Raw genomic sequence first — 50,825 nt, forward strand, 5'->3', positions numbered from 1 at the left:
CATCAAAGAAAGGAGAGAGAGAGGTGGGGGCACAAGGAAGGCACCAGAACCGGGTTCAGTGAAGTCTACCAGTAAGGTGTATGAAAAATGAGGGAGAAGTTAGGGACAAACTGGAAAACATTGAAAGGCAGGCAGGCTAGGAAATTGGTGTGTGTGTGTTTTCATATTGTACATGGTGAGACACCAACCGAAGTGGCTCAGCAAGAGAATGATTCCGTTCCTGTGTTAGGATTCGAATATACATTGAGTTGATAGTTGCAGCCGTCCTGATGATAAAGGACGCAGGCCTGAGCCAGGACCACAGCAGTGGGGATGAAGGAAGGAGGAAGATGGGCAGACTGGGAGGAGTTGAGTTGGTAGGGCATATGACTGATTAAATGGAGCAGGGGCAGAGAGGATTCCAGAATGTCACAAGCCTGAACAGAGAAAATATCCTTGTCTTACCATCCAAAGCACCTTTTAGACCAAAAAGGCAGCACCTGTCAGATTTCAAAATGTACAAAGTCCTTGCAATTCTGCATCCAGGAATTTAACCTGTAGATATCCCCCTCAATAGACAAACATGTATGTTCAAAGGTATTCTTCTCAGCTTTGCTTTGATATTAAGAGGTTGGGAACAACCTAAATGTCCCTCAGTTGGGGACCAGCGAGGTTAATTGTGGTATATTCGCAAATGCAACACTAGGTAGCTTCCTAAAAGAGGGAGGCAACTCTATATATCCTGACACAGTTCAGTCGTCTGATAGGGAAGTTGCAGTGTTAGAGTATATTGTGACTCATTTGCAATTTCAAAATACTAAAGCATTTAAGAATGAAATGATTTAATGTCTTGGATTTGCATTAAAATAATGGAATGGGTATTTTGGCTAGAACCACCATCTTCCAATAATTTCACAAAATGACCAATACAAAGGAAAGAGGTGAGGCGCCAGCTATACACTATAGTTCTCTAGGCCTTTTAGAAAACGTGGAGTTGTTTCTTTGGCCACATACATCTGAATCTACAAGAAAAGTGATATTGTAGACATCAAGGGATGTCTACAAATGTTCCCTTGGCAAAACTGGACGAGTCTACAATGTTACCCAGCATGCAGTTGGCATTGTTGTAAACAAACAAGGGCAAGATTCTTGCCAAGAGACTTAATGTGTGTGTTGAGCATATTAAGCACTCTAACAGTCGATAGTTTCCTGAAACGTGTGAAGGGAAATGATCAGAAAAAGAAGGAGGCCAAAGAGAAAGGTACTTGGGTTCAACTGAAGGGCCAGCCTGCTCTACCCAGAGAAGCTCACGATGGGAGAACCAGAGGAAAGGAGCCTGAGCTGTTGGAACCCACTCCCTGTGAGTCCATGGCACGAACATATATATATATATATATATATATATATATATATATATATATACTGAGTGGCCAGATTATTATGATCTCTGAACACATAATAATCTGGCCACTCAGAGTGTGTGTGTGTGTGTGTGTGTGTGTGTGTGTGTGTGTGTATATATATATATATATATTAGAGGCCCGTGCATGAATTCGGGCGTGGGTGGGGTTCGGCCAGCCTGGCCAGTGGGAGGGGACATGAGCGGTTGGGCAGCCTGCTTGCTGGTCGAACTCCTGGTTGAGGGGACAACTTGCATATTAGCCTTTTATTATATAGGATATACACTGAGTGGCCAAATTATTATGCGTTCAGAGATCATAATAATCTGGCCACTCAGTGTATGTGTGTGTATATATATATATATATATATATATCCTCTGTACTGTTAAAAAAAATGTTTCTCTTAATTGACAAGTGTTGTGTCCCATCCCCAAAAGAAATATTTAAAGAAAACTTTGTGTCCTGAAAAAACAATGGGATGGGAGTTTAGTGGGTAGGGATAGAAATAAACAAGACTGCCCACTGAATTGATAATTGTTGAAGCTGGATGATCAGCACGTGGAGATGGATTTTATACCATTTTCTCTATATCTGTATGTTTGTGAAATTTTCCATTTTAAAAAATGGGACAAATGGTCTCAGCCCTCCATTCTCATTTGTCCCTTTAAACCCTCCATTCCAGCTGAACATGCACCATGTTAGTTCATGCCTCTGACAATACCGTTCCTTCAATCTGGCAGTCTTCTCTGCCTGGAAAATCCCTACTCTCATCAACACCCCGGGCAATTGTCACTTCCACTGAGAAGCCTCCTCCCACCCCTACAGTCAGAAAAGTTTGTCCCTTCTCGATGCTTGGGGCTCCTTCTCTTTGAAGGGTCTCTGTTTCTATTATTGCAAATACTATGCTCCAGTGTCATTATTCATCTCCCCTGTAGACAGTAAACATTTCCACAAATGAGACAATATCTCATCAATCTTTTGTCTGTTCTGGCCCTTAGCCCTCTGCTTGGCTTAGAATTGTCACTTAATAAATATTTGTTCAATTAAAAGGTAGGGTCTAGCAAGGAAATGACTAGTTGTTTGATTTGGTATATGTTAATTTTGAGAAGTCTGAGGAATATAGGAGAGAAAGTGAATGAGAGACTATTGTTATTGAGCCTCTGTCAGAAGTGTGTTGGGGCAAGGAACAGAGTAGGGAACAGAAGGCAAGGCTCCTACTCTTAAGGACTTTTCTTTCCCTTGGTTGGGGGAGAGCATGGAGAAAGATGTAATTATAGAACACTAGAGGTCCAGTGCACAAAATCAGTCCCTAGCGGCCCAGTGCACAAAATCAGTCCCAGGGTGCTCCCTTACCCTGGCCGCCTGCAGCTGCCAGCCCGCCCCTGGTCGAACTCCTGGTCAAACTCCCGGTTGAGGGGACAATTTGCATATTAGGCTTTTATTATATAGGATGGTAAGTGCCATGGAGGAAATAGAAATGGCAAAGCTATTCCACTCCAGAGAAGTATCATTAGCCCACTTACGGTAAGTAGATGAGAAGGTGTTCCAATGAAGTAACTTTGCAAAGTCCACAGCTGTGAGTGCTGAACAGGACTCCCGCCCTGGGCTGCCCCCTCCAAAGCCCATGCACTTTCCTCTGCCCTGTGCTGCCCCTCAACAAGCAGGTGAAAATTCGGAGCTCAGACTGAACATTCAGATTTGGATGTCATCTGTCTCTAGAGGAGAGTTTAAATGGGGGGGCGGGGGGGGGGGTAACGGCAGCTGACATTCATTGAGTACTTAATATACTCACAACCTCACAGTAAGCATTTTACACACAAGAATGTATTTATTCCATATAACAACTCTCATGAAGCAGGGACTCTTAACAGCCCCCACTTTACAGTCCAGGAAATGGAAGCTTAGGAATAGTTAAGTTGACAAAGATCACACACCAGCAAACAGAGTCTAGTCTCTTACCCTCCAGTATTTTTGTGAGAGAGAGGACTGAGATCAGAAGCCAGGTTAGGAAATAGTGGAACCAGTGAAAGAACCAGACGGTGCATCCAAGGATGTTGGGTGAGAAATGGAGGTGGGGAGGAGAGGTGTCCCGAGAGCCCAAAAGACTGTGAGAAAAGGGACTCAGGCTCAGTGGCAGAGCCCATGGGAAAATCCAGCAAGGAGACCTGAAGGTTGTGGGATTCAGCCAACATGAGGTGGTAAAGAACCTTTGACAGAGCTATTTTGGGAAATGCAAACCTAACTCCCTACAGGCTCGCTATCCAAGCCTCTGCTTGCCTTCCCTGAGGTACCCCCCCCCCCCACCTCCCCCAAAGACTCCTGTCCGTATTCTGCCTACTCAACGTCTCTGTTTGGGGAAGCCCTGGACTGTGCTCCCCATTCCCAACCCACCTCCACTCTGATCCCAGTCTCCCCATTTCTCCTGGCCCCCAACCCAACACCTCACACCTACAGAGCCCACTCTAACCAGTGCACCACGTGCAGGATGTACCAGCCTCCATCAAGGCCATTCACTGATAGTGCCTGCCCAGGCCCCTGACAAAGGACAGCTGTATTCCCCGCCAGGGCCAGGTGCTGGACTGGGAAGCAGGTGGGTGTCAATGGCTCAGGGAAGTGGGAGGGGAGAAAAGGCAAGAGGTTCCAGTGAGAGTGAATTCGCCAGTCACTTACCATGGCTCTTTGTCAATACCACTCAACCTTTTTCTGGCTTCATCAGCCCTGCACGGAGCAATTGAAAGGAGCAGCTCTGACGACCACATGATTTTGCTTCCCCACCCACTCCAACCATAACCGATTGGAGCAGGATGGTCACCTTCGCCAAGAGAATCCTGAACTTTGGCATCAGGCCACCTGCGTGGCTGAGGACCCAGTGGTCCAAGGACCCCAGGGGTCTAACTGCCCCGTGGAGACAGCCGAGCTGAGCCAGTGAGACTCATGGCCAGCACTAGGGTTAATAAAGGCCCGTGAACAGGCTGCCCCCATCCCTGCCCTGGCTGTGGTCTGATGGTTCAGCTCTTCCTGGGTTTCTACAAGCTATCTCTTTAATAAAACTTGTGTTGTTCCAGTGGGTTTCTGTTGCTGGCATCCCTAATCTCCTTGGCCAGGATAGATTTTTGTAGGACTGAGAGCACAGGGCAGGAGTCCGAAGGTGGGAGGTTCTGAGTTTAGGGTTTCAGAAATCACAGTTAAGTGTGTTGATGTCTAAATCAGAGTGGAGGTGACCTCCTTCAAGTCCTAGGGTTGAGTCCACTCCATTCTGTTCAACACACATTTAATGAGCACCTGCCTTGTGCCTGACGTGGTGCTAGGGGCTAGGGCAGCCAAGACAAACAAGCAGCATCACAAGCAGCATCTGCTCTTGTGGGGAGTGGGTACAGACACGGAAACATACTACAATATGGCATAATGAAAGCAGCAATGGAAGCACACACAAAGTCGGTGGAAAGTGGGGTGGTGGAACGGCATCATGGAAAACAAGCAAGGCGGTCTTTGAACCAGTTTGGAGTCATCCAGGAAGTCTGAAGAGTCCTGGAGGGTTTTAGCCAAGGCACTATATGGGGAGAGCAAAATCTCCCAGGCTTCAGGATAGGTGGGCATGCTGAAGAATGGTGTTGGGGGCACTTGGAAGGTTCAAAGAGGAGTGGGGGGGGGGCGGGGGGAGCCAACCTCTCTTTTTCCCAGGGAGCCTGGGAAGTGAGCTATGGGCCTCCAGAGATAATGGAGACAATAATAACAAATGTGTGTTGGAGCGGGGGTGGGGGAGGGGTGGGGGAGGGGGGGAGAAGGGGGGCGGAGGGTAGTCAATGGAAAAGAAGGGTGGGTGCCTCCGGGGAAATGGGCTCTGGCTGGGGGAGGGGAGGCCTTTACTTATAACTAAACATGGTTCCATACGGCTCACAAGATAGTGGAGAGTGTTCATTTAATAAATATTGTATTTCCTGAGTGCAGGCACCACGCTATGTACACAGCTCCTGCCCTGCAGAGCAGTCTAGTGGAGAAAATAGTTATTAAACAAAAAAATCATACAAATAATGTACAAAAATACAACTTTAAAATGTGCTATGAAGTTCAGTGAGCTGTATGGGAAATGAGGTCCGAGAAGACTCCCCCTGAAGAAGTGACAGTTTAGCTCAGGCCGACACACTAAGTGGAAGATCATTGGTGAAGATGGTCAGGAAGAGGAGAGACTATCTTGGATGTGGGATTCAGACAGATACACTGACAAAGAGAAGGGAGGGGAGGCCAGGATAGCAAGAGACCTTGGGGGCCTTGGGAGAAAGGTTCTGAGAAGAGAGGGGTCCCACCTGTCACTGCCTTCATTTCTCCTGATCACTGTTAAATGAAATTCACTGAAATTCATCTCCACGCCAGTGAACAAACTTCCTTCCTTTACTCATTGACCAGTTCATTCATCCATCCAACCGGTCCACAGTGAGCAAGGTCCTGAGCTAGGAGGCACCAAGAGAAGAAGCTGAGGGACACCCACTGGCCTGAGGAGTTTATAAATGACAGAAATGCTATTCTGGCACTTTCTTTCTATTGTTTTGACCCCCTGCCTACCAGGCAACGGAAGGAAGATGAAGAAGTGACTGTGCTAATAAAATCAGGGCCTATAGCACACTGATCTCTCATCCCCAATGGCTAACGGAATGTGGGAAGGAGGGGGATGAGTGGTCAAATTTCCAGGTGGGCAGGACCGTCGCTGAGACTTTTCTTTCAGAGTCCAGTCCAGGGGTCCTCAAACTTTTTAAACAGCGGGCCAGTTCACTGCCCCTCAGACCATTGGAGGGCCGGACTATAGTTTTTAAAAAAACTATGAACAAATTCTTATGCACACTGCACATATCTTATTTTGAAGTAAAAAAACAAAACGGCAAAAACGCCCGCATGTGGCCCGCGGGCCGTAGTTTGAGGACGCCTGGTCCAGTCGTTCACTGCGGGCTTCCCTCACTTAAATGAAAAACTGTATTGCAGATATAAAAATGTGACACATGGGAACATACTTACAGAATCCTATCATTTATGAAATAAAGAGTCCATTTCTTTCAAATAAGAGCTGTTCTCACAGAAAGCAGTAGGAGAATCACTTGAGTGAGGAAGTCACCGGGCCTGTGACACTCAGGAATCACAGGAACTTCCCACAGTGGCCGCAGCTGTGGGAAGGGTGGTGCTCACCCCTTTGGCTCCGTCCCCACACGGGGCATCTGGCCCCACGGATGGTCCTCCATTGGTCCTGGCCTCTCTGGCCTTGGCCCTCTTGGCCTTGGCTTGGCTGCTGTGGTCATTACAGATTCATGGGTCACACGTAGCTCTGGGGAAGCCTAAGAATCCCTCAAGCTGGGGGTGCCAGGGCTCCAGGAGCAAACCGGTTTACGCCTGGAATGCCTATGTTAGCCACACAAGTTACTTAGCATTATTCCAAAGGTTAACATTAATTCCCTCTAACAGGTGGGATTGTGTACAGCATATATTCGTTTTGCACCTATGCGTTTTCTAAATCTCCTTCAATCATCATGGATGACAGTAGTAAGAAGGAAAAACAAACATTTTCCCCAATGAAGAGGAGGTGGGAAGCCAGGGTATGGCTTTCTTACCTTCCCAGAGCGAACAGCCCAAGAGAGAAGCTGGTGTTGATAAGGAATAGCTCTCTTGTTGCTTGTTAGATAAGCCTTATAAAATTAAATAAAAGCATATTCACATTTGTCAAACCACTCACGGGTGTGGCACCCATGGGATTTCGAAGAACCCTTCACAGACTTGCCTCCCAGACCCACTCAACAGCCCTGTGAGGTAGGTCTGTCTGGTTCCCTTCTGTATGCGGGGACCTGGAGGAATTTGGCACAGGGAGTGTGGAGTCGAGTCCAAAGTGAGGTCTCCAGCCAGTCCTTCCCTTTAAGATGCTTGTCCCGCTGAACTGCCTGAGTGACAAGCAGCAGAATCACAGGGCGGAACAAACGAGGCCCCCAGACGCAGCCACACGAGGCGCTGGCTGCCTGGGGCCTGGCTATTTCAGACTTGCCCTACTTAGGGCCTCCCTTCTCAGGACTGTTCTATAATCCAAAGTCGTCTGTCATTTTGCAATGTGACATCCATGGGACACGACTGGAAAAACCCTGGTTATTCCGTACGTTTTGTGCCTGGAGGAGAAGGTAAGGAAGGTGAAGCTCTCAGAGAGCCTGCCATAGCTTTCTTGATGTTCCTTGGTGGTCATGTGTCCTCACAACAGTTACAACTGCAACTTTGGGCAAAGAATAGGTTGGAAGACTGTTTCAATGTTTTCCATCAGAACAAGGTCATACCGACACAACTGGGGCCTGCAAAAATAAGATGAAATAGTCTTGTCAATGAAATAATAAATATACCCTATTCTAGTCAAATAACTTGTATTATATCCTTAGGATATGAAATGATTTAGCAATTATTTCTAATGTTATAGTGAAATGCTTATGGCAAATAAGCAAAGTAACAGCAACAACAATAAAACAGGATGTAAACATTTATTTGACACATAACATCAACTAGGTTTAAGAACAGTAATAGAGCCCAACCAGTGTAGCTCAGCGGTTGAGGGTCGACCCAGGAACCAAGAGGTCACTGGTTTGATTCCTGATCAGGGCACATGCCCGGGTTCTGAGCTCAATCCCCAGTAGGGTTCATGCAGGAGGCAGTCAATCAATGTTTCTCTCTCATCGATATTTCTATCTATCTATCCCTCTCCCTTCCTCTCTCTCTCTCAAAATCAATGAAAACAGACTTTTTAAAAATAACGTAAAAGAAAGCAGATTAGAAAGAAATAACCAAAAATGTTAATAGTGGTTGCCTCTGAATAATGACTTATGGATGACGTTTCTCAACTTTCTAACACTTTCTGCACTTTCCAAAATTTTTAAATAAACATGTATCCCTTGTATTAAAATAAATTTATCTTATTAAATGTTTTAGTGTACCCTAAACCTTAGAAGAAACTTGTATTATTAAATGTTTTAGGGTATCCTAAACCTTCAGGAAAAGGAAATTTATAAAGTACTAACTGCTCACATCGCTTTCCGTCTCCCTTGTGCCTGACATTGGATGCTAGAACTATATATGGCATTAGTCACTAAACATACATACCATCTCAGCCTTTTCTTCTCTCCTTTGTCTCTATCTCTACACAAACACACACACACACATGCGCATGCACACACAAACACACTCGTTGTTTACTTTTTTTTTAAACCAATTGAGAATAAGTCATTTACCACTTAATTCTTCAGTGTGTATTTCCTAAGAACAAGAACATTCTCAGTGCAGTTATCAAATTTAACTTTCATACTGTACCAATGGAATAAAATATTCTAATTGATGTATACCTTTTTTTTTTTTATACCAGGACCTGTTCTATCAGTTTGCTGAATTATATGAGACTTTCTTTTCTACAACAAATTAGCAACTTGCAAAGCAATGTGGGTAGAGTGGTTAGGGAGGAACTGTGTAACTCTATACATATAAGGACAATTATTTCTTTGGACTATTGATTGGGTCATTTATTTTTAAGTGCATACCAGTGAAATTTCCTTGGATTGCTGGGCTACTTGTTTTTATCAAGTCTATTTTTGGAAAACTCTTCACTTCCTCCATTGTGATTGATGAAGGCCAATTATAGCATTAGACCAAGCAGACTGGACAAGAACCAACAACATCTTTGGAAAACAGGGGTTTGTCAAACCCTGCCTATGTATGGCTCACCTCTCTGGATGGGCAAGTGACCTTAACTTCATCCGGAGAATCCTGAGCTTGTACCTCGGGCCTACTACAGATCCTGTAGAGAACACCAGGGAAATGGCTGCCACTTTATCCAGGTCTTGACTAAACCTTGCAAGCAGACTCACTTGGTGGTATTTCTGGAATGTTGCAGGTTCACTAGAAGGAAGAAATACTATTTTTATTTTACTTATTTTTATTTTTTAATAATTCTTTATTGTTGAAAGTATTACATATGTGCCCTTCCCCGCCCCTCCCATTGACTCCCTCTAACCTGCCCCTGCCCCCTACCCCAGACCTTCAGAAATACTATTTTTAAATGTATATTGATTGCTAGTGAAAGAGTTTTGAAACTTATAAATCAGTAAGCAGGCAGCCATTTGACTCCATAGCCTGCAATAGCCAACTTTCGTGGGCAAAGTCCACTGGCTTCCCAAGCACTGCTGACCCCAGGACTCAGGAAATGCTATGACTTTAGAGAGGCATGTGCTGCCTACAATAGCCAGGCAGCATCCTCAACTCTTGACACATGTCTCCAACCCCCTGGAAATTACTGCAAGGTGAGTATGATTATCTTCATTTCACAGACAAGGAAACAGATGCTTTTAAAGGATGACTATTGCCCTAACCGGTTTGGCTCGGTGGATAGAGCGTCGGCCTGCAGACTCAAGGGTCCCAGGTTCAATTCCGGTCAAGGGCATGTACCTTGGTTGCGGGCACATCCCCAGTAGGGGGTGTGCAGGAGGCAGCTGATTGATGTTTCTCTCTTATCAATGTTTCTAACTCTCTCTCTCCCTCTCCCTTCCTCTCTGTAAAAAATCAATAAAATATATTTTTAAAAAATAAAGGATGACTGTTATAGGATGTGAATTATATTTAAATTTCTTAAAAGGTTAAAAACAAGAAATACTGTAAAGAGTGGATATAAAAAGAGTCATCAGGCAGATAATCACCTTGAATGTGACTCCATTTGCACCCATAGTCTGGTAAGATTGGATAAACTCAAAGTACATACTGTAATATCATTTCCTTTACCTTAAATTGTAAAAATAATACTAAAATGTCAAAGTTTACCTTGCAAAAAAAGTAGCCATTATTTCCCACATAATAAAACAAGTATTTCCTTTTATTCCCATATATTCTCTCATTGGTGATGACTTTTTCACAAACATGACTAAAATGAGAATGATTAAACATGACTAATATGAAGATGTTAAGGTCTCTATCGTAATCAAGATTTTAAAAACCTCCAAATTTAGGAGTCCCTACTTGGAAGAAATTTACTATGTAAAATTAAAACTCCTAAGACAGGTAAGTATGTAAGCAATTATTGACATGAATACTCACGTTTTGCTAAGTGAACACTCTCCATTATGTAACTGCATGATCTCCCCTGCTATTTCCTAGAATCTCCAGATGAGGTCTCTGCCTCGCTTCCTCACTGAAGGTCACTGCTCAGAAACTCCCTGAGGCTGATTCTTCAAGATGTGCTACACCTAGGGTGCCCTCCCTGGAAATGCTGCCCCACTGTGGGTATGAGGACACTGACACTATAGTGCGGTCATTGAAATAGATCAATGAAGATCCCCCCAAAACCCCACTACTCACAAATCCTAACAATGGTGGGGTGGAGGGAGCAATACAGCTTAGGAATACTGTATAATGTATATGTTGTGATTAAAGCTATGGGCTTTAGGGTTGAACAGATCTGTCTCTGCTTTCACCTCATTCGCCCTGATCAGCCAGCTGTGTGATACTGGCCAAATCACTTTCCTCATTTATACAATAGAGATGGTAATACTACCTCACAGGGTTTTAGTGAGAATTGCATTAACTAATGTGTGTAATGCACTTACTTCAATAAACAAAGGCTATTATTATTATTATCCAAGGATACATTTTTAAAAAATCACCTCACCTGGCCGGTGGTGCTCAGTGGCTGAGCATGGACCTATGAACCAGGAAGTCACAGTTCAATTCCCAGTCATGGCACATGCCCGGGTTGCGGGCTCAATCCCCAGTAGGGGGCTTGCAAGAGGCAGACGATCAATGATTCTCAGCATTGATGTTTCTACATTTCTCTCCCTCTCCCTTCCTCTCTGAAATCAATAAAAATATATTTGAAAAGTCACCTCTAAACCACCCATCTACACTGTCTCTATCTACACAGTGAATCCATAAGGCAATTGCCAGTTTCAGATGACATTCTACTTGGTCCTCTATGGGTAAGGCCAAGAGACAACCCAAATACCTACTAGACAACAGGAACCAGGAAACATTTTCTGAGAAAATGAATAAAATAAGCCTCAAGTTTTTTTTGCTTAAAGAGTTTTGGTTTCTTTGTTCTTTTTCTCAATTGTAAAAGTAATAGATGAAACAACTATTAATTAACTATTTTAAACAATATATAAATATACATATATAATACACATATACAATATATAGAAAATTGAAAAAATAAAGAGAAACTGAAAGAAAGCACTCTTATTTCCACAACTCAAGGGGCAATCTAATATTTTGGCATGTTTCTATTTCATTTTTATTAAGTTAAGCTAAAATTTTATACATAGATAATACATGCTGCATTTTATACTTGACATAATTTGATATCCTGAAGTTTTTCACTTAGTGTACTATAAACATTTCATTTAATATGTTTCATAAATAATCCCAAAGCATGAATGGTATTCTGTTATATGGGAACATTTAAATTAACCATTTCCTCACTGTGGGGGTTTTAGGGTGTTTCCAATATTCAATTGCAAGTTACATTTTCTGAGTTTCAAAAACATATACATATGTTTATATATATGTGTGTGTGTGTATGTAAGTATGTTTATGTATAGTATGAGCTCATAAAAGAATAGAAACATATGTGTATGGGGGTGGATGCCTGTGGGGTGGGATTGTTGGGATGGACCAAGAATTTGCACTTTTATTTTACATACTCCTTTACTGTTTAAATCCTTTACAGCAAGCAAAGATGAGTTTAGTAATTAAACAAAGGAATGAAGGAGAAGAGGGAGAAAAGAAAGGGAGGGTGAAGGGTGGAAGTAGGAAAGGGAAAGAAGGGAGGGAAGGAGGAGAGAGGAGGCCGGGGTAATAAATCCTTGCACCAATTCCATTTGTAAAGATCCTGGGAGATCAAGAGCCACAGGAAGCAACTAAACAATATGTCCCCTTATATCTTTTGTAAAACAAAGAAAAGTACAGACATGTAAATAAGAAAATAGGTATATTTTTAATTTCTCTGAGCAAAAAAAGGAAAATAGCAAACTGTAAAAGATCCCAACCCAACTTACTGATCGATTTTGGATTCTGTGGTATTTCCAGCTTTGTCTTTCAATTTGATTGTAATGGACCCTCTTCTTATGTTCTTGTTCCAAGTTATAATATCCACAAAGTAATGATATACTGCAAAACCAGGAAAAAACATCATAAGAGAGAGATACTCCCAACTGCTCTCTTAAAGGGCCAGTTCCTAAAAACCCAACCTCCCTAATAACTGAGTCTCTTTTTAAATTCCTCTCTAGTTTCTCTGCCAACATCAGGGCAGAATTTTCTAAAACTCCTTTCTATTCCCTTTGGTAAAGATGGCTCGAGTGACAGCAGAACCCAGTGGTATCCAGTCGCCATGTTTAGGCATCACCGTTGAAACAGTGCTCCCACCTACTGAACAAAGTCTCGTGGCCTACTGCTGAGTGACAGGTTCACTTCAATCCCTGCCCATTTTAGAATAAACCAACCAGGTGGCCATGTAGAGACCCTCCACAGCTGTCAAGGTCTTCCCCAGCCTGGGCCACATCCACCAGCGATTCAGCCTCCCTCTTCACTTCTTCGGTCATGCCACACCACCTGCACTGCCAAGCTCCCTCTTGCTCCTGAGCCTTCCCCTCACTTGGATACTCCTTTGCCACCTTTGACAACTCATCCATCAGGTTTCAGCTTAATGTCACTTCGTCCAGGAGGCCTTCATTGACCCTCAGATTAAGTCAGGTCTACCTCTTGGAGTTCTTATCATACTCTGGGATTCTCCCAGTATTAGTCAGCACACTTTACTGTATTTTAAAAATGCAAGAAAAAAATGATAATCAAAATGTGGTAAATGAATGGGTACATTCTACATAAATATTGCCTGAAGAGTGTCTTATGGGGTTACAAAAAAAAACAATAAAACTAAAATATACTACAACAATAAGTGGGAAGGAATAAAGGGAAGATTATTCCTCTTTATAATCTCAGCAATAATACCTTATAGACACCCATTAAATTCCTACTCAATAAATGAGAGTGCGTGATGTGTTCGGAGAACTCTTCTTCCTCCTCACTCTTTTCGCACCGCAGTCAAGTATGCTTTGGGAAGATGGGATCCCACTATGACATTCAAATTTGCTATCTCTTGGTCAGACTTGTAGAGAAGGGGAAAGAGGCTTAGGGAGATGGCTGTCCCACAAAGGAGTAAGGTAAGCCCTGGAGTTGCCCTTTTATGACCCATTATTTCTCAAGGGCCTGCTCCATTTGGACCTGGCAGACACAAAACCCTTGGCTGCCATATGTGGCTCTAAAGAAGGAGGGAAACCCAGTGAGCTGCAGCCTCTTTTACAAGTGTTGCTCCCAAGAAAAATGAAAAGGGAGACAAGATTACAAGACATATATCTGCCGGGGAAAATTCCTTGCTTCTCAGGCCAGCTTATCTATTATCCCATTTAGCTCCCATCTGGAATACCCAATCTCTCAATGTCTTTTGAAGGTCATCATAGTTGCTTTAAAGGTGGAGCTGATCCACCCATAGATGTGGCTGACGCCCGATTTTTCCTAGAGCCAATCTTATGTCTCTGAGAGATCAAGCAATTTTCTGGAAGATGTTAGTGATTACAATGGCCATCCAATGAAGCTAACAACTTTGTTGATATTTCAATCCTTATTACCCAGAAGATAGACATTCCTATCCCCATTCGACCTAGCAGGACATTGAGACTCAGCGAGGTCAAATGTCTTGACTAAGGTCGCACAGCTATGATGTAGAGTCAGGATTCAACCTAGGTCAGTGATGGGCAACCTTTTGAGCCTGGTGTGTCAAACTTCGCCAAAAAACTGAGCATAACTCGGGTAGTGTGTCACTTTGAGGAAAAAAACTAACTCCAAGACTCTAGTCGCAAATGTTTCATCCTTGGCATGCGGCCGCGTGTCATCAGAAATGGCTACGCGTGTCAGTGCTGACACGCGTATCATAGGTTCGCCATCACTGACCTAGGTCTTTCCAGCTCCAAAGTCCATGCTGCACCATGGCCTGCATTTACTAAGAAGTAGCTGGGAAGCTGAGACTCAGCCATCCCAAAAATAAAGGGGGTGGGCAAAAGCAACAACCACATTCACCACTCACTGCAGAACGGTTTCTCCTCAGCTGTGTCAAAGTATGCTTTAGTCATGGGAGGGTCTTTCTCCGTTAAATAGTCTTTCCAATTATCAGCATAATAGCCTACAAAACAAGTTGGAAAAGTGTAACGGTAACATGTATTCCATAAACGTAAAAGCAGCTGGGGAGGCAGCAAGAACAGCGAGTGTGGCTTCCATCACCACTGAGAGCATTTCCCTCACGCCTCATGGTGAGGACCCAAAGGGCAGTGCCTGCCCAGCACCCACCACACTCTACTCACTACCCGATCCCTAAGAGCTGGGGCATGCAAAAGGGCCCTACCGTGGTTTTCCCTCCTTTCCACTGACATTACATCACCCAGCCTGGTTCTCAGTAGCATAGGTGGAGAAGTGGAGCAGACTAAAAATAGTGCTGACATTTTTCCATAATACATTCATTTTATAGCTTAAACAGATCCAGGGACCTAGAACAGCATCACTCCTGCAAAGCAATGTGCTTTCTTGAACTGCAATCGAGCCCCTCAACTGCATAGAACCTGGGTTTGCCAAGTGACTATGTCATCAAGCAGGTAAATGTCCTCCTTTACGCGTGTGACTTCAGGAAGGAGATTGAGTGCCCGCAGTACATCAGTGTGGCCTCGCTCTCTCTCCTCTGTCCCCACTCCTATAGAACTGCCTCTGCCTTCTGATTTGAACTGGGGTGGGACCCAGGCATCAGTATTTTTTTAAAGCTCTCTAGGTGATTCCAATGCATAATCAGGGTTGAGAATGCCTTGTCTACAGAACGCCCTGATGTTAACTTGGGATTTTCCTTTGGGAACAATTAGAAAATTCTCATAACTCTCTGGTTCCAAGGTCCGCACCACCTGAAATGTTTCTATTAACCCTTAGCAAATATCCCAGCTGCCTCCACAGTATCCATCACCCCACCCCACCCCCGTACAATGCACACGAGAGTCAGTATGCTATGAAGGCACTTACAGACACAACTTGTTGGAAGGAATAATTCTGCAAGGCTCATGTGACCGAAGGGATCAAAGAGGTTGTGTGCAAGGAGAGGGCATTCCTGTCCCCAAGGGAGCAGGCCACATAAGGTGATTGTGCTCTGGGTGGGCTTAGAAACTTTTCTGGAACCTTCTTTTTCACGCTAGAATAGAGTGTCCAGAGAGGTTGCATTGCCTTCTGGATGAAATCCTATACAGGTTGCTTTTCTAACATTGATTAGAAGACCCCAGAGCACTTTACAGAACAAATTGGCTAGAAAAAGCTGACTATATAAATTTTCCAAGAGCACACAATTTCCAGGCTTATTTTTAGATAGTGAAATGGTACTGGGAATCCTACCAAAAATTTGCTCTTCGTTAACCAGAAGAAAAACTGCTTGTTGGACTTACCCAGGAGTGGACAGGACTCCTTTTGTGGTACGCCACAGCTGACGCACTTGCCATTCCTATAATCCCTGTAGGAGTCGCAGGGATACGCAGTGACGGTGCAGTTCTCTCTCAGGGAAGCGAGGTACAGGTACACGGACTTCTGGTGGTCACACTTAAAGTACTGCATTCCTGGGTTGTGAAAGGAAGGATTAAAGAGTAGAGCAGTTGTAGCATTTAAAAATAGTATATCACAGACGGTATGTACAAACACACACACACATGCAAACACAATTTGTCATGTCTCCTATATACCAGGCACTGTACTAACAGCTTCAGTATATTCTAGTCCATTCAGTCCTTATGAAAACCCATAGATCAGAATTCATGCTAACAAATGACAGGAGAAAAGATGACAGGCATGATTGTCCCCATTTTATGTAGCAGGACTTTGAGACTCAGAGAGGTTAAATGACTGGACCAAGGTCACACAGTTATTATGTGGTAGAATCAGGACTCGACCATTTCATTTGTCGGTGAAATGGAGAAGAAAAATTCAATGGTTCAGAGATTTTCCAGAGGTTTTTAGCAAAAGACAAGTACACAAGTACATTTAAACTATTTAAGATATCAAAAAAAAGAAGCCACGAGGGGAGAAGGAGGGAAATGGTAGAGGAATATCCCCAAGATGGGAAGGACGAAGAGATAGCTTTGGGAAAGGATGATGGATTACTCCACCCTGGGTCCAGATGAAGTCACTCAGAAAAGGTCCCAAAGATGGGTAATCAATGGAGGTAAGAGGTAAGGATCTGAATGGGAAACCGAATCCCATGAAAAGAGGAGCTATGTCTATGAGCTAGTGGTTTGTAGAGGCACTGAATGCTGGAGTCAGAACATTTCCTCTTTCTCCAAAGTCCTCTTATGCCCACTTAGGAAGCCAATATTTATTTATTATTCCTAGATCTCCCACTTGCAAAAACAATGAAGCTAATAACAATACAGAGGATGTCCTTTATAAGCAGAGCATGTTATCTTTGTCTGCTCATGGATGTATATCACACAGGACAGGACTGCTTACCATTTATGGTACCATATGGTTGGCCCTATTATGCCATTACATTGGGATCATTTTCAAAAACTACATCATTCCCATGGGGCCATATATAGCTACCATTTTGTAACAAGATCGTCTTTTTCTAGAATTATTTCCAAGATTGTTTAACTTTCTATAGCAATGGTGAAATAAATATTTAGAATTCTGAGGGATAGGCTTTTCATTTGGTCCCACACCCCACTTTTATGTTGTCCTCCAACTACCCATTTTTGTTTTGTGAGGTTTTTCCCATTATAAAAGTAATAGATGCTCATTTAGAAAATAGAAAATAATGATGTGAAAATCTCATAGAAGTCTAATGTCTAGAGATCATCCTAATAATTGTTTGGAGCATTTAAATTTAGTCTTCTTTTCTATACTTACACCTGTACAAATACACATCCTACATAATAAAAGCCTAATATGCAAATCGACCGAACGGCAGAATGACCAACAGAACGATAGGTCACTATGATGCACACTGACAACCAGGGAACAGATGCTCAACGCAGGAGCTGCCCCCAGCCCACAGGCCCCAGGCCAGCCAAGGCAGGTGCCAGCAGGGGCCCCCCAATCACCCCACTGGTCTCCCCACAGATCAGCCCTGATCACTGGCCAGGCCTAGGGACCCTACCTGTGCAAGAACTTCATACACCGGGCCTCTAGTTCTATGTAATAAAATCCTAATATGCTAAGTCGGCCATTCAACCAATCAAAGTGTAATATGCTAATGATATGCTAAGGCCACTCAACTGCTCGCTATGATGTACACTGACCACCAGGGGGCAGACAGTTGACCAGTTGCTATGACATACACTGACCACCAGGGGAACAGATGCTCCAACTGGTAGGTTAGCTTGCTGCTGGGTCCAGCCGATTGGAACTGAGCGAGATGGGCTGGACATGCCCTGGAGCCCTCCCATGTCCCTCCCCGGCATCCCTCTCTGGCCCCGATTGTGCACTGGTGGGGTCCCTCGGCCTGGCCTGTGCCTTCTCACAATCCGGGACCCCTTGGGGGATGTCAGAGAACCGATTTCGGCCCGATCCTGCAGGCCAGGCTGAGGCACCCCACTGGTGCACGAATTCATGCACGAGGCCTCAAATTTAAAAATAAGTTGGGACCAAACTATAGAGTTTTTATCTTTTTCTTTTTAACATCATATTGCGAGCATTTTCATTAATCTCTAAAATATGACTTTTAACAATTATATTCCTTTGTGTGGGTGTACCATATTCATTTAATAATTTTCCTATGTTGGACATTTAGATTAATTTCTAAAAAATTAACTATTATAAATAACACTGTGTTGAATACCTTTGCACTCTAATTTTTGTCTATATTTCCTACTATTTCTCTAAGAGAGATTTCTAGGTCAAAGACAGATCTTTTCAAGAGGGACAGATAATTCATAACAGCTTTTAATCATTTGGTTATGGTTATTAACCAAATGTATATTTGAGTAATAATTATAATTTATAACATATTTATACCACCTCTACTTTCTCAGGAATCTTTTTTAGTAATAACTACCCCACATAGGATATCAGATTTTTAAAATATGCTTTTTAAAACCACTATTTTACAAAATATAAAGTATCTGAACTTACCTCCAAATATTGTTTTGGGGCAACCAGGTTGATCCAGTCCTCCATTTGGATAGAAGTCTATGTTTCCTAATGGTTCCTTATAGCCCAGTGCTAAAAGAGAATATACCGTGCTTTACACTGCTTTGAACTTTGCACATCTCATAGCTCGTTTGCCTGCAGGATATGGGCAAGGGCTGTATTATTGTTGTTGTTGTTGTTGTTACTAATTATTATACCTACTTAAATATTTTGCCCAAAGTTACCTAGCTAGTTAAAGAGCATCATTGCTACACACAAACACACACACACACACACACACACACACACACACGCGCGCGCACTCTAATAGGATACTATGAAAATAGTGATGGAATTTATTTCTGATATTTGTAAAGACATAAGACAGCTTAGTCACTCATTCACTGCAAGGCTGATAAAAGAACCCCATGAAATGAAGACCTATGTCTGTAAACTAGTGGTTTGGAGAGGTACTGAATGCTGGAGTCAGATCAACATCTCTCTCTCTCTCTCTTTTTTTGTTTTGTTTTTTTGTTAATCCTCACCCTTACCCTAGGACCATGGTCTGCAAACTGCAGCTCGCGAGCCACATGCGGCTCTTTGGCCCCTTGAGCGTGGCTCTTCCACAAAATACCACGGCCTGGGCGAGTCTATTTTGAAGAAGTGGCGTTAGAAGAAGTTTAAGTTTAAAAAATTGGGCTCTCAAAAGAAATTTCAATCGTTGTACTGTTGATATTTGGCTCTGTTGACTAATGAGTTTGCCGACCACTGCCCTAGGATATTCTTTCCATTGATTCTTAGAGAGAGTGGAAAGGAGGGAAGGAAGGAGGGAGGGAGAAAAACATTGATGTGAGACAGACACATGGATTGGTTGCCTCCCACACACACCCCAACTGGGGCCAGGAATCAAACCTGCAACCCAGGAAACCACCCTTGATGGGAAATCAAACCCTTGACCCTTTGGTGTGTGGGCCAATGCTTCAACCACTAAGCAACACCAGCCAGAGCGATACTTTTCTTCTTTACATTTGTCTGAAACCCTCTATTTCCTGAGCCTCTACTTGCATTTATGTAAATCTTTAATGAATAAGAAACTGGGGAAAATGAACTTTTACTTAGTAGAAAAAACTCCTTAAAAAATTGGGATCTAGGATGGCAAAGAGATTGGAAACTCTTCCAGAAAACAGGGACCTAAAAAATTATCTATATATATAAAAGCCTAAGCGACCATTACGACCAGTCAACCAAACGACCAGTCGACTGGTCGCTATGATGCGCACTAACCACCAAGGGGCAGATGCTCAATGCAGGAGCTGCCCCCTGGTGGTCAGTGCACTCCCACAGCCAACCTCCTGTGGCCCAGCCAACCTCCTGCTGTCCCTCCCCCTGGCCGGCAGGCCCCGATCACCAGCCAGGCCAAGGGACCACACCTGTGCACGAATTCATGCACTGGGCATCTAGTAGATTTAATAACTGCTTATTCTCTTTAACCTTGAGACCCCAAATAATCAGTAAAATGTTTGATTAAAAAGATTATTTAAATATGTATATAAATAATGTTTACATCATTGCAATAATAATAGTTACTATTATTGAGAACCTGTATGTGTTTGTGGGCATGATATGAGGTGTTTTACACACTTTCTAATTTCACAATGTCTGCAAAGTAGCCATTGGTAACTTCAGGTGAAGTAACTTACAGATGAAGAGACTGGGGCTCAGAGGACTTCAGGGACAAACATGACCCACTAGAAAAAATAAAATCTGGGATTTGAGTCCATCTCTGCCTACTACAAAGTTTATACGCTTCAAATTTCACTTTCTCTACAAAAATAAAAGATGAATTGCTCTATTTCATCAAGCATTAAGATGGCAGTGAGGTACTGCCCTTAAGATAATAATCTGCAAATACACGGTAAGAATACAGCTGTTTCACAGAAACATTTTTTCTAAGGCAAACAATTGCTGAATACCACACCAAGAAAGGTGGTCGAGGTTATTTTTTAAGGTGGTTGTATCACAAAAAGGGTGTGCAATTAAATGATCACTCTGCTCTGTCCTCTCAGCCCTCCCCAAGTTCCTTCTCCACCTCTTCTCTCGGAATGCTGGATATAAAGACCCATTCTTAACATCACCCAAACCCCATGACATGCACCCAATCCCAGATAGGAAATCAGCACCATAAAAGCTAGAAATGGCCAGGAAGATCCATAGAGAGCTGGTAGTTCAGAATCAATCACTCTGTGTAGAGCTATAAACCACAGGAATATGTATTTCAGTTTAGGAAAATAATGAGAAAGAACCAACAACAAAAAAACAGGAAATCATGCATGGAGATCCAGTTGTACATCTGGAAACATTTGTCCACAAGCTGTGCAAAGCAGACAGTCCTTGATTGGTCAAGATGACCACTTTAAAAATAAGAAGAAACCCAGCCGCATTAGCTCAGTGGTTGAGCATCAACCTATGAACCAGGAGGTCACAGTTCGATTCCTGGTCAGGGCACATGCCCGGGTTGTGGGCTTGATCCGCAGTGTGAGGCGCGCGGGAGGCAGCCGATCAATGATTCTTTCTCATCATTGATGGTTCTATCTCTCTCTCCCTCTCCCTTCCTCTCTGAAATCAATAAAAAAAAATATTTAAAAAAAATAAAAATAATAGGAAGAGATGACGGGAAAAGCACCTCCACTCCAGCAAGCGATCCTGGGTGCCTGCATCAAGATCCACAGAAATCTTCCCTTCAAGATTTCTGTGGATTTGGAACTCTGCCCCGTAGGAAAAGGGAATCTGGAGGAACCTGATCTGCCCCTGCATGACAGTCCCCCAGGAGAAGCCTCCACGGGAGTCTGGGTGAAGGGGGTCCCTGACTCACAAGCATGGGAATGTTACCATCAATGTCGGAATGGATGACGTCAACGAACTGTGCATCGCTGGGATCTAATCTGTCCTCGGGCGGTTTTCCGTTGAATAAAGGGCCGGCAGGGTCGAGGCCTGGAAGGAAAACAGAGCTGGTCAGGCAGCCCCACGCCATGAGTCACCTGCAGCTTTTGATCCCTCTCCTTGAAGAAGGCTCACAGGCTGCAGGGCACCCCCGAGTGGGCAAGCGCCCACATTCCCATCCTGCTCCGTCAGGCTACTTTCCACAACCCTCTAGCTTTTTCCCACAGGAGAGGTGATTTACCCTGACAGTGCCCTGAGGACAGCATCCAGATTCCACCAGGAGGTATAGCTTGTGCACAGCTCAACAGCAGAGAGTACACAGACATATGGGGGACAGGGGAACATAAACTGGTTCCTCGGGAAAAAGCGCTGAAGGGTGCATATAAAAAGCAAACACTATACTTACCGGTATCTTTATCTCCTTTTAAATGATCCAGAAACTTCACTAAACCTTTTCTTCTTCACAGTTTCAATTTGTAGTCACATATAGCAGCTCATAAGCTCCACATCACAAGCTTGTGAGGGAGGCAGGGTAGCTATTATCTTTCTCATTTTACATATGAATGAACTGAGGTTCAGGGAGATCAAGTGTCTTAACCAGAGCCACAGACTCACCATGCAATCACCTCTCTCTGTGGAGCTCTCGGTTTTATTGCACTGAGTCTGGCAAGCTCGGTAGGAAAGAGTGAAACTCTCCAGTCAGCGCGGTATCAGACCAGGTATCGAGGAGGGGAAAAATGTGGGTGTCAATTCCTATAGAACTGACCCATCCCATAAATGCCTGAGCTGATTTCTTGCCCTTGGTCAATGTTAGCTGGGTGTTCCTCACCATCATTATGAAACAGCTGTAAAAACAAGACAGCAGCTCCCATGACGCTATAACCACAAAATAAAAACTTTAAACTAAAAAACAAGCAAAAACAAACACCAGAGGTTCCAACAGGCCCCGCTTACTAGAAGCCTGGGGAGCGAAGAACGTTTCAAGGGACTTAGGGAAGATTTTATCTACGAATGTCATGTTAAATGACATCTCCCCATTTCCTGGTGTTTCATATAAAAATCCAAGTGATAGTGTATTTGCCTCAACTTTCCTGGGTCTAGCCTCAATTTCTCCATTTCTACCCTCTCAATGCTCTTGCTTCCTTGAGGCTTATCTTTATCTGCTTTGTTTCCTTAGCTCCTTCTCCACCCTCACCCCCAGCTTTTCTTATTTTTCTGTCTGCTCCCAATGAAACTGATGAGGGAGGAGATGGATGAACACCCAGGCACCCAGGTCCACAGGATCCTCTCAACAAAAAAAGAGAAATGCATAACTTTGCAAAGAGTTTGCTGGGGAAGCCTGCTCTGCACAGAAGACAGCACCACTTCCGGCGTAAGAAAATGAACAGTGAGAGCCCAGTTTACAGCAGCCTCCAGACCCACGGCTGATAAATCGGCTTGCTATATAAAGTCCAACATGGCAATTTTAGGAGTCATGAAGGCGCTGTTAATAATTACACCAGGACCCAAGGCACAAATGGGGACTGTCACAATAAACTTGGACATAATGCTCTCCTTAGCAATAAGCCATAGCAAATGATGAGTTTACAATGTCAGCCAAAAATCACAGGTAAGCTGTACTTGGTGTGGGCAGAGACCACTGGAGTCAGATAGATGTAACATGGAGCCCCAAAACTAATGCCAACCAGCTGTGTGACCTCAGGCAGGTTACTTGACCTCTCTGAACCTCAGTTCCTTATCTGTAAAGTGGAGGTAGAATTAATAGCTACTTCAGAAGACTTATAAGAGGACTCCTAGATCTGAATTCAGAACATGTTGAGATTATTGTAGGATAGAGACAAAATGGAAAAATTGAGCTCTTTCTTGTTGCTCTTAAGATCACCAGAATTGAGTTTAGATAGTGATCCCTGTCTTTTACTGCAGAATTTAACTGGTTTGAGAATTTGATGACATCAAACATTTTGCATGCAGTTTCGGGGACCTGCCTCTTACTCTCATCCCCAAGGTCACCATGAACTCTCTAAGGCAGTGCTGCCCAAGAAAAATATAATGGGAGCCACACTTTTAAAATATACTTTTATTTTTTTTGTATATATTTTTATTGATTTTTTACAGAGAGGAAGAGAGAGGGATAGAGAGTTAGAAACATCGATGAGAGTGAAACATTGATCAGCTGCCTCTTGCACACCCCCTACTGGGGATGTGCCCACAACCAAGGTACATGCCCTTGACCGGAATCAAACCTGGGACCCTTGAGTCCGCAGGCCGACGCTCTTTTCCACTGAGCCAAACCGGTTTCTGCTAAAATATACTTTTAAAATCTCAAGCAGCCATTTTAAAAAAGTAAAAAACAAGGAAAATTAATTTTAATAATACATTTTATTTAATCCAGTTTATTTAACCCAATATACCTAAATATTATTTCAACATGTAATCAATATTAAAAATTTGAGATTTTTAAGTATTTTTTGGTAGCTAGTCTTCAAGATCCAGTGTGTATTTTGCTCTTACAGCACATGCCAATGTGCATTAGCCACATTTTATGTGCTCAAATCACATGTGGCTAGTGGCTACTATATTGGACACCCCAGTAAATTCCCGGACCCCAACCACAGAGATTCTGATTCAGCAAGCTAATATTGTATCAGCACCCCAAGGTGACTTTTATAGGCACTTAAGATTGAGACTAGCCATTCCTACAACCAGAGTCTATAAAGAGAACTATGTATCACAAAAAACAAACAAATAAACAAATACCTAAGAATAGCCCTGGCCGGTGTGGCTCAGTTGATTCTGGTCAGGGCACATACCTAGGTTTCGGGTTTATTGCCAGTGGGGGTGCTTACAGGAGGCAACCAGTAGATGTTTAGATGTTTCTCCTCTCTCTCTCTCTCTCTCTCTCTCTCTCTCCTCTCCCCCATCCTCTCTTTCTAAAATAAATAAAGATATCCTCTGGTGATGATTTTTTTTTAATTTAAAAAGGATTGAGTATTGCCCTAACCGGTTTGGCTCAGTGGATAGAGCGTCAGCCTGCGGACTGAAGGGTCCCAGGTTCGATTCCGGTCAAGGGCATGTACCTTGGTTGCGGGAACATCCCCAGTAGGGGGTGTGCAAGAGGCAGCTGATCGATGTTTCTCTCTCATCGATGTTTCTAACTCTCTATCCCTCTCTCTTCCTCTCTGTAAAAAATCAATAAAATATACATATATAAAAAGGATTGAGTATTAAATTTAATGTATTATCAAGTGATGTGGGTACTTGAAATATTTTAAAATCTATTCATGCTCGGCCATCTTGTGTTGAAGAAATTAACAAAAAGTAAACGTAGAAGCTGTGCCTGGACAGGAAAAGCAAAAGGAAGGGCAGAAGAAAGAGAGGGACAGGGAGGAGATGAAGCAGCCATTTTGGCCTAGATAATTAACAAGCAGAACCATCCAATACTTGGGAGGTGGGAGTGCATTGTGTCCTTGAGTAGCAGGCCAGATTCCTACTCCATAATCCAGTAAGCCCACTCAGGCAAGGCAGTGGGAAATGAGTGGAAGAGGGAAATAAATGCTTGACCCCTGAAACTGCTCTCAGGGACAGCTGAGATTGACCCTGGGGCTCAGAGAGGATGAGGAATCAGGAGAATTCGGGGGAGTCGGTGGAGAAAGAAAACTGAGCTGTGGACCAATGGCTGAGTCCAGGTCACAGAGCAGGCCCACGTGGGCCGAGAGTGGAAGGAAGGCAAGCTGGGGGAATTTCCATGGTCAGAGGCCAGGTCACATTGCATTCACATTCAAAGTAGTTGTGGAACAGGTTTGCTGGGAGGCTGAAGGGCGTAACTGGGGGTTAAGTAGAATAAGCCAGTGGTGGTCTGGGACTAGTACTGGGGAGTAAATTTTGCTCATTTCTCCCCGTACTTTGGGTCAGTGATGTCAGGTTGGTAGCTTGAATTCGGGTGGGAGTGTGTATACCATGGAAATCAGCAAAGGAGCACAAGCAAATTCAAGCCATCTGTTCTTTGTACCCATAAGGGAAAAGAAAATATTTTTTAGGTAAGAACATGTTGTTTTCTAAAGCATAGTAATAGTTTTAAAAAATAAAAAGAACTTTGCTTCCCTAAGAAAGCAGGCAAATAAGAAAATGAGGGCAACCTGGTTCAGGGTAAAAGTAAAAAGAATGTGACCTCAAGTACCAGCAAATGGTGTGTGTGTGTGTGTGTGTGTGTGTGTGTGTGTGTGTGTGTGAGAGAGAGAGAGAGAGAGAGAGAGAGGGGGGGGGGGGAGGGATTACTTGAGAGAGAGAGAGAGAGAGAGAGAGAGAGAGAGAGAGAGAGAGGATTACTTGCCCAGGGCTACCTGTCAACTTAAGCAACACATTCAGACTTGTGACCCTAAAAGTTTACTTCCTAAACTTTTAGGGCCTAAGTTGCATCATTTACCTCCCCCCCCCCCCCCACCTCCTTATTCTACCTTACAGATTCCCTATAATTAAAATAGCTATCTCCATGTGAGCATGAATTCTGGGAAAGGCATAAATGGAAGAAGTCTTAAATTTCTGAAAGAGAAAGCCTCCTTCAGCCCTTCATTTGTAGCCCAAGAAAGTTACTAGCATATTAGACAAGAGAACCCAACACAGGTTTGTTTGGGATTTGACCTGTTGTGTTGCTGAGCGTTTCTATTCAGTTTTAGCTTGAAAGCTAATATTCAGAGAGTAAACATAAGCCATCAAAATTCCCATCTCATTTTCCTATGGTGAAACTCCTGCTGTGCCTGGGGACAGAAATTTATTAGGTATGTAGTTCAAGCTATTCTGGATTCAATGAAAGGAAGAAGGATATCTGCTTGAGGCACAGAGATCAAATACCCAAGAGACATAGCTGTTTTTCTAGCCATACGAGAAATAAAGTCACCACCAATCTTTTCTACAATTTGAAAATTGCTTTGCATATATCTTATTAATTAATAACCTGAGGTCAACATTGGTATGGTCTTCCTTTTGCACACGAGGACGTTAAATAATTGGAAGAAGATCTGGCTTTCAAGCCAAGGACTTGGATTGCCTACATCATGCTCCCCTAGTGAACACCCTGCCCAGGCTCACCACCCCATGTCCATTCACAGGAAGCCTTACCTGTAATTCTCCCCAGCTTCCCATTGTACTCCTCTCCAACAAACCCAGATATGTGGGCTCCTAGACTTACTCCAATCATGTAAATGTCGTCAAGAGACGCTCCTTTTGTCTGGAATTTCAAGAGATCCATCATTATAATTTGTGGGGGCCAAGGAGTTGACAACATTTGGAGAACTGTCCTATCTGTTGATTTTGGAGAAACACATCTAAGCACCTTATATCCATTATCTCACTTAAGTGTCACTACACCCTTGCAAAGTAAATGCTATTCATTTGATTACACAGATGAGAAAACTGAGGCCTGGAGTAAAAGTGATCTGCCCAAGGCCAGGCAGTAGGGAGGGGTCAGAGTAGCACTGTCCAACTCCAATCCTGTGCCTAAACCTTTATGCCATGGTGTCTCCATTCATGTTTCTTCTAGAAACCAAGCCAAGACATCTGTAAAACCTTCTCAGTTGGGGCGAAGGGCAACAATACATTTCGATGAACTTTTTTTTATCTTCATGTTTGCTCAGTTAGATAAATTTACCCTGGCGAGGGAAGGAAAGTAGGGTAGGAGTGGATCACATTGACCATAGTCTGCTGGGACAGCCTGTCATGAGTCGTTTGAATATTTACTTTTCCAGGGCTGTGGCTTAGGTGGGGAACTCTTATAAAACATATGCCACTGTTAGACACAGTGACTCACTCTGAAAGAGTTCTGATACAAGTCCCTTTTTTAAAAAAAAATAAATAAATAAAAGGGGCAATTCATGAGATCCCTAAGTGAAATTTAAGAGTTGTTTAATTGCCCTAGCCGGTTTGGCTCAGCAGACTGACCAGACACAGGTTCGATTCGAGTCAAAGGCACATCCTGGGTTGCAGGCTTGATCCCCCGCGGGGGGTGTGCAGGAGGCAGCCAGTCAATGATTCTCTCTCATCATTGATGTTTCTATCTCTCTTCCTCTCCCTTCCTCTCTGAAATCAATAAAAAATATACAGTATTTTTTAAAAAGAGTTAGTCAGTCTTCTAAAGACATAAATCATACCTACACAGAATTCTCTCATCAGACCATGTGTATCAGTTTTGGTTTTGGACAATCTAGCCACTAAACTTTTGACATTTCTAGGAAGAGGAACAGCTATAGACGTTAAGGAAGATCCAATCATTGAAGCCAAGAAACTCCTAGACAGAACCTGTCCTTCCCACAGGACACCTTTACGTGAGTTAGAAAAATATGCCCCTTCCTGAGGACACTTTGCTGTCATTCGCTGGAACGTTATTTTAACAAACATATAAGTCTATAATGGCAATGATGTTCCCTTTGGTGGGCACCTTGTGCAGTGAACAACCTGCACAACCATACTTATGGGCTTTCCCTCTACCTCCCCTGGGGCTTATGTGGATCTGCAAAACAGTTCCCTTGTTCACTGCCGATACTCCTTGGCTTTAACTCTTCAGATAATGGGCCAGTTTCAATCTAGCCCTGAATCATCTAAGAGAGTGCTCCCTTACCAACATGTGATCGATAAATTTCTTCAAGACTGTTGCTACTTTTCTGGTCTTATCAGCAGCATGGTTGTATATTATAGTTGTAGCTCCTCGATTCCAATCAACAACGATCACGTTCATGTCCTCTACGGAGAGCAAACCCTCTACTAAGTCCCCTATCCAAACGGGAGGGGAGCCGGTTGGCCTGAATCCATGGATAATGAAGGTGGTTTTCTTGGTCACGTTCAAGTTCCCCAAAGCTGTGGAGTTGATGACTTGTGCACAGGTCGGGTCTCTCCTTGTGTAGAGCATCAACTTTACACGGAGTCCCGTACCAACCACTGCACTGTGGAAGCTCAGTCGGGTGAATGAAGAACATGTTTCATCTGTGTCTGAAAATAAAAATTAGATGGCATCGTGACGGTTCTTTACTTAGTGGAGCATCAAGTCCTACACTTGCTGGAGTTCTATGTGCCTTACCGCACCTAGCTATCAAGAGGCTAGATCTAGTTGCAGGATGTTGCGAAGTCAGACCTGATTCAGAATTCATACATAGTGACTTTTTCACCAGGAAAACCATCTTTCCAAATCCTACCTTCTTCAAGGTCTAATCCCAAAGTCTTGAAGCCTTCTCAAACTCTCCCAGCTATAAGTACTGTCCCTCATCCTGGAACTCCCCAAGCCCCTTTATGGACCTCATTGACAGCACAAGGAAAATACTTTCAGGGGTGTATTATGGGTATTTATGTACATGTGTGTCTATCCTGCTAGACTGCAATCTCCTTGGAATGGTGTCTTATAATCTCGTGTATCCCGCACTGATTCCAGCACACAGTAGAGAAGTCAATAACTGAAGCTGCATGGTCCAAGCTACTCTTTCCTTGTCTGGGGCACCTGCCTAAGACGGCAGCAGCGAAGGTGATGTGCCTTGCCACGAGCCCAGTGGCATCTAAAACTGTTGACCACAGTGGTGTTGTTGGACCCGCTCCTTTGCTCCTGAAAGCACCACCTTCAAGCATTCATCTTGCTGAGTAGGCTGTAAGGATGGCCTTAGAGGAAAAGTTAGGGATGGGGAGGGGGACAGAATAGATGGACCTGGAGCATCTTGTCATGGCAGAAAGTAAAGTAATGTTTAAAAGCAAGACACAGCCAAAACCGGTTTGGCTCAGTGGATAGAGCATCGGCCTGCGGACTGAAGGGTCCCAGGTTTGATTCCGGGCAAGGGCATGTACCTTGGTTGTGGGCACATCCCCAGTAGAAGGTGTGCAAGAGGCAGCTGATCGATGTTTCTAACTTTCTATCCCTCTCTCTTCCTCTCTGTAAAAAATCAATAAAATATATTTTAAAATAATAATAATAATAAATAAATAAATAAAAACAAGTCACAAGGATACAGGAGCCAACTGGAAGGGGCTTCCACTCGCCAGATCTGGGATAATTTGAGCACAAAATAATTAAGGACACTAATGAAGTATAGGCCTTTGGAGAAAATAGGAATCCATGATTCCAAACAAATAAATGGAGGCGAAAAGAGGACTCTTACTTCCAGTATAAGGCTGAATGCCGACTGGTAAATGTGGAGTGAATGCTGGAGCTGCTATCAATCATTTTGCAATCATCAAAACAAAGACTGGTTAGGTAAGAATCATCAATGGATGCTGAGCTGAGTGGTGGTGGGTTCTGAGGAGGAGCATGTGTGTGGTCTTAAAATGGCTCCCACAGATTGCTTATTAGTGATTAGGGACAAAGTCGTAATATATGGTGGAAAAACTGAACAACACCTTGACTAGGTTATCCAAATGAACATTACCAATGAGGGGTAGATGGACAGCATGTGCCTCTAGCTATAATGCACTGAGAAGGACACAACATCATCTATGCAGTATTTTGGTGGGGAATGCATAACCCAAAACTAACCATGAGGAAAAATCAGACAAACACAAAATGAGGAATATTCTATTTCTTTAAAAGGTCAATGTCATAAATGACAAAGGCTGGAGAAATGTTCTAGATTGAAGGAAACCAAAGAAAAAGGATAAATAAATGCAATATCTGGTCTTAGTTTGCATCCTATAATATAAGGAAAAAATACTATAAAAGAAATTATTGGCCATTGACTAAATTGGGATATGGACACTAAGCTAGATAAAAGTTTGGTATCAATGTTAAATTAATTGAGATTGAATAGGGAGTTAGAAATAAACTAAAGATCAAGTTGCAAGGTAAGAGGGGTGGTGGGAAGGAAGGAGGGCTTTGGGGTCCTTGGGTATTGAGAGAGAGTGTTACTTTTGCAACATTATATAAGGTCTTGGTTAAGAACCACGATCAAATAATAGTTAAGCCCTAACCGGTTTGGCTCAGTGGATAGAGTGTCGGCCTGCGGACTGAAGGGTCCCAGGTTCGATTCCGGTTAAGGGCATGTACCTCTGTTGTGGGGACATCCCCAGTGGGGGGTGTGCAGGAGGCAGCTAATCGATGTTTCTAACTCTCTCTCTCCCTCTCCCTTCCTCTCTGTTAAAAAATCAATAAAATATATGTTTTTAAAAAATAAAAATAAAAATAAAATGTTAAAAGCAAACCTCTGCTCAACATTGGTATCCAGACACAATAATACAATGATTGTGAAGACTATTGCATTTTTAATTATAAGAATTAGTTAAAACCTGTTTGACCCACTTTCCCACATGCTGCTTGGCTGAGAGAGAACAGCCGAGTAGGAGGTGAAGAGGAGCAGCAAACAATCCCCAGCTGCAAGTTGGAGATGGTCTGTTAGGATATTCAGGAGAGTCCTAGCTGGTTTGCTCAGTGGATAGAGCATCGGCCTGCAGACTGTAAGGTCCCAGATTTGATTCCGGTCAAGGGCAAGTATCTCGGTTGCAGGCTCCTCCCCAGCCCGGACCCTGGTCTGGATGTGTGCAGAAGGCAACCAATCAATGTATTTCTCTCTGTCTTCCCCTTCTCTTCCACTTTCTCTAAAAATCAGGTGAGGATTTAAAAAAAAAAAAAAGAAAGAAAAGAAATAATATTGCCTGGCTCAGTGGATAGAGCGTCTGCCTGCGGAGTGAAGGGCCCTGGGTTCAATTCTGTTCAAGGGCACATGCCCGGGTTGTTGGTTCGATCCCCAGAAGGGGGCATGCAGGAGGCAGCTGATCAATGATTCTCTCTCATCATTGATGTTTCTATCTCTCTCTCTTCCTCTCCCTTCCTATCTGAAGTCAATAAAAATATATTAAAAAAAAAAAAAAAAAAGAATAGCCCTGGCTGGTTTGTCTCAGTGGATAGAGTGTTGGCCTGCGGACTCAAGGGTCCCAGGTTCAATTCCGGTCAAGGGCATGTACCTTGGTTGTGGGCACATCCCCAGTAGGAGGTGTGCAGGAGGCAGCTGATTGATGTTTCTCTCTCATCGATGTTTCTAACTCTCTCTCCGTCTCCCTTCCTCTCTGTAAAAAATCAATGAAATATATTTTTTAAAAAAAAAAGAATATTCAGGAGAGGAGGCCACACCCTGTGATGGCCATTCTTGGGGGGACGGAGCAGAAGGAGAAGACTGCTGACCTGCAATTGGCCAACAGAAGACAAGAGGGACTTGGGAAACATCTGTTCTGACTTCCTCCAATAGGAATTTAGAAACCATTTTCCCTGGGCCCCATTTCTCAGGGAATCTACACTTGCACAACCAGAAATTTCTGCTCCTTGAGTCTGGGCCTCAGAGTAATCTTCTTCCTGGGACTATACCCTTTCTTAATAACCTGGGTCCATACATGTAGACTTTTATTTGAAACTTCTTGCAAAGGCTCTGGTACTCATGAGTGAAGTTCCAAAATAGAATGAGCGAGAGCTCAAATAGAAGGTTAAAAATTAAGAAGGCTTGGAAATACCCCACCCTGGAAAATAGTGAGCCCCAAACTCACACATTCCTCCATTTACTCTTCACTGTCAAGTAGCATGTGCAGTGGGTCATGCTCACAATATACTATCTTTGTTCCCCCCACCCCCCAACTCTATTGATAAATAACATTGTGTAAGTTTAGGGTGTATAAAGTGATAATTTGACATGTGTATATATTGAGATATGATTATCACAATCAGGTTATTTGTTAACACATCCTTCACCTCACATAGTTACCTTTGTCTGTGTGTGTGTGTGTGTGTGTGGCGATAAGCTTTAAGATCTCTCTTAGCAAATTTCAAGTATACAATACAGTAATGTTAACTATAGACACTGCTCTGTGCATTAGATGTCAGAACTTATTCATCTATGTAAACATGTTCTCCACCTGTTGGCCCCTTTCATTCTTCTCTTCCTGTGGATTGCATGCTCCTGGAACACATGGACTGAAACTTGTCTGGTGCTTGTAGAGCAAGTCCCAGAGTAAATACTTGTTTAGTCGCTTTATTGAACAGGTGTCACAGGGTAAGTAGGGCTGAGCCTCTCGGTTTTGTTCCTGGCTGTGCGACTGACTCACCAGGTAGCCTGGGGAAATCATGTTGTCTTTCACTTGTCATCTGCCTGCCCAAGAGAGGAATGCCGTGGAGATAGTTACGAATGAGTTCACACTGGGGGAGACAGAGATCCCTTCCCAAAGGAGGGAGCTGTTAGTTATGTATGTTCGTTTCGACCCAAATGAGTAATGTTAAGCCAGTGTGTCAAAAGTCACGTATCTGAGTCCTTGGGAGGCTCAGAGAAGATTCGTGACGTTTGTGCCGGAGTTGTTTTTCAGTAGCAACTGCGACCTTTCATGGCTGTGGAATGGCTCAACCAACCTCCTGGACTTGCTGAGTCTCTACAAGTCCTTAAAAATGGAAAGTTAGTGAAAGGCAAAAAGAGCAGTACAAATGGTTTTTATTTTTCATTTCATAGAACCACTCTGATTTCAAATACTTTTACATGTCATAGTTGTTTTTATATTGGCATTGTGATCTGGAAAAGTCCATTGCAAGTACTGAGTGAGCAACAGATTTCCTAGTTCCTCTCTTCAGTACTGAATACTACAACAGCTTTACATACATTATCTCCCATCCTTAGAGGAAATGTACAGTTCATTCAACAAGAGTCTGCTCTATCCGAGCTTCCGTGTCAGGTGGCATTTCCAAGGGAGAGTCAGGCACTAATGAAATTAATGTTTCAGGAATTATATCCTTTTTCATTTTGTGTTTTGTTTGCCTTGCATGTACGGGATGACAGTGAAGCCATAACTTGATTTTTTTCTTTTCGTTAACATTTGCCTGGTATGTGTTTATCCTTTTAAAACCTTTGAAACCATAAGGGATCTTATATATAGCATCTATTTAGATTTTATTTTATGACTCAATCTGAGAGCCTTTATTTTATTTTATTAAGTATATTTTTATTGATTTCTGAGAGGAAGGGAGAGGGAGAGAGAGAGATAGAAACATCAATGATGATAGAGAATCATCAATCGGCTGCCTCCTGCACGCCCCACACTGGGGATGGAGCCTGCAACACAGGCATGTGCCCTGACTGGGAATCAATCCGTGACCTCCTGGTTCATAGATCAATGCTCAACCACTGAGCAACACCGGCTGGGCTGAGAGTCTTTTTTTTTTTTTAAATAGGTGAGTTCAGATTTATTGGCATAACAGATATAATTGGTGTGAAGGCCACAGAAGTGCCTTACTCAGATCTGCCTTCAAGAGAACCTTCTTCAGGGAGCACAGTTAAGTTGACAGTGCCTCCAGCCACCCCACATTCACACTGAAGCCATTGCTCACCCAGGCTGCTCTCAGCCAGCTACCAACCACTGTGGGGTGCTGGAGCCAGGCCAGCAGGCCATTCCTGCCTCGTGTAGGATTCAAGTAAGAGCCAACTTTGGCTCAGGGACTCCGCATCAGCCTGGCTGTAATATGCTCAGACCTGTGCTGAAGCTCATCCTACCGATCCTTCCTTTCCCCCCACCTTTCCCAGGTACCAGATCTGCATCCTCCACACACATTTCCTGTAGTAGATCCTTTACCTCCTTTATCCTTCACACACATTTCCTGTAGTAGATCCTTTACCTCCTCTATCCTCCACACACATTTCCTGTAGTAGATCCTTTGCATGTCCAATCCCATCTTGGTATCTTCTTCCTGGAGGTCCCAAACTGACACAACTGGACTTAACACTGTAATGCCACATTTTCTGATTTCAATGCTTTCTTGGTTTCTAAAGCTATTGTTTGCTACATGGATTGCCCTGTCTCTCTTTGTTGTTCTCATTTATGTATTCTTTCTCATACTTGGAAGTTTATAGCCTGCTTTAATTCTTTTGGTGTTAACCTTTATAACTGTACTAGGGGCTCGGTGCATGAAATTCATGCACGGGGGGATGGGGTCCCTCAGCCCAACCTGTACCCTCTCCAATCTGGGAGCCCTCAGGGGATGTCCTACTGATGGCTTAGGCCTGCTCCCCATGGTTCTCCGCTGTCTGCAGTCCTGCCTGCTTGACGCCACCATAGGCCCTGGTGTCTGCTCTCTGGGGGGGCCCTGCGGGGGACTGCTTGCCCCTCGCTGCCATGGCCAGGGGCAAGCAGGGCCCTGCTGTCTGCTCGCTCACTGTGGGGGATGTTCACGCCCCGCCCCTAGCTGCTTGTGCGCGCGCTGGCTCAGAGCACCTGGGTCCCAGGGATGTTCCCGCCCCGCCCCCAGCCGCTCGGCGCCTGTGAGCATAAGCCCAGAGTGGCCGGGGGCGTTTTAGGACCCCAGCCACTCTGGGCCTATGCGTGGGCCTACAGGCTCAGAATGTCCTGGCTCCCGAGGACGCATGTCCCTGGGATGCAGGCCGCTTGGCGCCAGCGTGCGCGCAAGCAGCCACAGGGCAGGAACATCCACCGCATTCCCGCCCCGCCCCCAGCTGCTCGGCATATGTGTGCGTAGGCCCGGAGTGGCCAGGGGTCATTCTGGGACCCCTGCCGCTCCGAGCCTATGCGCAGGCCTACAGGCTCAGAGCAGCCTGGGTCCTGAGGACGCCCATCCCCGGGACCCAGACCACTTGGTGCCGGCGCATGCACAAGCGGCCGCCCCATCCCCGGGCACTCAGTACCTGCATATGCAAATTAACCCACTATCTTTGTTGGGTTAATTTGCATACTTACTCCTGATTGGCTGGTGGGCGTTGCAAAGTGATGGTCAATTTGCATATTTCTCTTTTATTAGTGTAGATATGAAATATTTACATCTCAATTTCATGGAATCTAAATGTGTGGACTATAGGCCACAAGTAGACTACATGCAGAATTACTCCAGACTTAGGTATATGTATTCAGACTTAATTATCCACTGATATGAACCCCTAGCAAGGATTTTTGGGGCCTCAGGAAACTGTACCTCAGACTGTTGTGGAGCATATTACTGACTTCTGCCATGTAGCCTGTTGCTGACCTTTGTCAAACAGTTTATTTCTTTATTCAGCTCCAGTCCTTGCTTTGGTAACTTGAGACAATATCTAGTGATCCTCTGTCACACATGAGACATCTAGTGACCCTCTGTTACACATGATGAGGGCATTAACACACTCAATACTTCTCCCACTCACCTGACTTCTACCTCCTGATTTTTATTAGTTATAAAATTATTTTTAGTTCATCTGGTGATTCCTCTTATAGTTTAAAAATAAATATTTAAGCCTTGGTATTGGTGTATCAATCACAGAGAGTTCCTGTTCTATTTACTGCATCTGTTCTATCTCCTCATTCCCTACCAAGAAAGATGAGAAAATTAGGGCACTTACATTGCCTTTCTTACTCTCCTTGACTCCTTCCCCAGCCATAAACACATACAAACATACACTTTTTGTTCCCGTTGTCAAAAATAGTCATTCCTTGTTATTTGTGGATTCACCTACTCACTAAATTTATTTGTAACCCCCAAAGTCAATACTCGAAGTGCTTTTGTGGTTATTCACGGACATGTGCAGAGTGGCAAAAAAAAAAAAAAGAAGTGGGCCCACACATCCACTCTCAGCTGAAATCAACACCATAACACTCTGCCTTCTCACTTCACCTCTCATAAAAAATATCTTTTCACTGTCTATTTACTGCCACGCTTGTTTGTTTGTTTGTTTTGCTTCTTGTGCTTTGTTGGACGAATCTTTCTGTTTAGAATGGCCTCAAAGTATAGTCCTTACATACTGTCTGGTGTTCTTAAATTCAATATGCCGTTCAGAGAAATATATAGGTTAGATAAGCTTTATGCTGGCATGACTTATAGTGCTATTGGGCATGAGGATCACTGCTAATAAATCAAAATACATATTAAATAAGCTGTCTTCAAACAGAAATATATACATAAATAAGATTATGTATTGAACAGTCAACACAAATGTAACCAGAGGCTCTTGGGAACCTAACCCTCTATTTCCCCTGGGAATTATGGTCCAGTATTTGCTAATCAAGCGTTCGCAGTGACTTTATAGAACATAACTACCATGAATAATGAGAATGAGCTGCGTATAGCAATTATCTTCGGGAACCACAGTTCCCCGGTTATGCAGTTGTACTTCTGCAGTGTACACAGCCATTGCTTACAGTGGGTCCCTTCCCCAGGCTTCTCCACTCACCCCTGGGTGAAAAGCTCTTGCTGTCTTTCCAAGAAGGGCTAATAATGACTAATATATTTCCTACATTCATGCATATCTGTAAATGAATTCCTTGGCCTAAATGATGACCTGACTTTGAACAATATTCTTGTATTGAATTCCAATTCAGAGACTGTTTCACCTTAAATGTTACTGGCTTTTCTCCTATCACATACCTGAAGCATTCTTTCTTTATTCTGAAATAACTTCCCCCTCTAGCTTAGAAGATCCAAGATAACAGATCTATTTGTCTGTTTATCTACTGTTGTATTCCCAGTGCCAAGAACAGGGCCTGGCTCAGAGTTGGCATCAATGAATGTTTCCTAAATAAATAAATATCAACCTGTTAACACATTATCCAACCATTCAGAATGATCCATATGAATACTACAAAGACAGTATGATATAATGTTTATAAAATAAATGGAGTATGAAATGGCACATGCCTTATAACAAACTATGTAAAATATCTGCAAAAATCCTACATAATAAAATGGTAATATGTAAATTACCATCACTCCGCTACGCCCACGATTGGGCCAGCAGGAGGCGCAGGGGGCGGGACTCAGGGTGGCCGGGGTAGCTGATTGGGCCAGCAGGACGCTGAGCCATGGCTGCGCCAGAGGCTTTCGAAAGGCCTGGTGCACCAGCGGATAGACAGCCAGCTCCCCCGCGATCAAAAGCCAAAGCGGGGGAGCTGTCTGTCTGTCTGCTCCGGCACAAGGCCTTTCGAAAGCCTCCACCGCGCCGGAGGCTTTCGGAAGGCCTGGTGCACCAGCGGATAGACAGCCAGCTCCCCCGCGATCAAAAGCCAAAGTGGGGGAGCTGTCTGTCTGTCTGCTCCGGCACAAGGCCTTTCGAAAGCCTCCACCGCGCCGGAGGCTTTCGGAAGGCCTGGTGCACCAGCGGACAGCCAGCCAGCTGGTACACCAGGTGCATGATTAAATCATGCACTGGGCCTCTAGTACATATATAACTGCAGATGAGAAGGTCTGGAAGATAATGTGCAAACAAAAATGGGTCAGGCATCCCATTTCTGATGTTTTTAGTTTAATTGCCTAAGAGTATTAACCTTTTCCTCTCAGAATTAATAACATTTAAGGAAACATTAAATTTACCTTACTTTGGACTATGTGGATACCATTGTAATTAGCTAATCCTATATAATAAAAGCCTAATGTGCAAATCGACCGAATGGCAGAACAACCGGTGGAATGACCGGTCGCTATGACATGCACTGACCACCAGAGGGCAGACACTCAAAGCAGGAGCTGCCCCCAGCCTGCAGGCCCCAGGCCAGCCAGGGCGGGTGCCAGCAGGGGACCCCCAATTGCCCTGCCAGTCACCCCACAGATCGGCCCTGATCACCAGGCAGGCCTAGGGACCCTACCCATGCACGAATTTCATGCACCAGGCCTCTAGTTATTAATAATACGAAAGGAGCAAAGGAAAGGCCAGACAGTATAGGCATGCTCTCTGCAAAACAATGGGAGAGGGGACTAGACAAAGAGAAGATAGATGCATGCCTGGTAAAGTTGGGGGAACTTGCGAAGGTACTTGTTGTCACACACCTGAGAACAAAGGTCATTGGCCAGAATGGGTGTGGCCACTGCAAGTGCGCAGAAATTTGGCATATTTACTGGTAATCCCCTAAACAACGGAATTCAATGTCTTGTGCTTTGGGAATCCTTGGGACTCTTGCTGCTTGGGGCTCACTCTCCTGCATTCTCCCGTGAGGCCCAAGGCCATGCACATCCCACAGGAAGTGGACTGATGGACTGTCACTAGCCTGATACTGAACTGGACCCAGCTCCAACATAGAAAGGAAACTCTGGACACTGGCTTTGCTTCTAGCTTTACTGAAACCTCAGCTACACTTCTATGACTAGATTAAGGGAAACCCAGGAATATAATTCTATGCAAATAAAGCTTTCTACCATATCTCATCCTTCCATGGGGGTCTCTGGAAATGCTTATTCCAGTGGTACCCCATGAACCCCACTTCCACCAATAACAATGTTACAAATTAGTTCAAGCTCCTAGAGGGCAGTTACTATGCTACTTTTTTCTTTTTCTTATTTTTTTTCAATATTACCAGTACCTTCCATAGGAACTTGTCTTATTGGATCCTAAATTCTCACGCAATCTGGAGAGCATGCAAGCAATATGGTAGATATTTGCAAATAGCAAATTTGTTAAATTGCTTCACCCACATAAATACATTTTTTAAGTTCTACTTTATGTTGGTATTACTAAAATGATAAATTTTTTGTATGCCTTCAGAAAGCAAACCTCTTTTTGGTTATTTTTTTTATATTGTTACAAAGTCAAGTTTTAACAGAGCCAGAGTAACCACAAAACATGTTAAACTGGTTTCTACACCTTAACCTCTTCTATTAGAGTTTATGCGAAACAGGAGAAACTTTGCCTTTCCTTTGCAGACTACTTTGAAATTCAATTCCTGAAATACCATTGCCTGTTGACAAGTGGAAAATTACAATGAGATGGGTGATGTCTCCCATCCAATGAGGAATTCAGACTCCTATGTAGAACTGATTATCATTTATTGCCTTCCCTTCTGTTATATTAAAAGAAGCATATCCAAGTAGGATATCAGGGAAATCTGGCCATAACATCTTCAAAGATAACATATTTGTGCCTGAAATACTTTGTTATAATCAGATGCATGGTCACCCCGTGGGCCAAATCCAGACATGCCCATATATGTATAATGTATAGCTGCTTCCCTACTATAAGGCAGAGTTGAGGGACCAATGGACAAAAAGCTGAAAACATTTACTATCTGCCTCTTTAGAGAAAAATGGTCTAATGTCTTAAACAAAAATATAACATGATTTTAGAAAGAGCATGGATTTTGAAGGCGTCCAACTCCATGGCCTACTAGCTATGTGACCTCTGGTGTTTAAATTACCTGACCTCTCTGGGCCTCAGTTTCCCATGTGTAAAGTTATCATAATAATGGCAATCTGTTAGGCAGTGCTTCCAGAGGCAAATTGAGCCTGAAGTAAAAGAAAAACACTATATGGGTAGTGTTTTCAACCAAGTGTGGAAAGTTCATAAAAGCTCTACAATAAAAAAAAAAAACAACAAACATGACTACAGATATAATCCTTCCCACTATTCAATCTGTTCACACACTACTGTCAACCCCCATAAACCATCCAGCAAGGAAATGAAAGTGGCATGGGCCCAAGAAGCTGCTTGATCAGAAATGGCTTTTCTTAAAGGACTGAATACAAGATTAAAAAAATAAAAAGATGGCTTTTCTTATTGTACAATAACACAGAGTGGTAAACCAAACAAAAGTCTGTCTTTAATTAATACTCTTTTTCTTCTTAATCCTTACCCGAAAATAAGTTTATTGATTTTAGAGAGAGGAAGGGTCCCTAACTGGGACCAAACCTGCAATCTAGATGTGTGCCCTGTCCGGGACCTTTGGTGGATGATGCTCCAACCAACTGAGCCACACTAGCCAAGACTAGTCTATCTTTATTTAAAATGTTGATATTTTGTCCATTGTGGACTTATTTGCATTGATTTTCATATTTTAAAAACATTGCATTAGAATATTATTCATACATATAACTTATGTGTTGTTAGAATAATGCTTTTTAGTATGCCTTATTAATGGTATGCATATTATCGTTTATATTAAAATATAAAATATATGAAAGCATAATTTAAATATTGTTTTAAATATCGTGAAAAATAAAATGTCATTTTTATTGCACTAAAAACCATAAATATAATTTCTCTTGGTGTCCCTTCCTCCTTTACATTTTGTACCTCATGAGTATCTCACTTGACTCACCCTAACCCCAGCCCTCCTGTCAGGACTGTTGTGAGAATTAGAGATAATGTCTATGAAGTATCTAAAGCATTACCTGGCACATAGTAAATGCTAAAAAATTAGTCATTGTTGGTGATGTTAATGATAAGTTGGGCTAATAGTATTGCTCTCATAGGGTTGTTATGAAGACTAAATAAAATAATACAATTAAAATCACTTAGCATGAGATTTGATATAAAGCACTAATTCCTTTCCTTCCATCATTTTGGAAAAAAGGAAATTTTATTGACCAGTATACAGGTGGCAGTGCTTTATTCTGGCCATAGAACTTGATTTGGTTCTGGCTCTGTCATTAACAAGGTAAAACAAACTAGTTAGGGCATCAGTTTTCTCATGTTAAAGTCATTCCTTAGAGACTAAGCTAGTCTAGCATTCCTTTTGGACACAAAATTCTAAGATCTGCAAGCTAGCTGATTTGAAAAGACAAGAGGCATCTATTCAGGAAAACAAATTTCCAGGGCAGTCTTATAACCAAAAGCAGCCCAAATCTGAAAAAAATAAATATAGAAAGAAATAAACATTTATTTTAATTTCAATTTAAAAAAATGGAAAATAACCATACTTTGTCTTGTAATTAGAATGTTGACCAGAGAGATATTTTGCCATCTTTATTTCAAACAGGAATTTTTTTTTTTTTTTGCTAATTAAATACACTTTAGTTAACAAACATGGTTCCATATGCTACAATAAAGATAAATCTTGAAAACATTTGGTAAGTGAAAGAAGCCAGTCACACATACACATACAAATCCACATATTATGTGATTCCATTAATATGAAATGTTTAGAACAGTTTAATCTATAGAGACAAGAAACAAACTAGTGGTTGCATATGGATGGGGTATGGGGAAAGGTAGAGAGATTGGGGTGCAATAGCTAAAGGGTACTGGGTTGCTTTCTGAGGTTACAAAAATGTTAGGCCCTGGCCAGGTAGCTCAGTTGGTAGAGCATTGTCCCAATACCCTAAGGCAGTGGTCGGCAAACTCATTAGTCAACAGAGCCAAATATCAACAGTACAACGATTGAAATTTCTTTTGTGAGCCAAATTTTTTTAACTTAAACTTCTTCTAACGCCACTTCTTCAAAATAGACTCGCCCAGGCCGTGGTATTTTGTGGAAGAGCCACACTCAAGGGCCAAAGAGCCGCATGTGGCTCGCGAGCCGCAGTTTGCCGACCACGGCCCTAAGGTTTCAGGTTCGATCCTGGGTCAGGGGACATGCAAATATCAACCAATGAATGCATAAATAAGTGGAACAGTAAATTGATGTTTCTCTCTCCCACTTCCTGTCTCTCGTTAAAAGCAATAAATAATAATAAAGTTTTTAATTTCTAAAAGTGACTGATGATAATTGCACATATCTGTGAATATACAAAAAAACAGTGAATTGTACACTTTACTGTTTTTTAAGATTTTTAAATAGATTTTGAGAGAGAAAGGAAGGGAGAGATAGAGAGAAACATCCATCAATCATCGATTGATTGACTGCATCCTGCACGCCCCCCACTGGGGGTCAAGCCTGAAACCCGGGCATGTGCCCTAATCAGGAATCAAACCAGCAACCCTTTAGTGCACAGGACGATGCCCAACCAACTAAGCCACATTGACCAGAGTAAATTGAACACTTTAAATGGGTGAATTGCATGGCATGTGACTGGGCAGAAGTTTCACTTTTTCTGTCCAAATCAAAACAGGCTTTCAGTTTTCCAATTTGTTTTCTTTTCTCTCGGAGGCTGAGGTTGATGGACCTTCATCTGTATCACTGAAGGTTAAATAAAGCCCCCCACCATGGTCACTGTGTTGGCAGGGGGAGGGTTTGATCCTAATAATGTGCAAAATAAACTACTACTCTTATTCTCAGGCTTAGGAACTAAATATAACCGTTACTTTGTTCTCTCTTTGCCAGAGAAAATTGGGTTGGATCAACCAAATGCCCTCTTGATTGGAAAGACATCGCTGCTTTCAACCACCAGCTGTATTTCTCTGGAAGACAGCCCAGAAGAGAGACATCTGTATTCCTAGACGGACTTATTTCACGAGTCTCCGTTGGATCGTCCCTGGGGTAACACTAAGCATTGACAAACCTGGATGAGCCTTCCAAAGGGTCCTTTGCTCTGCCTTCATAAGACACACTGCCCCGCGACTAAGCCAAGCTGCCCGTGCTGCCTCGGTGTCACACTCAGTTCTGGCTTTCTAGTTCCCACCTGCTTTTGCAGGAACTGGTAACATCCCCCACATTTCTGATTGGGGGGAAGAACTTCTACAGAAAGAGGAACCACCTCATTCACATCCAAAAAGACGACGGAGTCGGGGACAGAAATAACCCACAATGAAGCAACTGTGAGTGTGCGCAAGAAGAAAGTTCTCATGTTCTGTGAGAGTCAATGAGCAAAGGTAGGTTCATATTATACTGCTCAACATGGCTGAGTCAGGCTAAAAATGAAAGTATCCATTTCTCTCAGACCCACTGTTGGCAACATTGACTCCACTAATGTCTAAACCCAATGACAGCCGTGAAATTCCACCTAATTTAACCTTGATGCATGGTATCCAGACAGGAAGTAAAGCAGGCATGGCCCTGACTCACACTTCTTTGATTTCAAGTTTTGAGTTCCAAGGCGTGCTCAAGCTAGCTATCATTTCCCCCCACCCCCAAACATGACGCAGATGTGTGCTAATAACTTCTTTAGAACAGAGTCCAAGGTCAGGTATACCGGCTCAATGCTGCCTGAAAACATTTACGGAGATTCACACCAAGGTTAAGAGATGCTTTGTCTAGTGTTCGGCTTGCTGGGCAGTGAGCGCTAGTCAGTATCTGGGACACATCTCACCACGTGTTACTGGATGGAGCCGGGATGTTCCCAGTAACCCACACTGACCACACTCTTACGCTTTCCTGAAAACACTTTTCTGAAGGAATTCCCAAAAGCCCCAGAAATAAAAATCTCTTTAGGCAAGAAAGCTTGCCTTGGAAAAATTAAAAAATTAGTTGGGCCGAAACCGGTTTGACTCAGTGGATAGAGTGTCGGCCTGCGGACTCAAGGGTCCCAGGTTCGATTCCGGGCTAGGGCATGTACCTTGGTTGCGGGCACATCCCCAGTAGGGGGTGTGCAGGAGGCAGCTGATGGATGTTTCTCTCTCATCGATGTTTCTAACTCTCTATCCCTCTCCCTTCCTCTCTGTAAAAAATCAATAAAATATATATTTTTTAAAAATGAGTTGGACTCCTTTTTTTAAGAGAAATTGGTTAAGGGGGAGGTGACATGTCCCTGCCATGAAATTCGACTTAATTTTTTAAATATGAAAAGTAGCTCAGTGTATATTTTATGCAGAGGGCCACCTGAATTTGGCATTAACCAGTTAACTGCCACTCGTCCAAAACGGAAAACCATCCCCGAGTGCCATGATCTTTTGAATTTAATTTTTAAAAATCAATTTGCAATGAATATTATAAAAATATATATATTACTCACAATTCGGGCGTTCTTGAATATTTCGCGAGCTGAAAATTCTCACGAAAAATGATTTTAAAGTTGGTCAGGGCTGCCACTTAGGGAAAACTTTTGTTTTTTATAGACGCGCGTGGCGTGTGGGGAAGTCCGCCGCCTGCGTCTACAGACGCTTATGGCACACAATGGGTTAAAAACCTGTCCTGAGCCAGATAGTGAAGCATTCATGGCTGACCAGGAAATATCTCTAGCTTCTCCTTCCGTCCCCCTCCACCCAAGGAAGAGACAAGCAAGAAGCATGTGGGCAAAACGCCACCTTAGTTGGACGGCTATTTTTGAACTGGCAAAGCAGCATATGGGCAAATGCCTTCTTGGCTGAAGGATGTCTCTGCTTTTAACCCCAGGCTTATATTTCTTTAGGATACAGCTTAGAAAACGAATCAGGTGCCAGGTTTCTTCGCTCTCATCTCTTAATCATGGGCAAAGTATGTGCATTCACGCCCCACTCCCTCATTCACCTTTGCCTTTGTGTTAGGAGAGGATGAGTCACACACACACAATTATAAATCATTTGGAGAGGCTTTCCAACATCCTAGGAAAATCTCTGTGTTTGGCAGTAAGCTATTTTCTCTAGGAAAATATCTCCCTAGTTTTACCCAAGTTACCATAGTCCAAAATATTGATAATAGAATAACTTTAAAAAATGCTTATGACAACAGCCTTAATTTAAAACAATATTTATCCCCGTCTGTGTTCCTTGAGGGTTTATTAAAAATGCATATTCCAGGATCTCACACCAGACCCCTGAGTCTGGATCTCTGGGGGGAGAGTTTCCACGGTTTTTTGTTTTTGTTTTTGTTTTGTTTTTTTAATCCTTACCCAAGGATATTTTTCCATTGATTTTTAGAGAGAGTGGAAAAGAGAGGGGAAGACAGAGAGAAATATCAATGTGAGAGAAACACATCGGTTGGTTGCCTCCTGCACGAGCCCTGACCAGGGCTGGGGCTGGGGAGGAGCCTGCAACCAATCGAACCCGGGACCTTCGGTCTGCAGGTTAAAACTCTTATCCACTGAGCAAAACTGGCTAGGGCATAGTCTCCACATTTTTAACAAATTTCCCAGGTGATTCTGGTATGCACTAGAGTTTGCCTTGTACACTGATAAGATTACAGCAAACATTTTCATCATGATATCACAGAGGTTAGAACAACAAAACAAAAATCTCCAAAAATGAGTGACTTGTATCCTTGGGATTTCTGAATCACAACCTAACACTTGCTAATTTTTGGACAGCAAGGAAAACAAGGCAAAAACAGAGAGTGGTTAATACTTTCTGCTTTCAGATGCATGTTATTCAATACCCTCCCCCATGAAAGTTCCAAGTTCATGGTTTTGCAGATACTGAGAAGTCTAGATCTAGCTTACAGCCATGATTATGGTGTGTTTTTTTCCTTCTAGCTACAGAAGTCTATTGTGGTGTGTCTCTGTCTGCAGCAGTGAGTCTTCTAGAATCAATTTAAAACAAGACTTTACTAATGAGGTAACAGTAAGTAAAAAGGCAGGTCACAACAAAATTAAGTTCTTGGTTTGTAAATAGAGATATATAATGGGAGACCAGAAGAAGTAACCACAAATCACCATCAGGTTTTCATGTTATGGTTAGCTCCCTCTCTCCTTAAGCTACCCCTAAATTTACAATCATTTTTTAAATAAATAAATGATAAGCACACTTTAAAATGTTGACTTTTCAGTTAAAATATCATCACGAGTAAAATTTTAACTTACTATTAAATCAAAAGCACAAAGTAAGCCCTGGCCTGTTGCTCAGTTGCTTAGAGCGAGTTCCCAATACGCCAAGGTCGCGAATTCAGGAATCAACCAATAAATGCATGAATGAATGGGACAACAAATCGATGCTTTCTCTCTCCCTTCCTCTAAAATCAGTTTAAAAATTAAATTTTAAAAAAGGCACAAAGTAAGAAAAATTTAATTTTTGACCCAGTGATTTCACTTCTAGTAATATATCCGAAGAAACCCGAAACACTAATTTGAAAGAATATATGCACCCCTAAATTTCAGAATTATTTTAAAGACTACATTTTTAAAAAAGTAGATGTACTGTACTTGATCAATTCCTGTATATAGCTACACTTCTGCTGTATCTAGTTTCAAGTTTTAGTAAATTACAGAATCATCTTCTATATAAGTTCTTTTTCTTTTAAAAGTTATTTCTCTAGAATAAATTCCCAGCAATGATTTGCTACTTCAAATGGCATGAACATTTTATGAATCCATATATATAACATATTTTCCTTCAAAAAAATTGTACCACATTACCATAACCTATGTGAAAAAGAACTGGATTCCTAAAAAGACTGAGAGCTGTTGAAAGCTTTTCACTTCATTTTTGTTACTGTTTTAATTTTTATTTCTTAATTATGATTAATAGTTTTTAAACTATCAATATACCAAGCACCATTCTAAAGGGTTTACATACCATATTTTCCAGCGTATAAGACGACTGGGCGTATAGAAGATTTTCCTGGGTTAAAAAGTCGTCTTATACGCTGGAAAATACGGTATATAAAATTATGTTTTCCTGTAAGAACAATTTAAAATAAACCCTTAATGCATAAAAGCTATAAAAACCTACCCTCTATATATTAGATCTTCTAATATAATAAAATTTTAAATTTCCAGAAAAGAGATCATCTTATTTCATAGAGGTAGAAAGGCACTGAAAAATTTAACTATGAAGAAAAGAACATTATTCTAGATTTTTCCACATATTTACTTTTTGGACCTTAGAAGAACAAGTCAACCCAAAGGAAAAAGAGTTTCTTGTATTACTGAGAAAAATATATATAATCTTTTTTCAAAATTAGAAAATTTATTTAATCCTTATCTTCTTTCTTAAACATGATTGGATGAAACTTAAAAAGTCCATTAAGAAAGTGGGATGATAAAAGGCAAAATGACATTAACACTAGCAATATTTTTTTCAGTGCATTTTCTATCTCATTCTTTTTTTTTTTTTAATTGAATATTTTTTAAATAATTAAGGAAATGATTCAATAAATGACCTACCTGATCTCACCAAGCACATCAAGCTGATGAAGAAGTATAATCTCAGCATATGGGGACTGGAGCGAGTGTGTCACATTCACAAGAATGATTTCCTTCCCAGAGCCTTAGACTTTCAACTGAGGGCTTTGCTCAGAGAGCTCAGATAACTAATCCAGAGGTGTGGTAACAAGAGGAAGTTCGGAGAGACTGCAGGCAGGTCCCACCCCTTTCAGAATACTTGACTCCTCCTCTTTTCAATGAATGGTCGGATATGTTTCTACCTTACACAATTTTATGCATATCTTAATATTATAATACATATTTGCTGAATGACGAGTTCAAAATAGTTTCATTCTTTGTGGGCGGTTTATGAGTTGTTTGGCTTGGAGTGTTGAAATCAAGAGTGATCTGAAATATTTTCCTCTCCAGTTCTTGTGAATGAAACAAGTCCAGTTAGTGTTCGGTTGGCCTGTGTATACAAAACAACTTGTTATGTTAATTCGCACACTCATTTCTCATAGGGCAGTCTTTAGATTTTATTAAGAACATTTCATTAAGTCCAATTGTATACCTACATTTGCCAAAATATGCTTCAGATTAAAAGAAAGTTTTTTATGGTATTATGTATCTTTATTTTTATTTCTTCTTATCCAGATTTCCTATCTAGTTATTAGTTCTCCTCCTCCCTCTTCCTCCTCTGCCTCCTCCTCCTCCTTCTGTTCCTCCTTCTTTAAAAGAAAAACAAATGCAAAGACTTTCAAGAACTATGCCAGAATCCAGCCACCTCAGTCTTGGAAGTAATTAAACATGTCCTTTATAGCTACAAGGTAATTTAATTTTCTTTCTGGGGGAGTACTTGTAACAATTAGACTTCCGGCGGTCTGATGAGCATAAAAATAAAGACACAAGCAATTTAAGAATATATTTTCATCCAAAGCAGTAGGCAAAAGCCACTAGTCACTTAGCTTTGTCTATCTGAAGTGTGTGTTTATGAAGTACGAGCATCTCTGATCTAAATTTATCAGTTATCAGCACCTCAATTTGCAGGGGATTCCTTACAGGAAGTAGTTTCTAGCAATGCTTCCCAAGAAATCAGTACATCACAATTACCTGGGGGGGCTTTAAAAAGAATTGTATATATATCTGTGTCACACCTCAGACCTAATGGATGCCAAGACTTTCTAGCACTGGTCAACTGACCTGGTTTCAATCCCACCACGTCCAGTCACCAGGTGTGTGGCCTTAAGGGAAATATTAAAATTCTCCAAGTCTTAGTGTTCTCAACTGTAAAATGGAGATAATAAAATCACACACCTCACAGGGTTATTATATGGATTAAATGAAAATTCTTAGCACTGTGCCCACTACCAAGAACTTGTACTCACCACCTGGTAACTATTATTACCTAACTGGTCACACAATCCAAATCTTTCCTCTTTCTCCCCTACCCACCCTCCCCCCACCCCGCCTTGAAAGGTGGGCTGTGATGCGCCCCTGGGTCCGGGTGAAGCTGGATCCCGGGTCCAGGTGAGGCCGTGAGCCCCTGGATCCGGGTGTGTCTGGGTCCCGGGCCCGGGTGAGGCCACGCGCCCCTGGGTCTGGGAGAGGCCACGCACCCCTGGGCCCGGGTGAGGCCACGCGCCCCTGGGTCCGGGTGAAGCTGGATCCTGGGTCCGGGTGAGGCCGTGTGCCCCTGGATCCGGGTGAGGCTGGGTCCCGGGTCCGGGTGAGGCCACGCGACCCTGGGTCTGGGAGAGGCCACGCGCCCCTGGGTCCGGGTGAGGCTATGCGCCCCTGGGTCCCGGTGAAGCTGGATCCCGGGTCCGGGTGAGGCCGTGTGCCCCTGGATCTGGGTGAGGCTGGGTCCCGGGTCCGGGTGAAGCCGCACGCACCTGGGTCCAGGTGAGGCCACGCACCCCCTGGGTCCTGGTGAGGCCACGTGCCCCTGGGTCCGGCCGAGACCAAACCAGAGGGAGTCGGACCTGCATTACCACCATTTGTCCACCATCCAGAGCTGAGGGGTCAGTGCCGACATGTACACATAAGGAACTGGTGGACATTGAAATTGGGTCTCAAAAGAACTGTTGGTCCAGAAAGAAACTCACTACAGACTGATTCATTTGCCTGTCAGAATAACTATTATTGCTCGTCTCACATTCAGTTCTTATAAGTATATCTCTAGTGACACATGATCTCGCTCATCTAGGGGAAATGATGAACAACATAGACTGATGAACAAGAACAGAACCAGAAACAAGGAGGCATCGATCGGACTATTGGGCCTCAGAGGGAGGTTGGGGAGGGTGGGGGGAGGGGGGAGAGATCAACCAAAGGACTTGTGTGCATGCATATGAGCCTAACCAATGGTTAAGTTCAACAGGGGGTTGGGGCATCCGTGGGGAGGGGTGTGGGATGGGAATGGGGGGATGAGGACAAATATGTGACACCTTAATCAATAAAGAAATTAAAAAAAAAAAAAAAAGAAAGGTGAGCTGTGCAATGCTGAGCAGAAGGATCAGGTGGAGAATCTCTGGGGTTTTAAGAACGAAGAGCAGTGATGTTTCAGGTTAATAAAGTTAGTCAGCAGTTTAGTCTATTTTTGTGTTTTGTCTGCTGCTTGGAGAAGTAAATTAGGGATATGGAAATAGGAAAACCTAATAGGTGACCTGCTAGCTATTTTACTTTTCCATTTTCAAAAAGCTCTACTAATTTGAAAACAACTGCCCTCAGGAACAAATGGAGCATTGTTTCACCTTCTCCTAGGAACCGGTTGTGGAACACATGGCTCCCTGTTGGATCAGTGTACTTGCCCGATAAATATTTGTTGAGTGCCTATCAGTTTTAGTGCCATGCCAAGTGTTTATCTACACAGAGCCAATGTACATTTTCCTGGAAACTAGCCAATTATAGGAATAAAAATCATTTCCGTGGGGAGGCCTTGTGTTACTTTTAACATCTTTGTGTTACTATTAATGATTTTCCCACCGGTGGGCACAGAGGGTTCCCCTAACTCCTAGTCTTATGCCCCTTTCTACTTGCAGCATTCAAAACAGCACAAGAATCAGTGGGAAACCCATCCCCTCTTTTTCAGGGTAGTGAGAAATATCAAATAAATATTTTTTTAAAAACATTTCCAAGGATGGGAGAGGGGAGATGTAGGGAGGACCTGAGAGTGGGTGTGACTATAAAGAGGTAGCACAAGGAATCTTTGAGAATCTCTTGATTGTAGTGGTGGTTACAGGAATCTACACCTGTGATGAGATCACACACACACACACACCACACACACACACGAGTGCATGTAAAACTGGTAAAATCTAAATAGGTTCTGTGGATTATACCAATGTCGATTTTTTGGTTTTGATAGTGCATTCTAGTTATGTGAGATGTTAAAATTGGGGAAAACTGGGTTAGGACACATGGGACATCTCTGAACTGTTTTTGCAACTTCCTGTGAACCCATATTTATTTCCAAAGAAAAGTGTTGTTGTTTTTTAATTCCAAAAAATGGGCCAATTCATAACTATTTGAACATTAACATCTAGTCAAAGGTATCCTGAGGAAACCCATCTCCTCCTTTCTCATCAGATAATCAAGAGCGAATAATGCAGCCCCTGGCTGGGTAGACCAGTTGGTTAGAGTATTGTCCTGCTACGCCAAGGTTGCAGGTTTGATCTCCCATCAGGGCACATACAAGAAGCAATCAATGAATGCATAAATAAGTGGAACAACAAATCAATGTTTCTCTCTTTCCCCCTTCCTCTCTCTCTAA

The 50,825-nt window shown here is 42.8% G+C and overlaps 1 protein-coding gene across 2 annotated transcripts; it reads right to left on the reverse strand.

Annotated features, from left to right (window-relative positions):
- Window positions 1-3,136: 3,136 nt before the first annotated feature.
- Window positions 3,137-47,221, reverse strand: LIPH (lipase H). 2 transcript variants are annotated; one of them, XM_079766753.1, is made up of 11 exons: window positions 47,075-47,170; window positions 29,326-29,410; window positions 28,118-28,485; window positions 26,623-26,731; window positions 21,457-21,558; window positions 18,571-18,660; window positions 15,894-16,061; window positions 14,507-14,602; window positions 12,426-12,537; window positions 9,109-9,282; window positions 3,137-7,694 (listed from the first exon to the last, which is right to left on the reverse strand). In XM_079766753.1, exons 3-11 carry the CDS (start codon window positions 28,403-28,405, stop codon window positions 7,607-7,609), a joined length of 1,227 nt encoding a protein of 408 aa, XP_079622879.1. In that variant the 5' UTR covers window positions 28,406-28,485; window positions 29,326-29,410; window positions 47,075-47,170; the 3' UTR covers window positions 3,137-7,606. The 2 variants fall into 2 exon arrangements, with proteins under 2 accessions (XP_079622879.1, XP_079622878.1); XM_079766752.1 differs by lacking the exon at window positions 29,326-29,410 and having other exon boundaries at window positions 47,075-47,221.
- Between the last annotated feature and the right edge of the window lie 3,604 nt (window positions 47,222-50,825).

Source organism: Cnephaeus nilssonii, assembly GCF_951640355.1.
Source record: "Cnephaeus nilssonii genome assembly, chromosome: 3".
Taxonomy (NCBI): domain Eukaryota; kingdom Metazoa; phylum Chordata; class Mammalia; order Chiroptera; family Vespertilionidae; genus Cnephaeus; species Cnephaeus nilssonii.

Bases quoted from the DNA above. Each gene is read 5' to 3' on its own strand.
- LIPH (XM_079766752.1), bottom strand. From the start codon at position 47,123: ATGCTGAGATTATACTTCTTCATCAGCTTGATGTGCTTGGTGAGATCA. The intron at 16,062-18,570 runs GTAAGTTCAGAT...TTCACAACCCAG, and splicing joins CCCCAAAACAATATTTGGAG to GAATGCAGTACTTTAAGTGT. The intron at 9,283-12,425 runs GTAAGTTGGGTT...TCTTCCTTCTAG, and splicing joins ACAGAATCCAAAATCGATCA to TGAACCTGCAACATTCCAGA.